The sequence below is a fragment of the Phaseolus vulgaris genome, chromosome 10, assembly GCF_051622355.1.
Source record: "Phaseolus vulgaris cultivar YP4 chromosome 10, ASM5162235v1, whole genome shotgun sequence".
Taxonomy (NCBI): domain Eukaryota; kingdom Viridiplantae; phylum Streptophyta; class Magnoliopsida; order Fabales; family Fabaceae; genus Phaseolus; species Phaseolus vulgaris.
The window spans coordinates 37950639-38022727 of NC_143507.1; the positions used below are offsets into that span (position 1 = coordinate 37950639).

At 32.4% G+C, this 72089-nt stretch overlaps 4 protein-coding genes across 9 annotated transcripts; 2 read left to right on the forward strand and 2 right to left on the reverse strand.

The window, feature by feature from the left end:
* The first annotated feature begins 21814 nt into the window (after window positions 1–21814).
* Window positions 21815–34958, forward strand: LOC137818944 (chromatin remodeling ATPase BRAHMA). 2 transcript variants are annotated; one of them, XM_068622607.2, is made up of 14 exons: window positions 21815–22611; window positions 23853–25160; window positions 25293–26624; window positions 26787–26899; window positions 27134–27221; window positions 27324–27410; window positions 27635–27727; window positions 27812–27895; window positions 27968–28171; window positions 29419–29661; window positions 29739–31289; window positions 31395–31922; window positions 32386–32619; window positions 34046–34958. In XM_068622607.2, the coding sequence occupies exons 1-14, from the start codon at window positions 22459–22461 to the stop codon at window positions 34670–34672; spliced, it is 6645 nt and encodes a 2214-aa protein (XP_068478708.2). In that variant the 5' UTR covers window positions 21815–22458; the 3' UTR covers window positions 34673–34958. The 2 variants fall into 2 exon arrangements, with proteins under 2 accessions (XP_068478708.2, XP_068478709.2); XM_068622608.2 differs by having other exon boundaries at window positions 21956–22708.
* Window positions 34959–48551: 13593 nt separating this feature from the next.
* LOC137817999 (uncharacterized) lies at window positions 48552–48950 on the forward strand. The gene has a single exon (XM_068621225.2). The coding sequence runs from the start codon at window positions 48552–48554 to the stop codon at window positions 48948–48950; it is 399 nt and encodes a 132-aa protein (XP_068477326.2).
* A 4117-nt stretch (window positions 48951–53067) lies between these two features.
* Window positions 53068–56146, reverse strand: LOC137818945 (ubiquitin-conjugating enzyme E2-23 kDa). 2 transcript variants are annotated; one of them, XM_068622610.2, is made up of 6 exons: window positions 55853–56146; window positions 55200–55279; window positions 54534–54648; window positions 54372–54424; window positions 54138–54266; window positions 53068–53408 (listed from the first exon to the last, which is right to left on the reverse strand). In XM_068622610.2, the coding sequence occupies exons 2-6, from the start codon at window positions 55276–55278 to the stop codon at window positions 53278–53280; spliced, it is 507 nt and encodes a 168-aa protein (XP_068478711.1). In that variant the 5' UTR covers window position 55279; window positions 55853–56146; the 3' UTR covers window positions 53068–53277. The 2 variants fall into 2 exon arrangements, with proteins under 2 accessions (XP_068478711.1, XP_068478710.1); XM_068622609.2 differs by having other exon boundaries at window positions 55415–55862.
* A 9408-nt stretch (window positions 56147–65554) lies between these two features.
* On the reverse strand, window positions 65555–70366 carry LOC137818906 (AT-rich interactive domain-containing protein 1). Of its 4 annotated transcripts, XM_068622560.2 has the most exons (4): window positions 70101–70326; window positions 69549–69639; window positions 68525–69463; window positions 65555–66940 (listed from the first exon to the last, which is right to left on the reverse strand). In XM_068622560.2, exons 3-4 carry the CDS (start codon window positions 69359–69361, stop codon window positions 66074–66076), a joined length of 1704 nt encoding a protein of 567 aa, XP_068478661.1. In that variant the 5' UTR covers window positions 69362–69463; window positions 69549–69639; window positions 70101–70326; the 3' UTR covers window positions 65555–66073. The 4 variants fall into 4 exon arrangements, with proteins under 4 accessions (XP_068478661.1, XP_068478660.1, XP_068478662.1 ...); XM_068622559.2 differs by having other exon boundaries at window positions 68525–69639; window positions 70101–70366; XM_068622561.2 differs by lacking the exon at window positions 70101–70326 and having other exon boundaries at window positions 69549–70079.
* Window positions 70367–72089: the final 1723 nt, after the last annotated feature.

A 72089-nucleotide genomic window follows, 5' to 3' on the forward strand; every position in this document is an offset into this window, starting at 1 on the left:
GAGACTTAACCGAGATGATGAGGTCGACTGCCTACTTGGTCGAGACCTTGAAAGACTTGGCTGAGACGACCGACACCACTAGAATTTGGCCGATGGCCGACCCATACCATAGGAACTTGGCCGCCGGCCAACTCCTACTACAGTTAACACGCTCAAACCAAGATCAGTGAAGTTAATCCATCATTAAGAATTAGGTAATGCAACCTTAACCGGTATCCACCTCGATAAACGGGTCCAATAAGGTAGGCCCATTAGAATAATATAAATAGCACGCATTTCAAGGAATAAGGTATTGTCATTTATTACTATTCACCTACCTGAGAGCTGACCACCCGCTTTATTGACTTGAGCGTCAGAGTGCCTTCGCAGGTACCCCACCATCCGGTGTTCAGCCGAGGCCGAGTGCCGAAGGAGAAGCAGGAGGACGAGAAGAACCCCAACTCACCACCCAGTCACCTGACCGACCGAAGGAAGGAGAAGAAGACTTCAATAATTCTCTAGGTCTCATCTCCCTAGCAGGAACAATTTTAACTCAATCAAGAGAAATCTTCTTCATATATTCATATATAAAGTTTAGACACATGAATGAAATATATTTTCCATAATTAGATACATATACCCTATGTTGGAAATTTTATCAAGATGGTGAATTTTTTTTTTACATAAATAGATAAATCTAAAAAAATTATAAAAATGGACATTTTTTTGTCAAAGTTGTCAATGGTGCAGACAACATTAATTAAATTCATTAATCCAATTGTAATTGTCTTTTTTAACTAAAGTTGTCAACCAGATTGACAACTTCAGTTTAAATAAAATTGGATACTAGATTGATAATTTCAGTATATTTTATCTTAATTAAAGTTGTCAATTCAGTTGATAAGTTAAGTTGATTTTTTTTTTAAAAATGATAATTAATATTTTTTCAAAATAAAAATATATAGTTAAAAAAATTATTTTATAAATAATACCAAAATTTAATTTTGTTTTATTCAAGAAAATGATATATAAAGTTGAAGAATTAAAATGATTTTTTTACAATAATTTTAAATAAATTGGGTTAAAAAGGATTTGTTTGAAAAATTAAAAATATTTAGTATTTTTTAAATATTGTTAAATTTAAAAATACACTTATAAAAAATGTGATATGATTTATGTATAAATTTTTAGATATATAATGTATGAAAGTATAAATTATATAATATGTAAAAAGTAATAATATACATATATTTATGTAAAATAAATGTATTAAAAAATAAATTAAATTATTGAATATAAGTCATTAAAAGAAGATGATATTAAATATTTGATGAGAACAACATTATAAAGGATTACTTTACTGTCTAAATGGACAATTTTCTTTGTTGTGACCTTCATTCTGACAGTAAGAACAATTTTTTGGCTCGTTCTAAATTGGTTGATCAATTTCATTATGCAAACGAGTTGTAATTGGTCGTCCCAAGTTTTTACGTCGCATGTCAGGTATGAAATTTGGCCCGGTATAAGTAGACCAATAATCCTCGTTTCGAACAAGATGGAATTCAACTTGATATGCATTTCTAATCATGTAGAGGTTGTAAATTGGATCAATGAACGTCATTATTTGTAAATGACAAAAGGAACAAACGATAATAATGTGGCCACAATCACATCACCAATCATTTGATCTAACTATACATGACTGAGGTCGTCGACCATGTTGGGGGTGACTAATTCTTGGACATCAAATTCAGAATTTTCGTCATTAAACCTTTCCACAAAACACATAGCCGAATCTTGTTGATTTTTTTTTTCTAAGTAAGGTTGTGATATCTTCTTAATAATAATGACCTACACGTAACATGGTGTCTATTTTGAAGGCTCTTCCAACCAACCATGTTTTTTTCTTCTTCGAAAGTTGCCTTAACTAAAGCGGAAACCGACAAGGAACGAGCTCTCTTAAGCACGAAGTTAATGCATTTCACTAGATATGTGGTCATATGACCATACCTCTGTCCCCCATTGTATGCTTGAGTCCATTTCTCAAACGGTATGCGATCTATCCAGGAAAATGTTTGCTTGAACACAGATAGCATAACTTATACCATTCCTTGTAGTGTGAGTTGTTTCATCTCATAAGATGTCATAAAGAACTAAATGAAATTAGTTAAATGATAAAATGTTGTAATTCACCTCTCCAAGCTTGAGTCTCTGCTATTGTACGTTATTGCACGTAATTAATTTAATAATAATAGAATCTCATGATTAGTGGATCCTTACATAATTACACACAAGAACAATGATGAAAGGCTGAAGGACATGAGAAGGAGTCACAACCTGTTCCCAGAGACAACCGACAAGAACAGTTACAATGGACGAAAACTTATAAGCTACAATGGAGGAAAATGTGTCAGTTACAATGGAGGAAAATGTGTCAGTTACAATGGAGGAAGACATGACAATTACAATTGAGAAAAATTTGACCGAAGAGAAGAAATGGTGGAAAGAAGCTATAGAAAAAATGATAATTTGGATGAAAGGCTCACTGCGATGAGAGGGAATCTGAGCATGGTTGCTACCATAATCGCAACCATCAGCTTTCAAAATGTTATCAATCCACCAGGTGGTATTAGACCAGCAGCAGAGAGTGGATATGTGAAATGTTCACAAATATTAAACGGTCATTTATGTCCTGTTTAATCTGTCTTAACTGTAATTTTTCCCGATGAGTATGTCATGTTCCTTAAATAAAACATTATATGTTTAGTTTCATCCTTAGCTGTGCTGCTCTTGCTTGTTAATGTACAGAAAAGTTAGATGATAGTCCATGCCCTGGTGAATCTGTCATATTGTACGCAATTATACATAATTAATTTAATAATGATAGAATTCATGATTAGTGGATTCTTACATAATTATCTTGTAATTTGGAGAGCAAAGTCTCTATATATTTCATATACATGGAGTGATGTAAATACACACAAGATAATAAAAAATCTTTATTTTTCTTACATCTTCTCATGTACCATCTTCTTATAATAGGAACTTATGAAATTAGCATAAGAGGTTTTCATATTATATATTTTATATAATTTGAAAAACTAAAGTAAAGGAGAAGGAATAATTCTATCTTAGAAGTAGAATTGATCCTGCGATCTTACTTTTATCAATATAAATCTTTTTAAGAAAAAAATATATTATTTATTGTTTATTTAGGTTTCAAGAGATACAAACTACAGTGGAGGAAAACATAGTAGAGAAAAACATGAGAGAGGAAAACGTGACAGTTACAGTGGAAGAAAAAAACTTGACACTTACATAGGAAAACTTGCCAGAACGGAATAAATGGTTGAAAAAAGTTATGGAAAAATTGCTAAATTGGATAACAATAAAAAACAATGATGAATGGCTAGCTGATATGAGAGGAAATTTGAGTTTGGTGGCTACTCTAATCGCAACCATCCGCTTTCAAAATGCTATCAATACACCAGGTGGTGTTAGATTAACACCAGAGAGTGGAAAGGTGCAATGTCCAAAAATATTAGATGGTAATCCATGTTCTGGTCAATCTATTCTAGCTTTAATTTAGCTACATGATTATGTCACATTTATTATATTAAACACTATATGTTTAGTTTCATCATTAAGGGTCTGCCTTGTAAGTGGCTTTCCTTTAAATAGTAGATTTTTCACATGATTTTTATCAATAGTCATGTGTATCATACGAGGATGAAACTAAGTCGAAGCCACATTAAGTGTCTGAAGGACACCGGCTGTGAACGCATCAAAAGAAAGGGACACACATTAATTACGTATAATTGCGTATCATAACGTATAATAATTGCATACAATAATTGCGCATAATTTGATAATTATTATTTCTTAAAACACAGTGATACATGAACATTTTAAAATACTCCAAAAACACAACACAATAAAGTGACTTTACACTACAAGAAAACCATGAAATAGAAACCAATTTGTAGAAACCAAAATAATTAGTTGCAATAGTAACTAAATTAGAGACCATTTTAGAAACTAAAAAGAAATTTGGTTTCTAAATTAGTTTCTATTATTTTTTATTATTGTTAATTAGTTTCTAAAATGGTCTCTATTTTAGTTCCTATTGTAACTCATTATTTTGGTCTTTAAAAATTGGTTTCTATTTCATGATTTTCTTGTAGTGTTATATATTGTTTGATAAAAATGAATGTGATTTTTTTGATCCTTTTGTGACTGACTGTTTTTGAGAAAGTCTCCATACACTTGATTACGTGCATCTTTTAGTAAAATCCGAAGTCAATGGGAGATAAAGAAAATCGATGCACAACATAGTTGTTTGTCAACAAATCTTTTGGCAGACCATGTTAATTTGGACTCAACCCATATTGCGTCCATGGTGCTGACTTCAGTAAAAGCAAATCCTTCCGTCCCAATTAAAAGCTTAATTCCAGAAATAAAAAATCGACATGGTTATACTATCACATATAGAAAAGCTTGGTTGAGAAAATAGAAAGTTCTTGTTTTTCCTTTTGGCGATTGGAAACAGTCCTACAATGACTTTCCTAGATGGTTGGAAGCAGTAAAAGAAAGCAATCCAGGGACAATTGTGCAGTATATTGCTTCTCCTTGTATGGTTGATGGTGTTCAAGACAATTCTTGTTACACGTTGGATCGCGTGTTTTGGTCTTTTTGTATCAATGGTTTCAATTTTTGCAAGCCCATTGTACAAGTTGATGAGACATTTCTAACCGGAAGATACCATGGAACATTGTTGACTGCGATCGCTCAAGATGGGAATCGAAACATATTTCCATTGGCGTTTGCGATTGTTGAAGGCGAGACTCATGAGGCTTTTATATGGTTCTTCCAATTATTGTGACAATATGTGACACCTCAACCGAATTTGTGCATGATTGCTAATAGAGGAACTAGTATAATTTCAACATTACAATCCGAAGAAGTTGGATGCAAAAGAGACGACCTCGTTTCTGTGTATTGCATAAGCCATATCGCATCAAATTTCAACAAAAAATTAAAAAATGTTGAGTTCAAACGACAATTGATTAACATGGATAATGACATTCCTTACCTTCTCTCATAGATAATTACGACATTTTACCATTTAACTAATTTCATTTAGTTCTTTATGACACCTTATGAGATGAAACAACCCACACTACAAGCAATGCTATCACTTATGCAATCTGAGTTCAAGCAAGCATTTTCCTAGATATATCGCATACAAATGGACTCAAGCATACGATGGGGGAAAGTGGTAAGGTCATATGACCATAAATCTAGTGGAATGATTAACTTCGTGCTTAAGGGAGCTTGTTTCTTGTCGATTTCCATTTTGGTTAAGGCAACTGTCGAAAAAAAACAAAAACATGGTTTGTTGAAAGAGCCTTCAAAATAGATACCATGTTACGCGCAGGTCATTATTATCCAGAAGATATCACAACCTTAATTAGAAAAAAATCAACAAGATTCGGCTATGTGTTTTGTGGAAAGGTTTAATGCAGAAAATTCTAAATTTGATGTCCAAGAATTAGCCACCCTCCAACATAGTCGACGACCTCAGTCATATACAGTTAGATTAAATTATTGGTGGTGTGATTGTGGTCACTTCCAAGCTCTTCGACTTCCCTGTCGTCACATTATTATCTTTTGTTCCTCTTGTCATTTACAAATGATGACATTCATTGATCTAGTTTACAACCTCCACACAATTAGAAAGACATATCAAGTTGAATTCCATCAAGTTCGAAACGAGGATTATTGGTCTACTTATACCAGACCAAATTTCATACCTGACCCCCACATGCAACGTAAAAACTCGAGACAACCAATTACAATTCATTTGCATAATGAAATAGATCAATCAATTCAGAACAAGCCAAAAAAATGTTATTATTGTCGCAATGAAGGTCACAATAGAGAAAATTGTCCCTTTAGACAGTAGAGTAATCTTTTGTAATGTTGTTCTCATCAAATATTGTAATGTCATCTTCTTTTAATGACTTATATTCAATAATTTAATTTATTTTTTAATACATTTATTTTACATAAATACATGTATATTATTACTTTTTACATATTATATAATTTATACTTTCATATATTATATAATCTAAAAATTTATACATAAATCACATCAATTTTTTATAAGTGTATTTTTAACTTTAACAATATTTAAAAAATACTAAATATTTTAAATTTATCAAACAAATCATTTTTAACCCAATTTATTTAAAATTATTGTAAAAAAATTCATTTTAATTCTTCAACTTTATACATATTTTTTTAAATAAAACAAAATTAAATTTTGGTATTATTTATAAAATCATTTTTTTAACTATATATTTTTAGTTTAAAAAATATTAATTATCATTTATTTAAAAAAATAAAATCAACTTAACCTATAGCAACTTTATTAAGATAAAATATACTGAAGTTATCAATCGGATTGACAATTTAATTAAAAACACAATTATAATTAATTAATGAATTTAATTGATGTTACTTAACATCGACAACTTAACCAAAAAAAAATTTATTTCTGTAATTTTTTTATTTTTTTAAGATTGGCCTATTTACGTAAATCTCAAAAAATTACACCATTTGGGAAAATTTTCCCTATGTGTATGTGTAGGTATGGTGCCCGATTTGGTACTAAGTATATACTTGAAAATTCAATCACTGATATGTGCTGATAATTAAAATGAACACATGCATGGCTATAAAAGGGTGCATGAGAGTGCATGTTGAATATCATCATCACTGTACCATTTTTAATTATCTGTCAAACAAAACCAACATGAATCTTGCACTGATAGAAAATTTCAGTGTATATAGCATCAATTTTCCAATTTCATACTCCAAGAATGACTTGAAGAAAACACTGTGTCTGTGACTGCATGACCTGATGACAAGGGCTAAAATCATTGCTTCTTTCTCTGCTGCTGCTCAGAGACTATCAGAAACTCCACCATAGGATATGATTTCCTGCAACCAACTTACCATTTGTCTTCATATTTCTGTGTTTTCTGTTTTCCATTAATATTGCTAAAGTGCTTTTATTGTGATCAGCTCAACCCTCTAGTTTTCATTTACTGATTAGTAGAACTCATTGAGAATATTTAGAGAATATCCCTGAAAAGGGTCATTTCAACAACATCATTAAGATATCTGAATTTTGTTCATTGGTAATTTGTCAATATTTCTTCGAATACTCTTTAGGTTTGGAAAACCCAATAATATTTTTCATTATGATTTAAAATACAGTTAAAAAAACGAGAAGATGCAGCTATATAATGTAATAACTAATTTTGTTGTTGTTTTTGGTTATGTAATTTAAACTTTTACACTTTAAAAAATATTAAAAGTTTTCAAATTTTATTATAGTCTCTTCACATTCAATTTCTGAAGTATTTGACTTATTGGAATTCATACATCTCAATACAAAAAGCCAACACTAGTTTGCAATGAACAAAAAAAAATATTTGGAAGGTTTATGCTAAGTAGTGTTTAGTTTAAATGAAACAAAAAAAAGGTACATGCACTTATCATCAATATTGGCATTGATGTCTACATGCAGCTACTATTATCTTTATTTCTAAAATTGACTATAATAGTTTTTTTTAGATAATAATACTTAAAATTAATCTTATATTAAAATTTTAATTACTTGTTGTATATTAAATTGCATTTTATATATTAAAAACATTTACTATTATGAAATTTATTTATAATATAATTTATACATTTTAAAATATTTATTTATTTAAAATTTTATTTGCATGAAGATACATTTTTTTCTTCTCATTACACTAAAAAAACACTACTTTTTATTTTTATGTTTTTAGTTTTATATTAATATAGATTATCTGTTAAGTTTGGTTATGATTAATATTTATTGCAAATTTGATTTATTAGGTTACTTCTCCGATATATATATCAAACTCAGCCTATATTATTGTTTTAAAGGGTTTGAACATTTGTAATTTGTCCTTATTTAATTTTATAGTTTTATTATTCTTTCATAAATGCACTTAACATATATAATATGCCTAGTTCTAATTATTTCTAGCTTATTATTAATGAAATGCTACCAAGTTATCTTCAATATATTTTTCTCTTTACCATAACAATGTGTATTTTATGAAAGGATAGGACCACCTAAATATTTGAGATCCTTTCAGTTTCAATTTGACCAATATTCCAATTTGTTATTAAAATATTTCTTCTCTTAAATTCTGGAAATCAGATTTCAAAGGTAATTTTTGTCTACAAAATTTACAATTTTGTATATTCATTATAGAAGGAGAGTATTGATGAACAATAAATAATAATGCAGACTTATATTATAAGATGTAAAAAAGTTGGGTTCCACATTCATTTTACTCTAAGTTTTGGACTTTTCCTTATCTAGACTCATCATAAATTAAAATCAATTCATGTGGACCCATTTTTTATTGTCAAAGTTATATTAATCTTACCAAACTTTCAGATAAAACTATTATTTATCTCTGATAATCAATTGTGTATGTTACACTTATCTTACTCTTACATCCAGGGCTATAAAATACACTGCACTTAGCTTAAATATATCAAAATTTTATAAAAAAAAAATTAAATGTGGTGATGAAATCACTAAAAAAAATTATTAAATAAAATTAATTTTAAATATCAAAATAATTAGTTATTATTTAACTGAATTAGAAATAATTTTATAAATTAAAAAATTATTAGTATTTAAAGTAATTTTTATTATTAATAAAAATTTATAAAATAGTTTTTAAATTGGTATATATCAAGATTTTAATTATTTACTAATTTAAAATCTAAACTATTATAAATTAAAATCTTAGTAACTAATTTAGATACTAATTTAAAAATTATTTTATAAATTTTTATTAATAATAAAATATTAATAATTTTTTAGTCTTTAAATAATATATAATTTAATTAATATAATAGTTAATTATTTTTTATCTTAAAATTCTGTTGCTATTTAACAATTTTTTTAGTGAATGTAGCATTCCCTTAATTCATTTCTTGATAGGTATATGCAATTTAACTTTTGTCTCATAAGTCTTAAAAGTTGTCTATGTTTGAACATGATTAACAAGAGAACAAAAGAGGCACGAAGTGATTATAATGATTAATTTGTCAATATCTTCATTCTTACATAGAATGATTAAGAAGATTTGTTTCAAGAAAATAAATATGTAATATATTGATTTTCTCAAGTTGATGTCCACTTACTCTCTGTATTCATTCATAACTTTTTCTATGGGTAATGAGTACAAAAGAATAACTACAAAAATAGCAATGAGTACAAAATATATACTGAATCATAACAATAACTGGTAAAATAAATAATTATAATTTAGTACGGATTATGAAGTTTATCATGAGATAGCAATGATGAAAATAATGAATAACTGCTCAGTTTATCATAAAATAGACATGAAATAAATCAATTAATTACCATTTCATAATGTCAAGATCAACATAAATTAACATGTATATAGTTTCTATATATATATATATAAATTAAGTTATCACCTATTTTCTAATGTAAAATATTGGTGAATTGGTTTGATAAAAATAATACATAAAAGATTTTTGTTATTAATTTGAATATTCTTTAAGAGGTAAAGATATATGATAACTTAGAATGGAAAGAAAAGATCACTAACACTGTAACACTGTAATATGAGAAAGATTTGTGTGTATTTGTGAAGATTTTGGGTAATTTATATAAATTGTTTAGGATTTAAAGAGAAAGTTGAAGTGAAGAAATTATGTGTAAGATGAAGAGAAAGTAGAGGACTTGTGAGTATATATAAATAATTTTATTTCATTTACTTATTTAGTTTTTTTAAAAATTATTAATAAATATTTTTTAAAATAATTCGTCTTTTATTTTCTCAACTGACCTTTCTTAAAAAAAATTAAAAATATATATCAAAGGTAATTTGACTTTTACACAAAAAAAACAACCTTTAATGGTTCTAAATAAACTAATTTAGTATTTTTCAAATTTTAGAGTAACCTTCACGTGAATAAGAAAATATATATGAAATAAATATAAAAACTTTTATATTTAATAGTTTCAATCTATTAAAATCATTTCGGTTGATTGAAAAAATAAACTTAAAATTAAGCTCATACGATTTTAATATGTTAAAATCATCTTTAAGTGATTTTAATAAACTAAATAAATATTTTAATAAATTAAATAAAAAGATCAACAATAACTTAAAAAATGTAAGTAATTTTAATTAATTAAAAACACATTTTAATCAAAATAGAGCTAAATGTACAATCTTAATTTTAAGTGACTTTAATTTACTAAATTATTATTTTCATCCATTAAAATGTTTTTTTTCAATAAATTTGATTATTATAACATATTAAAACATATTTTTATCTATTAAAATTAAACTAAAATTCACAAGATTTTAAAATATTTTAAATGTTTTTCAACTTAACAAATGATCAAATCAACCTAGCAAATGATCAAATCATAGTAAAAAAAAGTTTACAACATGATTAAAATCACAAACTTCAACCCTAATCTAAAATTGAATAGAAGATCAACATTTTCAATACTTATATCATCATCAACATAACACATTATATGGTTATATCAACATAATATATATCCTTATAATTACTTAAAAATATTTTCTAATATCTGAAGGATATTTTTTTTCTTAATATACTTTTTTAGAATAATTTTTTTGTTTTTTATATTAGTTTTACAATATTCATGGTAAGTTAATTACAATTTTTTTTAATATATTAATGAATTTTGCTGAATTCAACAATAGAATATTATTTTTAAAAAAATTATTTCGCATATTGACAATGACAATATTTCTAACAACAATTTTGGTAAAAACAAATGTGATTTCTCTAATGACCCATCATGATATGTCATACCTTTAAGTCCGATATAACAAAGATTTTGATGAAGATGATAGTGATAATGATAATGATAGTGACACTTTCAATGACGATGAAAGTGAGTTCTCTGAAGAACTTCTCATGAGTCACCACCATCGTCATAGAAAACCTCAAGGATGATTATAACAAATGCTTGAATTTTCTAGTGGTTCTTCTTATGTCTCTTGAAAAATAAGAAAAACATATAATTATTTCTAGATCATTTATAGAAGTTGAGTATAAATCTATGACCAATATGATATGTGACTTAAAATAGTTAAAATAACTTCTTTTTGGGCGCAACATGTGTGTCTCATGCAATTGTTTTATGATAATCAAGTTATTTTTTATATAAAGCCTAATCCAATTTTTTATGAATGAACGATTTTTACCTCACATATTCAAACTAGTGCACCCTTCACAAATATTTTGACCAAATTATTAGTAAATCATATTTTTCCTATAATTCTTCACAAGTTTGGGCATTTGAAATATCTATGCTTCAACTTGAGTGGTAATATTAGTGGAATATGTTTGTAATTACTCTCAAAATATTTTCTAAGCTATAATATTATTTCAAGATGATTTGTTTCTTTTATATAATAAACACATTTTTATTCATACTTAACACTTTTAGTCTTATGCCTATTAAATTGTATGCCTGCATAATTAAATTCACTATTTTAATTAAATTTCATTTAATTGAATTTTAATTGTAATTGTTGTTTAATTTCATATTGTAAGCCTATTAACCTATCAATGTTGTTTTGTTAATATTTGAAGTTGTAGGTCGATGATTTTAGTCGGTCTAATAACATTGAAAAACTAAGATCTAGTGGTAATAAATACAAAATTAATATAATTTAATAAATAAATGGTTTATATATAGTATGGATACTATGAAATTATAAAATGATATTTAATATATATATATATATATATATATATATATTTTGCACAAAGTGACTCAATGATATTCTTTTATGTTTGTTCTCTAATCTAAGAATGCTTGTGATATATGTTCAAATATATATTTAGAATGATATTTAGAATGGGATGTGAACTTTGATTGTATTTAGAATGGGAACAAACAATTTTACATATAATAACACAAAAATGAAACAAAGTTAAAACCACTCTTATTCTACTAGTATCTTTTTAATATATATTGTGTATTGGTTTTAGAATCTATGGTTCTAGGATATTTTTATATAAACATTTTGTATATACTTTTGTTTCTTCAGGTCATATAGTTAGAAGATTTTGGGATTAAAAAATTTGCTTATTCTAAATATAACAATTTTATTATCATTTCTTAATTAAAATGTTTTTTTTAAAAAAAAAATTAATCACTCATTTTTTTATTATTATTTTAGTTATAACTTCGATATTTTGTGTTTTGGAGGGTTATGTAATGCATTATGATTAGTACTCACTTGTTCAAATAAAATTTTCATTAGTAATTTTTTTTATAAAGTTTTCATGTTAGGTATCACTATGCAACTTGACATCTCAGTTAGGCTGACACTCCAAGTAACAACAATTATTTGTCATCACATACAAAAATATTATTAAAATAAAAATACAAAATACAAAAAATGGGAGGTTTATACCAAAATTCATATGTTAACAAAAATGATATGTAGGTAAACTATACCTATTCATAAAAAACTCTAAGAATAGACTAGATGGAAGTCTATTATACCAATGAAATGAATCTCTATGAATGAATCCTAAGTTAGTCAGCTTATCCGCACACGCGTTTCATTCACAAAAAATACGAGTAACCCTAAATCTTATTTTTCCACAGTAATTAAGACAAGTGTTCTATAGATTACGAAACATCCACGTAACCTTAGTCATATCACTAAATGCACCACTAACCAAGACACAATCACATTCAAGTCATACATTAGTAAGACTCATCTTTTGAGCTTCCACCATAACATATATAACTCCATAAAACTCAGAAACCAAAGCAGTCTGAATGTTAATAAATACAGAAAAACCATCAATAAACTTTTCCATACTCCCACGAAAAATACATCAACAGGTAGCAAGACCAAAGACCAGAATAATCCCTAGCCGCACTATCAGTGTTAATTTTAACTTAGCCTAGTGAATCACTTTTCATTGAAACTTTAGACGAATTTCCCGCTTTTCATTGGTAATTTATGATCTAATTTCACAATGATTTTCTTTTGAACACATGTTTTTTTTCCTCTAATAAAAAAATCATGACTATTTCAATAAAAACTTTACAAATTACATAAAATTCAATAAATTTTTTTCTAATATTTTACTTATTCATATTTTTTTAAATTATTTTTATTAGAAGTTAGGTCAAATATATACTTTTTACATGCTCTAGTAAATAATATGTAGTCCGCATATAAACAATATAGTCTAAATAATATTATTTTTTTGAATTTTTTTCTTTTTTAATATTTATGGGGAAAGTCTTTTATGGATAAATCAAATCAAAATGATAAATCAAAGACAATCCAAAGACTTATTCTAAATATAAAATCACGAAAAAGAAAACGTAAATTCACGAAACCCAAACCCTAAATTGAAGATTTGGGGGTTTTAGGGTTTCCTAGCGGCAGCGGAATTGGAGGTGCAGCGGTGCTACAGTGGGAGACACGGTGGTTCGCTGGTGGTGCGAGAGTTGTAGAAGACGACGTGGTGCGGTGCAAGAGCCCTGTGCGGCAGCGTGTGCTTTCGCGTTTGCGCGAGGCGCCTGTTCGACGGAGTGCGGTGGTTGTTGGGTTGGTGTGAGGCGTCTACAGGTCCGGTGCGGCCGACGGTGATGACTGCAGAGGTGGTGGCTCTCGCGACAACGGAGTTGTTGGCTCGTGTGGTGGTGTGGTGCGGTGCGGTTGCTATTCCGTGTGTCTTGCGGAAGTTCTTGGCGGCAACTTGTTAGCCTTTTAAAATGGCGGAGGGCTCTGCGGGTTTCCTCATTCCATGGACTTGTTTGATGGATTAAAAAGTATGTCATGATAATAAAGTATATTTTATGTTCGGTCAAAGGAAGACTTTTGCTCAGGCTTTGGGAAATACATGTGACATTCCTTTGTCCCAGCTACCTACCCCTTGTATTAAGGGTGACATGATTGCTGCCCGGATTGATGAGGCAGATTACTTGGCTGGTCTTGAGGATTGCAAAACCCATCTCCATGGTCGGATTATTCTATCTAAGGGGGATAAACCTCTCACACACCTGGATTTAACTAAAAAGTTGCAGCCGGTGTGGAAAGCTCTTGGACCATGGAAAGCAATTGCTCTTGGAAAGGGTTTCTATGAGTTTGAGTTCGCTTCTATAGAAGACATGCGATGAGCCCTCGGGATGGGTTCCCTGAAGTTATCTCCTGGTTTATTGAGACTGTTTGCTTGGACAAAAGACTTTGTCCCAGCTACCATGAGGAGTACCAAAGCTCAGACCTGGGTTAGAATTTACCATTTGTCTTTGGAGTATTGGAAACCAAGGACAATATTTTCCATCGTCAGAGGCCTTGGTACTCCTTTGTCTTTGGATGAGCATACTATCAGAAAGAATAGGAGTATGTTTGCTAGAGTGCTGGTGGATATTGATATGTTGTCCCCTCTTCCTGATCACCTCTTGGTTGAACGTCCAGACTTTGCTTTTGTAGCTGGTGTGGAATATGAATGGCTCCCTCCATTTTGCTCTCATTGTAAGATGATTGGGCACGAGCTTGCTCAGTGTCGGGTGATCCATGACTAGGGCCGTGTTCTTGGGCCTCAACATAAACCTTCTCAGAAGACACCTTCTGATGAACAGGAACAAGGGAGGACCACGATTCCAAACCAACGTAAAGAATATCGGAAAAAAGATCTGCAGACGAAGCTCTTACAAGGTCCCATTGATAATTTGAAAGTTGATGCTACTGGTGGGGTTAATGTAGGGTCACCCTTGGGTCACCTTGCTGATAAAACAGATGGACGGGAGGATGATTTTGCAGATATGTCTCCTCTTGAGGATGCTTCAGATCATGATAGGTCCTCACCCAAGCAGGGGTTGTTCACTCCCACTTTGGACTCACTTGTTGTTATGCAAGCTAAGGACTGAGAGTCACATTTAACGACTCTTATTGATGATCATCATGTGGAGGCCTCTGCTCCTGTGATTGTACCATCTCCGTTGTGTACTACCTCTCCTCGGAAGGCTAAATCACATGCAGATACTAATCCTAATGTGGAGGTCTCTGCTATTGTGATTGTACCATCTCAGTCGCCTCATACCTCCCCTCGGAAGGCTAAATATATTGGGGATGTTAAAGCAATATCGTTGGTCCTTCAAAATCACTTTTCCTCTCTTGATGGTTTGGAAACTACAAATGTGGGAGGTGATTCTCATATTGGAGCGTCAACTATTCCGCCTACCATTGTTGGAATTAATTCTGATGATATTGAAAATCAGGTTGTTTCAAAATTTTGGGCTGACTCTAATGACATGGAGGGAGACCACCTAAGGGGACTGGTAAATCTAGGAAAATTGCTAAGGCAGTTCTCTCTACAATGTCGCAATGAAGGTCTCTTCATTTTGTTGGAATGTTAGAGGATTGGGAAACCACAAAACTGTGGAGATGTTGCTTAGTTTACTTAATCTACATAAACCTCTCATGGTTTTTCTTGCTGAACCTATGATGTCGTACACTAATGCTTTCGATGTCCTTTTCAAATATGTTAATATGCATTTGGTGGCTACGTCTCTTATTGTTAATAAAGTTGCTAAGCTTTGGTGTTTGTCGGTTCCTAATCTTGTCCAAAATTTCTTGGTTAATGATCAATTTATCTCTGTAACTTGTCTTCCACAGGATAAAAGTTTTAGCTTTGCAGGTGTTTATGGTGCTAACGCATACTTGTCTAGACGATTTTTGTGGAGGGATCTTAGTTTCTTCACAGGACCTTGGTGTATTCTGAGAGATTTTAATGTTGTGCTCTCGGCGGATGACTGTAAAGGGGGGTTGTTCCTATTCAGGTTTCTTGTAATGAATTCCTGGACTGGATTAATACTAATGATCTTTCTTGTATGCCTTTTACTGGATCTTGTTATACTTGGTGTAACGGAAGGAGAGGGTTGCATAGAATTCACAGAAGACTGGATAGGGCTTTATGTAATGGAGTGTGTCTGGATGAATGAGATTCTTGTACTTATCAGGTTCTTGTTAAAAATTGTTCTGATCATTCCCCTATTCTTGCTAGTCTTGCTAGTAATTCTTTGCGGAAGGTTAGCAATTTTCGTTTCTTCTCTATGTGGCTTCAAGACACTTCGTGTATGAATCTTATTCATGATTCTTGGGCTAATAAGGTTGTTGGTTGTCCTATGTTTATCTTGCAACATAAGTTAAAAAGGTTGAAACTTGAGCTCCGAGACTGGAATAAAAATTCTTTTGGTAATGTTCACAATGCAGTTCTTCTTAAGCAGGGTATCCTCCTTAGTATTCAGAAAAACTTAGAGACTGCTAGTTTGTCTGATAGTGATGGGCTTCTTTGTCAAGACAAGATTGCTAAGGAGGAGCTTGATCATGCTCTTCACTGTCAATATTTGTTTTGGAAAGAAAGGGCTAAGATGTTATGGTTCAAGGATGGAGATCAAAATACCGCTTTTTTCCATGCTGTGGTCTAAAGGAGAAATAATTCTAGTGGGATTCATCGTTTACGGATTGATAATGAGGTTACAGAGGATCCTAAAATCATTGAGGATCATATTTTGGACTTTTATAAAAATCTTTATGCTGAGTCTATTTCTAATGTTCTGGATACTGATAATATGGAATATTTTATTGGTACTTATATTCCTGGGATGGTTTCCTCTGAGGAGAATATGATGTTGATTAAATGTCCTGATTTTTCTGAAATCAAGAATGTTGTTTTTAATCTTAACCGTAATAATGCTCCTGGTCCTGATGGTTTTGGTGGTGTTTTCTATCATTCTTGCTAGGAAATTATTGGGATAGACGTTTGTAATGTTGTTCAACAGTTCTTTAAACAAAATTGGGTTCTCCCTGGAATGAACAGTAATGTGGTATCTCTTATTCCTAAGGGTGCTGATTCCATTAAAGATTACAGGCCAATTGCTGTTGCTAATTTCAAATTTAAAATTATTTCCAAGATACTGGCTGATAGGCTTGCTCTTGTGGCTACTAGAATCATTTCTCCTAATCAATATGGGTTTGTGTAGGGTAGACAGATTCAAGATTGCATTGGTATTGCTTCTGAAGCTATTAACATGCTTTCTAAAAAGGTTAGAGGAGGTAATGTGGCTTACAAAGTTGATATTCATAAAGCTTTTGACACTCTGAGTTGGAAGTTCTTATTATTAGTTTTGAAACGCTTTGGTTTTCACCCCTCGTTTGTCAGTTGGATTAGTACAATTCTTCGTTCAGTTATGCTTTATATCAGAATAAGTGGTAGTTTGGTGGGTTTTTTTCCCTGTAGTCGAGGTGTAAGACAAGGTGATCCATTGTCTCCTTTACTTTTCTGTCTTGCAGAGGAAGTTCTTAGTAGAGGTATCTCTAAACTTGTGAATGATAAGAAGATTTTAAATATGGCTAGTCCGAAAGGTTATCTCACTCCCTCTCATATTTTTTATGCTGATGACATTTTTATTTTTTGTAGGGGGATATTAAGTCTCTTTGAAATTTGAGTACTTTTCTTAAAACATATGGTGATTTTTCTGGTCAATATACTAATAACTCTAAAAATAGTTTCTTCACCATGGATAATTCTCCAAGATTTGTCACCAAAATTCAAAATATTATTTCTTGTAGTCATGGTTGTTTGTCTTTCAATTATTTAGGAGTGCCTATCTTTGTTGGTGCTCCAAAGTGTCGATTTCTTCAACCTTTGGCTGATAAAGTCAAATTGAAGCTAGCATCTTGGAAAGGTCAATCTCTTAGCATGATGGGTCAGATCCAGCTGGTCAATACAGTGATTACTGGATTTCTAGCTTATAGTTTTAATATGTATAAATGGCCTGTTTCACTTATTAAGCAAGTTGAGCAGTGGTCTCGGAATTTTATTTGGACTGGTGATATTATGAAAAAAGGTATCGCTACCGTTAATTGGGTGAAAATTTGTTCACCTCTTGAGGATGGAGGCTTGAATATTATTAATCTTCATCATGAAAATAATGCATATCTTCTTAAGCTTGCTTGAAACTTTTCTTATAGCAACAAACCTTAGTCTTTACTCTTAAAAGTCAGAGTTCTTAAATCAAAATACGAGTTTAGAATGGTTTATAGATCCTCCTCTCTTTGGCTTGGAATTAAGCAATTTTATTCTATCATACTTGATTATACTTCTTGGATTGTTGGTACAGGTTCTTTTATTAATTTTTGGAATGATAAATGGTGCTCTACTACTTCTTTAGCAAATATTGCAGGGTTATCTGATGGGGCTAGCATTCCGGATACAGTCTCTCAATTTTGGTCAGGTTATGATTGGAATATTTCCTTATCTTTACAGCAGATGCCGCATATCATATCATGGTTAGAGAGAAACAAGATATTCCTAATTGGACTCTAGATGAGTCTGGTCGTTTCATTCTTAAATCGGCTAGGACTTTTTTCTTGGAACTAGGAGTTCCATGTGATTGGGGTAAGTTCATTTGGTCTTCATCTATTCCGCCTTCCAAAACTCTAGTACTCTAAAAAAATTTTCATGGGCGACTTCCTACAGATCAACATATTCAGAATAAGGGTTTGCATATATGTTCTATGTGTACGCTTTGTGAAAAGCATGAAGAATCTATTCAACATCTATTTTTTGAATGTTCTAATGCATTACATATTTGGAGTTGGGTTCGACAGATTTTTCTTACTTCTCATTTCTCTAATAAGGATGATATTCTTTCTTTTATTAAGAGTGATGGTAGTCCTTTGGTTAAATTGATTAAGCTTGTTGTGACAACCTTTTCTATATGGATGATATGGCGTATGAGGAATTATGCTAGATTTCAGGATAAGATTGAGGTTTTTAAGGCAATTTCGGTAATTAAAGATTTAACTTGTCTAGTGGGAAATTCGTCCAAAGCTTCAATGAAGAATGATATGTTGGATTTCAACGTGATTAAGTTTTTTAGTATTAAGACTCGTAGTGGGAAAATTCTTCGTCTTCTTCCTGTTAGATGAGAATTTTCTTCACCTGGTTGGGTTAAAATTAACATGGATGGGGCTGCTAGGGGGTATCCTGGTCTTGCTACTTATGGAGGTATTTTTCGTGGGAGTATGGAAGAATTTATTGGTGCTTTTTCAGGGTTTCTTGAAGTTCAGACTGCTTTAGTTGCTGAGTTTTATGGAGTTATACATGCTATGGAGAAAACTCAAAAGATGAGACTTACTAATGTTTGGCTTGAATGTGATTCGGTTTGTGCTGTGTTTACCTCTAGGACTAATGTTCCGTGGATGCTTCGTAATCGATGGAATACTTGTCTTAATTACTGTGGGACAATCAAGTTTAGGGTTACTCATATTTTTCGTGAGGGGAATGCATGTGCTGATAAGTTGGCTAATTTAGGGTCCATTCATAGATAATCATTTCATTGGTATAATAGACTTCCATATAGTCTGTTCTTAGAATTCTTTATGAATAGGTATAGTCTACCTATTTATCGTTTTTGTTAACATGTGGGTTTTGGTCTAGTCTTTCCATATTTTTGTATTTTCTTTCTTTTTCTTTTTTTAATAATATTTTTTTCATGTGATGACAGATGATTGTTGTTACTTGAGGTGTCAGTCTCGCTGAGATGTCAAGTTGCATAGTGATGCCTAACATGAAAACTTTTATAAAAGAAAATAAAATAAAAAAATAAAATAAAATCACGAAGAAAACCATACTTCACGTCAATTCACTTACAAAGTTAGAAATATCTTACTAATTAAAGATGGATAAAGAAATTAAATTATCTTAACATGGAAACAAATTAATAAAATGTATTTAATGTGTTTTAATATATATTCGTAACATTCTATGTTCTTGAAAATGACACTCTTTAATGATCTATCATAACATCTTTTAACTACTATTTTTTTAATATTTATATATAAACACTTATAATCATGAAAAACATATAATAGAAAATTATCTAAATCTTTGTGTGATATTTAAGCATTTTAAAATTGTCTTTTGTTTAGTGTTTTGACTACCTAAACTTCTATTTTATACTTGTTTATTTTAAATATTTTGGATCATAATTTTTTTAGTATTTCTTAAGAGTTTTATAAAGTTTAAAAAGACTATTGTCGTAAGAATAGTTAGAGTTAGATTGCTTGGATAAGATTTTTTTTATAGATTTGTTGGCAAAAATAAATATAATAAATATTCGGTGTAAAAATTGTTTGCACCAAAACATCAATTTTTTCAAAAACTCAATGATTAAGATCATTTAGTACAAAAGCATCTTAATTTTTCTATTGGAAATAAAAGTTTGTCTATTAAAACATATTTCAAGTAAAAGAAAAGCTTTAAGTGTGATTTTTTTTAAAAACATAAATTATTCCGCTAGCACTTTTTCAATTACTCTTGCAAAACATACATTTTAATAACACTCATATATATATATATATATATATATATATATATATATATATATATATATATATATATATATATATATATACCCCTTTGAAAATACACATCATTAATTTGGTTAAAAAATTACTTAACTGTACTTACTTAATAATCTCCTTAAAAAAAGATACTTAATAATCTCCTTAAAAAAAGAGAATAATAAAAAAAATTAATTGGAATGCAAAAGTAAATTTTAGGTAGATATGAAAACATAAAAAAAATTAATTAAATAAAAATTAGTTTTAAAGATAAAAAATAATTAATTATTATATTGACTAAATTAGATATTATTTTAGAAACTAAAAAATTATAAATATTTAAATTAATTTATATTATTGATAAATAATTTCTAAGTGATATTTAATTACTTATAAAAATTTTCAATAATAATTTTACAATTTAAATATTAAATAGTTAAAATATTAATAATTAATTAAATATCAATTTAAAAACTATTTATCAATTAGTAAAAATTAATTTAGATACCAATAATTATTTTATCTAAAATAATATCTAATTTAGTCCATATAAACACTAATTATTATTATTTTTAAATGATTTTTTTAATAATATTGTATTACTAAAAATTAAGTTTTATAAATTTCAGAAGCCAATTATTCTCAAGAACATGTTCTAAATTGGTTTTAAAGTCATCTTAAAATTTGAACTGCTTCTGAATCAGATTTTAAATGGTTCATCATGCTCTTTTTTAACAAAGATAAATCTGCAACAGTTCTCGTTACGGTATTAAAAAATAATAGATGATACTATGTTTAATATTTTTATGTGAAATTTAACGTAATGATATATCACTAACCCAGTTAAACACACTTTACAATTTAGTAGGTTATTATTTTTTTAATCTTGTATCCAAACTAAGCATAGTGGCTGTGTTGTAGTTTTGAGAAAAAGTGAGGGGCAATCCCAATGGATACCTTCCGTAAAAGAGTGACCGCAGGGACACGACCCTACACAACACACCCTTGCCTTTTACTTCCTGCACCCCACCTTCGGATGAAATGATCGAATTGTCATGCTTCTTTTTGCATGATTATTGCTGGAAAAATATTAAAGCTTCATAGAGTTCTTTTTATTTCATATATTTTGGAAAAATTGTTATAGAAAAATAATTTGGAAAAGCATATTTTAAAAGATATATATATATATATATTTTAAAACAATGTATTTCGTGTTTTGAAAATTTTATTTTAGAAATTTGTCCGAAAATCTTATTCGGAATGTACTTTATTTATTCTGTAAAATGTGTTTTTGGAAAAATGTCTCGAAGAGATAATTTGAAAGTCACTCTAGAGAAAATTATGCGGGGTGCAGATTCAAAAAATGGGGGATGTAGTAAGTAAAACGCTACACCCTTCTCTCACTGTCAACTACAAAACCTAAGCCACAAAAAATAAAAAATAAAACACACACCCAATACACTTTTTTTTTTTATGAAAAAAAGGGGAAAAATGGTTAGGGTTTGACCCAAAATCGCACAATCGCGTGCGACCCACACTGTGGAATCCCACACACCGATTCGGACAACAATAGCAGTATCATCATCATCGACTTCTTCGTTTCTCTCCTCTTCCTCTCCGGGTTTTTCCGATCCACGCTTGCAATTTTCTAGAGAGAGAAAATTGACGCTACTTAGAGAGAGAAAACAATGGTGGAGGGACGCTGAGGCGTTTTCACGCTGAGAGAAAACAGAAAGATTCTCTTATTCTCTCTGTTGCTTGAAATTTGGAGGGATTTGGGGTTTTCTTTTTTCCTTTTGTGGGGTCTCCTTTTTTTTCTCTTTCTTTTTTTTTTCCCAAAAATTGAATTGGGTTTATTTTATTCTGGGAGTTTATAGTGAGAGTGATCTGATTTGGGGGGTTTTTTCGCTGGCACGTGTGTCATTGAAGTTGTGAGATAGTTCGCATGCAATCCGGCGGTGGGTCCGGCCGGAACCCCGGAGTGGGGCGGGCGGTGACGTCGTCGGCCGCGGCGTCGCCGACTTCTTCGTCTTCGGCGTCGCAGTTGGGGTTGGACTCTATGCAGCAGCAGCAGCAGCAGCAGATGGGTTCTAGGCAGGTGTGGATTTTGGGTTTTAGCGAATTTCGTTGAATATTGTGGAGAACATGTTACTGTGACGAGTGATGTTGGTGCCTAGTGTTGTGTGTGTGAAAAGGTGATGTTAGTTTTGTGGGTTCTATTTGAACTTTGTTGACTTGAAATAGCCGGTGTGGGGTTTTGGGAATTGGGAGTGCCGTGCATGTTGGAAATTGTGTTGTAGTGAGATTTTGTTGTTATGACAACCTCGTACTTGTCTGACCTGGTTTGTCGGGTTTGTGGTTGTTTATTTTTTTGAGGTGTACAGGAGGAGTCAAACTAGGCATGTTTTAATTTAGGAGAATGTGCTGAAAAGAACAGTGAACTTGGGTGCCAATGAGTGTTACTGACTTTGTCACTTTTTTCAGTCTAGTTTCCTTTCTATCGCAGCAATGTCTGAACCTTGCCGTGTTGTTTGGATTTTTTAACTAATTGTTTTTATTTTGCATTTATTTTATGTCCTCGTGTGACGCTTAATTATTGGCAAACTTAACTATATTCTGTGGATTCCAAGATTTTCCTTTTAAAACGAGGGTTATGAAACAACTGGGTAGAACCCCCCCTCTCAGGTGCGACATTGTTGTAGTTGTTGCTTAAAGGTCGTTGATGTAGATTACAACCAGGCAGGCTCAAGTTGCAATTGTTAAAAGTGTTGTGTTGTCAGCTTCTGCACTGTTAATCTTAGCCTTAATTGTTTCTGCTCCTATCACTAACGGTTGTGTGTAGTGAAACCTTAGTAATGTCATAAATTTCAAATTGTCTGTTTCTTGTGGCTCTTAGTTTTGTATCTATTGAGAAATTTGTCATTATAATGATTTATTTCTCAAAATGTCGTGAATCATGATCATTAATATATGTCTGATTTTCTGCATGTTTTGTGATAATGGTGGTTAGGGATTTGTCAGAAGTCATAGTCATGGTCTTGTTTCTGCTTCATGTTTGTGGTTATGTTTGGTTTTTTCTTAATGTATTGTAAATAGCTTATTTAAAATTCCATTATTTTTTCTTTCCGACCTTTGTTTTTAGAAATTATAGTCTGTGAATATTGTGAATCCTGGAACCAAATGACCTTGTTATACTTAAGAATTTCTTTATATTCTTGTCTGTTTTGATATCAATGAACCTTGCATTATGATTTTGTGTTTGTTATTTTTAGTGCAACCTTTCACCTAATGATTGGTGTTACACAATCATGACTTTTACATAACTGTGTACATTTTCAGTCATTTCAACAGCAACTGCTTAGAAAACCTGAAGGAAATGAAGCGTTTTTAGCTTATCAAGCAGGGCTTCAAGGGGTATTTGGGAGTAACAGTTTCTCATCTCCTAGTGCCATGCAACTGCCTCAGCAGTCTCGAAAATTGCATCTTGGTTCCAACCAAGAAACCCAGCTAAGGGGTCAAGGTATTGAGCAGCAGATGCTAAATCCTGTCCATCAAGCATACCTTCAATATGCAATCCAGGCTGCACAACAAAAGTCTACTTTGGGAATTCAGTCACAGCAGCAAACTAAAATGGGAATGTTGAACTCTGCATCTCTCAAGGAACAGGAGATGCGTATGGGAAATTTGAAAATGCAGGAAATTATGTCTATGCAGGCAGCGAATCAATCTCAAGGATCATCCTCTAGGAATTCATCTGAGCTTGTTGCTCGTGGGGACAAGCAAATGGAGCAAGGACAACAAATAGCACCTGATCAGAAGAGTGAAGGAAAGCCTTCAACCCAGGGACCAACTATTGGGCATTTAATTCCTGGGAATATGATAAGACCCCCAATGCAAGCACCAGAAACACAGCAGGGCATCCAAAATGTTGTAAACACCCAGATTGCGGTATCTGCACAATTGCAGGCGATGCAGGCATGGGCACGTGAGCGTAATATTGATTTATCACATCCTGCAAATGCGCACTTAATGGCACAGCTCATTCCACTGATGCAGTCAAGGATGGTCTCACAATCAAAGGTCAATGAGAGCAACATTGGTACTCAGTCATCACCTGTCCCTGTTTCAAAGCAGCAGGTTACTTCTCCAGCAGTTGCAAGTGAGAGTTCAGCACATGCCAATTCTTCGAGTGACATGTCTGGACAGTCAGGTTCTTCAAAAGCCAGGCAGACAGTTCCACCCAGCCATCTTGGCTCAACAACAACTGCTGGTATAGCTGGTAACTCCAGTGAAATGGCAACACAACAATTCAGTGTTCACGGTAGAGAATCTCAAACCCCTCTAAGGGCACTTGGAAATCGAATGCCCTCTATGCATCAGCAGTCTTCTGCCAACACGAGCCTAGGTGCAGACCATCCATTAAATGGAAAAAATTCATCATCTGGTCCAGAACCTCCTCAAATGCAGTACATGAGGCAGTTAAACCAATCTGCTTCTCAGGCTGGAGGTCCATCGAATGAAGGGGGTTCAGGAAATCTATCCAAATCTCAAGGACCCCCAGCTCAGATGCCTCAGCAACGAACCGGTTTTACAAAACAACAGCTACATGTGCTAAAAGCACAGATACTGGCATTTAGGCGGCTGAAGGTTGAATCTTTTTTCTTTTCTTATTCTGCCTTGTCTGTGCATCTTTCTGCCTTATGTCTGTGTATACTATTTATGTGGTCCTTGAAAAGATGTGCTGTGCATAATCAATTTCCTTTTTCTGTTGGTTTGTAGAAAGGGGAAGGTACTCTGCCTCAAGAACTTCTTAGGGCTATTGTTCCACCATCTCTTGAGACACAGGCACAACAGCCTAATCATTCTGTAGGTGGACAGAACCAAGACAAATCTACTGGAAATATTGTGGCAGAACAAGCAAGCCACATTGAATCCAATGCCAAGGAGTCACAATCTGTCCCTGCTATTAATGGTCAAAGTTCTTTAAAGCAGGAATCATTTGTCAGAGATGAGAAATCCATTATACCCCCAGTCCATGCTCAAGCTGTTTCACCACCTGTGTCAAAGGAATCTGCTCCAACATTATCTGCTGGAAAGGAAGAGCAGAAATCAGTTGGATCCTCGGTTAAGTTGAACCAGGACAGTGAACGTGGAAACAACACTACTCCTGTTAGAAACGAGTTAGCATTAGATAGGGGAAAGGCTATTGTGTCACAGGCTCCTGTATCTGACGCAATGCAAATTAAGAAACCTGCACAAGCTAGCACTGTTTCCCAGCCAAAGGATGTGGGATCGACTAGAAAATATCATGGACCTTTATTTGATTTTCCATTCTTTACTAGGAAACATGATTCTTTTGGTTCATCAATGATGCTAAATAACAACAATTTGTCACTGGCATATGATGTCAAGGATCTTCTTTTTGAGGAAGGAATGGAAGTACTTAACAAAAAAAGGACAGAAAATTTAAAGAAGATCGAAGGTTTATTGACAGTAAACTTAGAGAGGAAAAGAATTAGGCCAGATCTTGTTTTGAGGCTGCAAATTGAAGAGAAAAAGCTTCGCCTTGTAGATCTTCAGGCACGGTTAAGGAATGAGATTGATCAACAGCAACAAGAGATAATGGCAATGCCAGATAGGCCATATCGAAAGTTTGTTAGGCTGTGTGAACGTCAGCGCATGGAGCTTGCTAGACAAGTGCAGGCATCTCAGAGAGCAGTTAGGGAGAAGCAACTCAAATCAATATTTCAGTGGCGCAAGAAGCTGCTTGAGGCTCACTGGACCATCCGTGATGCCCGTACTGCCCGCAACAGGGGGGTTGCAAAATATCATGAGAAGATGTTGCGGGAGTTCTCAAAACGGAAAGATGATGACAGAAACAAAAGGCTGGAAGCCTTAAAAAACAATGATGTTGACAGATATAGGGAGATGTTGCTGGAGCAGCAAACTAGCATCCCTGGTGATGCTGCAGAGAGATACGCTGTTCTTTCAACTTTCTTAAGCCAGACTGAAGAGTATCTACACAAGTTAGGAAGTAAGATAACGGCTGCTAAAAATCAACAGGAAGTGGAGGAAGCAGCAAAAGCTGCTGCAGCTGCTGCACGATTGCAGGCATGCTTCTTTAAGTTACTTTCTCCTCTACTTCTGATGTTGTATGAAAAGTCTTCATTTTTGTTTACCTGCTTTTTCTATAAAATTAGTTTGAAGGGTGTTTGAACACATTCTTTTAGAGTTTTTACATGCCTCTGATCCACATTTTGTTTTTGACTAAAGGGTCTTTCTGAAGAAGAAGTCAGAGCAGCTGCAGCTTGTGCTGGAGAGGAAGTGATGATTAGAAATCGCTTTCTGGAGATGAATGCCCCTAGAGACAGTTCGTCTGTCAACAAGTGCGTTTTTGTTAGTCTATTTTTAGTGTCCGTCTTGATTTCTTTTTTGCAAATTATTGAGGGCAGGTGTACTTTGGTGAGACTTGTTTGCTTGAAAGGTTTTTGCGATCTTTTATGTATCTTAAATGTCTTGAAAAGGTTTTCTGTAACTATTATTTTTTAAAACTTTTTTTTATTGGTTTGTATAATCATGCATATGTTGTTTGAATGGTAACCACTTTGGCTACTTTTCAGATATTACAACCTTGCTCATGCTGTGAGTGAAACAGTCATAAGGCAACCATCAATGTTACGAGCTGGAACATTGAGAGACTATCAGCTTGTAGGTTGCTACATTATATGAAGCAATTACTCTTATAATTGATTTCTCTATAATGTCTTCCTGAGAAAGTTTCCAAGACTTTGATACATTATTCTTTTCAAGGTTGGTTTGCAATGGATGCTTTCGTTGTATAACAACAAGTTAAATGGAATTTTGGCAGATGAGATGGGTCTTGGCAAAACTGTGCAGGTTAGTATTATATATTTTTTTTCTTCTCTTGCTTAGATTGGGAAGAACGTTTTATCATTATTTTTATGTTTTTTGCAAAGTGATTTCATAGTTTATTGTTTGGTTTGTTATGTCAATACAATGGATAGATTAGATGTTTATTTGTATTTGTAAGGGTAATATTGATTATTTACTGTAGTACTTGTGCCCTCCTTCAATAACTCGTATTTTTTTTTTCTCACCAGGTTATGGCATTGATTGCTTACTTGATGGAATTTAAAGGAAACTATGGCCCACATCTTATAATAGTACCGAATGCTGTTCTGGTTAACTGGAAGGTGAACTTTCAATTTATTCATTTAATGGAATTTTTTTTTCTGTGATTGTATATTTTAACATAGAAAATTATGTTCATTATGCAGAGTGAGCTTTATACTTGGTTACCATCTGTTTCTTGCATTTTTTATGTTGGAAGCAAGGATCACCGGTCAAAATTATTTTCCCAAGTTAGTGTGCCTTAACTTAATTACTTAAAATGTTCAGAGTATTCTGTTATTCATTGATGAATTTTCTTTTAGGAGGTTTGTGCTATGAAATTTAATGTCCTCGTGACTACTTACGAGTTCATCATGTATGACCGGTCAAAACTATCAAAAATCGACTGGAAGTATATCATAATTGATGAAGCACAGAGAATGAAGGATAGAGATTCTGTTTTAGCTCGTGACCTTGATAGATATCGTTGCCAAAGACGTCTGCTTTTGACAGGAACACCATTACAGGTCAGCTTTGCTTTAACACCATATGCCTTATAGTAAAGGGTAATGTCTGTGAATGTATGTATTCATTCATTTCTAATTTTTATTGTTTCCCAGTTAGACCAAACACTACCAGCTCAATCATCAAGTCTGCAGTTTATTTTTCTTGTTCAGCTTGTGCTTCCTTTTATAAGAAAAGTTCCTTTAAATTTTCCAAATACACTCACATGAGTAATTGCTGTTTTACTTGCTGAACTAGTAGTTAGAATTAACCTGCATTGGAACCTGTACAATTTAGACTCTTATTTAGATATCCTCAAGATATGTGTTTACATCATTCCATATATGAGGAGATTATGTTCTGCAGCTTCCTTTCTGGGTGATGAGGACAGGTAAGGCATTAGGGGAAAAATTATACAGAACCATGTAAAAAACCAATGTTAAGAATATTTTGATCCCATTAACATGGCAGCAATGTTTGATTTTATTGTTATCCAAGAAAAAACAATAATTCAGTTCCAGTGTGTACAACTGTTTTCCATTTCGTTTTCAGTCTGCTGAATTTATTACATTTAGGGAGGGTTTATGTTTAACAATTAAAAAGAGTGTCCCATATTACATATGGACCAACAATATTTTTTCTTTTATCCCTATTAATGACCGTTATATTCAATTCAGTGTGCATCTGCATCTTTTGCTGTAGCTTCATACCAATCTCACTGTTGTTAAGACATGAAATTGAAATTTGAAATTGAGGGTTAGAAATAGGGACCAAACATATATTTAAGCCAAAAATTCAAATATGCTCCAGTAAGTGTTTGTTGCTAATTAGGAATAGAGCACTTGATGACAAGGCTAGATTTAGTTTTAACAAAGCTAGTAGTCTGAGTGTTGTCTTGGGTTGTGCATACCTGATAAATGAGGCTAAGCATGGTACTAGGCCCATTAATTGTTGTATTTTGTTCATGTAGTTCTTTTTTGTCCCAAGCTAGTTAACATTTCAGATACTATTATGGTATATGTTTGTATTTTAATTTTAATTACATTCAAAAGTGTGAATAAGTTCTCCTGTCAATTTTATTTCTGATTATGTTAGTTGTGCTTCTTTAGCCAGTAACTGGTATTGCAGTCAAAGTTCAGAGCATTTAGGTGTATGTTCTACATGACTATATACTGTCAAGATAATGCCAATGCACAAATCATATAGATACATGATACACTGTAAATTTTGTTTGATCGAATCGTAAATAGTGTGTTTTATGTCTCTGCAGAATGATTTGAAAGAACTCTGGTCTCTCTTAAATTTACTTCTTCCTGAAGTTTTCGATAATAGGAAAGCCTTTCATGATTGGTTCTCTAAACCATTTCAAAAGGAAGGTCCCACTCAAAATGTAGAGGATGATTGGCTTGAGACAGAGAAAAAAGTTATTATTATCCATCGACTTCATCAGATTTTGGAGCCTTTCATGCTCAGGCGTCGTGTTGAAGATGTTGAAGGCTCCCTTCCACCAAAGGTGTGATTATAGCCCCCAAACTTATGTACTTGCTCATAATCTGTTTTCTCAATGCTAATAATGATGCTTCATTGCAGGTTTCCATAGTTTTAAAATGTAAAATGTCAGCTGTCCAAAGTGCCGTTTATGACTGGGTCAAATCGACTGGTACCCTTCGTCTTGATCCTGAGGATGAGAAACGCAAGCTTCATAGGAATCCATCATATCAGGTGAAGCAATATAAAACTTTAAACAACAGATGCATGGAGCTGCGTAAGACTTGCAATCATCCATTGCTTAATTACCCATTCTTCAGTGACCTATCCAAGGAATTCATTGTAAGATCTTGTGGAAAATTGTGGATCCTGGATAGGATTCTCATAAAACTTCAGAGAACTGGGCATCGAGTTCTACTTTTCAGTACCATGACAAAACTTCTAGATATCTTGGAAGAATATCTACAGTGGCGAAGACTTGTTTACAGAAGAATTGATGGGACAACAAGTTTGGAAGACCGTGAATCAGCTATAGTGGACTTCAATAGCCCTGATTCAGACTGTTTCATCTTTCTGCTTAGTATTCGAGCTGCTGGACGAGGGCTTAACCTTCAGTCTGCTGACACGGTTGTCATCTATGATCCTGATCCTAACCCTAAAAATGAGGAGCAGGCTGTGGCCAGAGCACATCGTATTGGACAGACAAGAGAAGTCAAAGTTATATATATGGAAGCTGTCGTTGACAAAATCTCTAGTCATCTAAAGGAGGATGAGCTGAGAAGTGGAGGCACTGTTGATATGGAGGATGAACTTGCAGGTAAGGACCGCTACATTGGGTCCATTGAGAGCCTCATTAGGAACAATATTCAACAATATAAGATAGATATGGCTGATGAGGTTATTAATGCTGGACGGTTTGATCAAAGAACAACACATGAAGAGAGGCGATTGACATTGGAGACATTATTACATGATGAAGAAAGGTATCAAGAAACTGTCCACGATGTTCCCTCACTACAGGAGGTAAATCGCATGATTGCCAGAAGTAAAGAGGAAATTGAACTGTTTGATCAAATGGATGATGAATTTGATTGGATTGAAGAGATGACACGATATGATAATGTGCCTAAGTGGCTTCGAGCCAATACAAGAGAAGTAAATACTGCTATTGCTGCTCTATCAAAAAGACCATCAAAGAACACTTTATTGGGTGGTAATATTGCCATGGAATCAAGTGAATTTGGTTCTGAAAGAAAAAGAGGACGACCAAAGGGAAAAAAACATCCTAATTATAAAGAGTTGGATGATGAAATTTTGGAATACTCTGAAGTAAGCTCTGATGAAAGAAATGGATATGCACATGAAGAAGGGGAAATAGGAGAATTTGATGATGACGGATATAGTGTAGCTGATGGAGCTCAGACTATTGATAAAGATCATTTGGAAGATGGTTTGCTTGGTGATGCTAGATTTGAATTTCCTCAATCCTTAGATAGTGCTAGAAATACTCAGATGGTTGAAGAAGCTGGTTCCTCGGGGTCATCCTCGGACAGTCAAAGATTGACACAGGTGGTATCACCATCAGTCTCCTCTCAGAAATTTGGTTCCCTCTCTGCATTAGATGCCCGGCCAGGTTCCATTTCAAAAAGGATGGTATGTGGCTAATGGCTATACATGGGATGCTGATACTATTTTATTTTCACTGATTCTTTTGTTCTATCTCATTATTATTAAATTTTATGACGATTTTTGCCACAGACAGATGAGTTAGAGGAAGGGGAAATTGCTGTATCTGGTGATTCTCACATGGACCATCAACAGTCTGGAAGTTGGATTCATGATCGTGAGGAAGGTGAGGATGAGCAAGTTCTGCAGAAACCAAAGATTAAACGCAAACGCAGTCTTCGTGTTCGACCCCGACATCCCACTGAAAGACCTGAAGAAAAATCTGGTAGTGAAATGACATCTCATTTGGCAGTCCAAGCAGACCACAAATATCAAGCGCAACTTAGGACTGACCCAGAATCCAAAGCTCTTGGTGACTCAAATGCCAGCAGGCATGAACAAAACACACCATCATTAAAAAATAAACGAACTTTTCCTTCAAGGAGAATAGCCAATACATCCAAATTGCAGGGATCACCGAAGTCTAGTCGGTTGAATTGCATGTCTTTACCTTCACAAGATGGTGGTGAACACTCCAGAGAAAGCTTGGAAGGGAAACCTATTAGTGTTAGTGGATCTTCAGCTCATGGCACTAAGATGACTGAAATTATCCAGAGAAGGGTATGCATCTTGAGTTGATTAATCTCGTGTCTTTTTCGATAGTGGTCATGTTTGCTTATGAAGTGAATCTTACTGCTTCCATACAATGAGAACAAGCAGAAATCTATTAGTTTTTCTTTATCTACAGTAGTAATATAATAATAATAAACATAATGTATGGTTGCCAATAAGGGTTTGTCCACTCTGCTGAATTAACAAGGTTGTCTGGGGTTCAGTTCTTACTCGTATTCCTACATTTCTAAGTACTAGTCTGAGTCCTTGTTGAGGCGTATGGCATGCCCTAACTTAGTAATGGGGAAGCTTCCCCTTCCCCCATAAAACTAAATTGCTGAGGTATCTTTACTGGTTACAATATGAAAAACATTTGACTTTCATTACCATTTTTTGACTAGACTTATCTCAATTTTCATGTTGTCTCATCTACTAAAAAGTATTTAAACTCATTTCATTTCTGTTATGGCAGTGCAAAAATGTAATTAGCAAGCTCCAAAGGAGAATAGACAAGGAAGGCCATGAGATTGTACCATTGTTAACAGATTTGTGGAAGAGGATTGAAAATTCTGGAAACAGCCTGTTAGATCTACGAAAAATTGATCAACGAATTGATAAATTTGAGTATAATGGAGCAACAGAGCTTGTATTTGATGTGCAGTTCATGTTGAAGAGTGCAATGCATTTTTATGGTTTTTCACATGAGGTTAGGTTTCTCACCCGTATCTGTACTTTTTTGGCTTTTGATGGAAGCTGTTGCACTAACTTGCCCTCTCGGGATGGGAATCAATCAGTTCTCAAAAACTAAGCATATTTGGTTCAATGTTTTAAATCCCGGATAGTGAAGCCTAGCAGCTGGGTTAAAAAGCACGATTGCGAGATAGCCACTATTTTTCAAATTTTTTATAGTTTATATAATGTATATTATATGCATATAAATTTTAAAAAATGATATAAGTTATTCAAAATTGATATCATTCATAATTAATAATAAAAAGTCATAGGTGTCTTAAACAAAATATACAAGTAAACCAACAAAAGTGAAATACAAGTTTCCTAGATTGGAATTATCAGTCATCATCTTTTAATTTCAAGTCTTTATCATTTTCAATATTTTTACATCCCAAAAAATAACCCTCCAGAAAAGACCTAATGTCTCTGTTCTAAGGTATTATTTTTGGATTCAACACATAATGCTGCTACAGCGCCCTTTATGGCCGGCATTTGGTCTACTTCAACTGCTACACTAAACTTTTTGCTGCAGCAGACCCTGTAGCGGGCCAGGGCCGTTCCACACTGCCATAGTGCTCTATTTAAAACCGTGATTTCGTTTTTGTTTGAGGAAATCTAAATGTATGATCTTGAGTTACTTTGGTACAAGCCAGAGCATAAACTTAGTGGACATAAAACATTTTTTGAAGCCTCATCTTCAAGTATGCATTGTATTCTATTATAGTGTTGGAAAGCCTTAATTGTGATGGCCCGCCTTAGTTGTGGCCTTTATGGACATCCTTAATTATAATGTTGAAGGCGATGTGTTTAGTTTTGACATCAACTAAAGATATGCCATAAATAGAGCTAAAAAATCTTGGACAATTTTCACTTTACAAATTAGTGTTGTATGTTTAAGTTATGCCCTAGCTCAAATTCTAAGAATCACTAATTGCATCTTAACTGGTTTTTTCCCTTTTGTTTCCATGAACTTGGTGAAACACGGAACCACCTCTCAAAAACTGGTTGGAAAATTTCCTAAAGATTTATTGTAGCTACCCTATTCTGCTAGTTGAGCCAAAGTTCGGAACAAAAGTCTAAAACATTAATACGAAGTCCAAAGATTAATTGGTCACTCTTATCTTCCGCTTACAACTTTTGTCCTATCTTGGCTTTAAGATCAAGCTTTTGTGTCTGTGCTGTTCAATGGTAGTTGTCCAAACAATTTCACCACCCTGATTATGTTTGTTATGGATATACATGTCTTTAGCTTTAACCAATTCAATCGTGTATGTTCTGATGCTCAATATGTTCAAGATTACTGTTGTAGATAACATGATTAAGATTATATGATCTCTGCTGATTCCCTGTAGAATTTATACAAAATATTTGGTGAATGTTAACAGTATTGCTTTTTGCAGGTAAGAACTGAAGCAAGGAAGGTTCATGATCTCTTTTTTGATATCTTGAAAATTGCCTTCCCTGATACGGACTTTCGAGATGCAAGAAGTGCACTTTCTTTCTCCGGTCAAGCTGCTACTGGTACAGTAGCATCCCCAAGGCAGGCGTCTGTTAGCCAAAGCAAGAGGCACAGGCTAATAAATGAAATGGAAACTGAGTCATACCCTTCACAGAAGTCACTGCAACGTGGATCAGCTTCTAGTGGTGAAAACAACAGGATTAAAGTCCATTTGCCACCGAGGGAATCAAGAACTGGAAGCGGTGGGGGCAGCAGCACCAGGGAGCAACCTCAGCAGGAGGATTCTTCTCTGCTCGCTCATCCAGGTGAACTGGTTGTATGCAAGAAGAGAAGAAATGACAGGGAGAAATCTCTGGCGAAATCCAAGACTGGTCCTGTTTCACCATCTAGCATGAGAAGTCCAGGGTCATTGAAGGATGCTAGATTAACTCAACAGGCTTCCCATGCACAAGGGTGGGCTGGGCAGCCATCTCAACAGCCGAATGGATCTGGTGGCTCAGTTGGCTGGGCAAACCCTGTAAAGAGGCTAAGAACAGATTCTGGGAAGAGAAGACCAAGCCATACATAGGGTTTCTCAGGGATATAAGGATGGTAAATAATGGACATATTGCTACTAGTTTCGGGAAGATCTTAGTGGCCCTTCATAGATTTTACCTACCTCCATACTGTTAATATAGATTAGGCCTTAAAAAAGTGTATTTTACGGCTACGTAAATGGTTAAAATGTAAGTTCTCCAATTTTTTTTTTTTTGGATATCTGCATCTTGCAGCTATGAAAGCTTTCCTTAGATGGTAGCTGAAACTATTGTATAGTAAGTCCATAAAATGCATCTGTGGTAGGTCCTGTTTCCCGATGTGGCTATTCCTTCCAGAATCATGTTTACATAAAAGAAGCTACGATCCTTTAATTTGTGTCAAAAGAACAAAAAAAAATTACGAATGAAAATAACTCAAAATAATATTTAAGAAAGCTACAACATTACTCTGAATGTATCAAATGCCCCGAGTTCTGCAATGTTATTTTGAAAGTATGTCACAATCAGGCAATGAAATGATACTCCATATTATTCTCATTTTGATATGTATTAGGTTAGGTTGACTTTTCTTAATTTTTATAAGGAGAAAACTTGGAATATCTTACCTATGATACTGCACAATATATTGTGTTGTTTTTTTAATTATATTTAAAATTGTACTTTGATAATGTGTAATTAAGATGAAACATAATTGTGATTGGATAATAATAACCTCTACAGTGTTTTTGTCTTTTATTTAAGCGTATAAGAAGTCAACTATACTGATGAGAAATGTTTAAGATGATATTTCGTTGTTTTATTTATTTATTTATACATCTTATATATATATATATATATTATAGAGATATCAGTTTTTATTTATTTATCTTATTGATTTTAGTTTTTTAATATAAAGAAATCACTCTTGTTGTATGAGAAACACGTAATTTTATCTCAACGTTATTATGGTATCATAATTATTTATGTTGTGTTTGGATTTGGCCAGTCTGTGATTGTTTGGATCCTTGACTCTGTAGATGAGTATGAGGACCAAATATTGAGAGAGGTAAGTTTTCGATTCTTCTTTCATGAGCAGAGCAAAGTTATGTACATCCTATATGTTTTACTAAAATACCCTTTGCTACATTCACCGTTTTAGTTAAAAATCGTTTTTCAAGCATTACAGAATATTAAATTAATTTTAAATATATTAACTTCTTTATAATAATAATATTATTATTATATAAAATATAATCCACTATGTAATATAATAACAATAAATAATATTAAAGGAATAATAATAAAAATATTAAATAATACTTGAATTTATTTTTTAAAAATATTTAATATTATTATTAATAAAAATAAATAGTAATAAGTAATAATAATAAAAAAATTATAATATGAAAAAACAAATATAGATAGTTTTTTATAATACACAAATTATATAATAATAATTATTATAAATAATATCATTATTTAAATCAACTATAAAAATTACTTTCTAATTATATTTAAAATAAAAATTTATTTTTAATTGAAAAATAATTATTTGCTGATAATTTGTGACCAGATTACGTATATTTTCAAAGTCAGTTCGTACACCGAAAATAATGTTTTAATTACAGATAACTAAAATACATAAACAAAATAATATTTTCTAAAATTAATTTAAATATAAATATAAATTTGTATATGTCTAAATAACATTATTTTTTAAATTTGATGACTGCTAGACAACATATTTTCGTCCTCAAAACTTATGAGCAGATTTAGTGAACAGTCGTATGCTTTTATGAGAGGAAAAGATGTAATAAAAAAAAATGAAGATGTTATTATCTATATGTGAATCTATCTCTGTTGGAGAAAAAAATCATGTAGCTTGTAATATTACTTTTCTTCATTTCAGACACCTTTTCTAAAATACATTTGATAAAACTAACAAAAGAGAAAAGAGGTGGATATGCACAACACTCATCTTGCCATAGAAATGAAAGACAGTGCACCCTTTGCAAATTGCAATCCGAGTACAATGTAAAGTGCATTTGCATTGTTCTTGTTGACATGAAAAACACTCTACTTTGAATGAAGAAATTAGTTCATAAGAAATATTAGGAATAAATTTTTTAACACATCTTTTTGAATAAATATATTTTTTGTTTGAAATTGATTGGAACACATAAAAATGTGAAACTAATATTATTTAATGACTCTCCTATAATTATATGGTTTATTCTTTAATAAATGTGGAGAGATGGGTGCATATTCCACATTAACCATATAGAATACCAATATATAACTGAGAATCAATTAGATATAAATTTACTTCTTAATATGGTATCAAAATTGATTCTAATGAGATATTTTTGAACTTATTGTACCACTTACTATTTGAACATGTGAAATCATCCATAAATATTTAGTTTCACACTCGATATGTACATGTCTCATTATGAAGGGAGATGTTGGAGATCCCACATTAATTAAGATCAAGTCAATTTTATAAGGATGGTTATGTAATGTCTGCACATTCATATTTGAGTGCCCTTATGTTACTCTATATATACATATGTTACTCATTTTAGCGTTTAGTATGGAAAACATAGTTTGTATCTTTCCTTCCTCTACAAATACATGCACAGTTTCTCTCCACTCTTATATATCCTTACATGGTATCTAGAGCCAAATGTTTTCTCCGTCTTTCTCTTATCTCGCTATGTCTTTGTCATCTTTTGCAGCTTTGCTTCAAGATTCACTTTTTCTTTCTTTTACTCAATTGCATACCTTCTCTACTCCACTCCCTTTAAAGCTTGATGACGATAACTATCTTATATGGCAACAACAAAATCTTGAACAAGTTCGTAGTTACAAACTTCTTCCGTTTCTAGACGAATCAACCACTCTTATGTGGTTCCTTACACTTGATGATGTTGTTTATGTGGGTTATGACTCACATTTTCCATTTTCTTGGCATAATTGAGAGGTTACTTACCACAATTAATTGTAATCAAAGGGAGCACAATTAATTATTATCAAAGGGAGGTTACTTACCATTAATTGTTTTTATTGTTGTTGTCTCCTGGAACCAATATATATATAGTGGCTTCCTTCAAGCACTGTAACACAACAAATAGCAACATACACTTGCTTCCTCTCTCTTCTCATATACTCTCTATTTCTTCTCTTGGTTGTAAGTGTTTAACCCAGAGAGAATTTGTTTTTGGAGCTATTTATCTATTAGCCTGAGAGGAATTCATTGTACTCCCGGTACCATTATAGTGGAAGTTTTGGCTCTCTCGCCGGTGGTTTTTTACCTCTATTTAAAGGGGTTTTCCACCTAAAAATTTTTGGTATCATTCTCATTTTCCTTGTTACTTTAATTTCTCATAATCTTTGGTTGAAATTATCATGCTTCCACACACGATATCCCTACAGTTTCCAACACTATAAGTATTGTGTTTATTTTCCATAAGCAATAGGATCAAATTCTTGTTTCTTGACTTTTAGCCTCCATGACCACATATATTTTAACAAAAATGGTTGGTCTTCAATCTGTTTTTTAAATATGGAAAAATATACACATTTATTATGCTTTCCAAGCTTATGCAAAAGGGAAGAAACTTAAACATCAATTGAATACTCCCAAGCATGATCTTCCATTTCGACATATCTTCTTGATATCAAGAAGATTATAGATACTCTTTCTACCATAGGTTCACTGATCTCTGCATAGGATCATCTTTAAGCAATTCTTGATGGTTTATCAGATGAATATGACTCTTTTTATAACTTTTGTTACTTCACACATCAACCCTTACACTGTTGAAGACATTGAGACCTTGTTGTTAGCTCAAGGAAAGCGTTTTGAGAAGCATATATCTAATGAACAACACCTGCTTCAAGCGAATATCACTTTTTCTCCGTAGAACTCTAATAATCAACCAAAGCTTCACCCACTGGTTATCAAACTCGAGGAGGACGTGTTAATATAAAAAACAATTTTTCCAATAAACGACAATTTGGTTTTCGTAACAACATCAAGAATCTCTAGAAATTTTCTTCTTCTATGATTTCTTCACATAATAATAGAGTTCAATACCAATTTTGCAACAAAATTGGTCACATTTCCATAGACTGTTGACACAGGTATGACAATGCTACTTCTACAAACATTACTGTTATAGCGATATTGAGGTGTCATTATTGGGAACTTCTTTCACCATTAACAACCTTTTATGGTACCCAAATAGCGGTGCAACCCATCACATAACTCATGAGAACAATGTTTTCTCTAAAAAGGCTTTATACAATGGCAGTGATATTGTTCAACTTGGTTATGGGTAAGGTATGAATGTCAAACACGTTGGCTCAACTGTGTATACTAACTCTTACACGCATAAATATTTTCACTTACACAATCTTCTACATGTCTCTTTCATAAATAAGAATCTTACGAGTGTTTCATAGTTTGCCAAGGATAATAATATATATTTTGAGTTTTATCCTAACCATTGTCTTGTTAAAACTCAGGATACTAAGGAGATAATCCTCTGAGGAAAAATTAATGATAACTTATATGTTTTTCCATCATTACAGCCTATTATGAAACCATCTATTTTTCATATGACTTGCAATCCTGTGGTGACTCCTTTTCAATTATGGCATTCTCGGTTTAACCATGCATCTTCTAAGAATGTTCATCTTGTTATTCAACTATATAATGTTACTCATAGAAAACATACTTCTTTTTATCAAACTTGTGATTGCGCTAAGTCTCATCAGTTTCTATTTTTGGATTCTAAAATTGTGTACACCAAACCTTTTGAATTGGTTTTTGTTGATATATGGGGACCATCACCAGTTGCTACACCAAATGGTTCCAAGTATTATATTGTTTTTCTTTATTCCTTTTACCATTACACATGGTTGTATCTTCTTCATTCTAGATCTTAAGTTATGTTTGTCTGTTTATAATTCAAACTATATGCTGAAAAACAAACAAAAAATGTTTCAAAATCTCTTTAATCTGATAATGCTAAGGATTTTTTTTTCTCTAACACCTTATCTCAGTGCTAATGGAATAAATTACCACTTGATTTGTCCTCATAGACATGAACAAAACAATTCTATTAAGCGCAAACACATACACATTATTGATACTGATTTATCTCTTTTGGTTGGATCTTCTTTATCTGTCAACTTCTAGGGTGAGGCTTTCTCCGTTGTCGTTCATATTATCAATAACTTACTCGTGTTTTAAACAATCTTAATCCCTATTAAACTTTGTGTTCTATGAAGTCAAATTACAAGTTTTTAAAGATTTTTGGGTAACAAGCACACCCATTATATCTATGTATATATAGTGTCCACTTTTTGTTTCAAAAATCCCTAAAAATCTTTAAAAACTCACGCATAAGTTTAAAGGGAAATGTTACATAATATACTTAATGGAGGCACATACATGTATGAGTACATCTTTGTATGTATAGGTTACTCATTCTAACATTTAGATATGAAAAACACAATTTGTATCTTTCCTTTCTTTTTAAATGCATGCATAGTTTCACTCCACTGTTAGACATCCTTATACAAGATGAATTAGAATTAAACTTGATCCATATTAAAAATTATAATAAATAAAAAATGTCCAAAAGTATAAGTTGACAGATGTAACTAACAGTCCTAGGCTTAATTTTGGATGATTCTTCACATTTCATTATTAGATTTACATTTACCCACATAGCTCAAGATCCCATTTGTGAAATCATAGTTTAGTGAAAAAGAAAAGCTTTTCTCATCTAGGCCCACAAAGCATAACCTCTTTTCATTTGTCCTTTTCCTCAATAATATTTGGCACAAAAGCACTACTAAGCAGCATTAGTTTTTGGTTTAGAAATCACATCAATAAATTATCTTGTTTATATCATCGTGACTCCATTATCCTCAACTAATAGAGTTTCTTTGTCATGGCTATGCTTTTTCAGGGAAGAATCGTTTTCTTTGCCGAATTTAAAGGATTTAGATTCTGTCAAATCTATTTTCATTGCAAGGACAGACCAAGATGAACTGCATTTTTTAATTTGTAATATGTAAGTAATTATTCTTAAACTCTACACCAACAACACAAGTTAATTATTGTATCCATTGATTAATATTCATACTTATTTGTTTTATTTATCTTCAATAGTAACACAATATGGTATTATTCAATAATAATAGGATCATGTTTCAACCAAGATCTAGCACCACATATTGATCCCTCATTATCAATTCAATAAGGCTAGGGACATGATCAAATTTTGTAACCTTTATCAAATTTTGTGTTCCTATGTCAATATATAGGAAACCATAAACATCTCATAAATAATATGATTTAGAGTGACAATATTAGAAAAAAAAACCTAAACTTCTATTTCATTTACAAAATGAAAATCTTAATTTTTTTAAAAGGATGAATATATAATGGCTGACCCACTAACAAATTTTGATCAAGCGTCTATGGATTTGATTTTTTTTTTTTAAATAAGATTTGATACATGAAAAAGATATAATTGAGAATTGTTGCAATATAAGTTTGATCCACTCAAAACCTGCTCTCAATATAAAAACTATGTTTATACTGTTAAAAATCACCCCTTCTAATACATCTTTCTTCTTATTTCTTTATCTACTACCCTACAAAAGAAAAAAAAGTCATTAAATAGAAATTAATTTTAGAGACAAAATCATTACTTGTTATATTAACTAAATTAGATACTATTTTATAGACTAAAAAAATGATTGATATCTAAATTAGTTTCTATTAGTGATAAATAACTTTTAAATTGGTATATAATTAGCTACCAAAGTTTTAGCTACCAACTTTAGAATCTAAATAATTGGTAGCTAAAACCTTGGTAGTTGTTCTTACAGGGCCTAGAAACAATTAACTCATTCTCCTTTTGTCTTCTCAACTTCTCGGTCTCTTGATATTGACTTGGGCTTTCGGCTACAAGGTCCATAGACTTGAACTTGGACTAATTCTTGGGTGTGGGATATGGGCTATCACTTGTCGGGCTTGGTCAGATTCAACTTTCGGCTTCTGGGCTTATGGTCAACTCTCTTATGGTCAACTCTCAGGCAAGTGTGTACCTGCAAGGGGCTCCGATGATAAAGTCAGAATTGATTTTGCTTAATTATCAATAAATGGGGGAGGAGGTTCGGGTTCGTGAGTTTCTTCGGTATGAGTAATGCTGGGCGCCTTGAGAGGGAGTTGGATTAGGTGTATATAGGGAGCAAGAAGTTGTATGTGAATGTCCCTAAATACAAGCTCGTTGCGCCTAAACATAGGAGGACGGAAAGTAAGGAACAGAGGTTGTTAAGCATGGAGAAGCAACCGGTACATAAAACGCGTAACCAGAAGGACTATAAGCCCATAAGGAAGCAGAGCTGTAAGGACATGTGGGTAGAGAAGAAAGGGAAGAGGTCCTATGCTGAAGTGGTTACAGGGGAAGTTCAGGAACAGTGGAAGGGTCTCAGTATTGAAGCACAATACTCTATCATGCCATGGATGGAATGTAGTGCGATTGGGAAACTTAGAGAGGATGTAGATGAGGCTCGCCTAGAGGAAGAAATCGTGAAAGGAGGTATGGACATGTTCAGGGTCAGACCTTTGGGGGATAATACGGTAATGCTAACCCCAAGGGAAGGGGAAAGTATAGAGGTGGTTATCAAGCAAAACGGTGCATGGTTCGACAGTGTTTTCGCGAGTTTGAAGCCTTGGTCGGCCACTACCGTATCCAGTCATAGACTTGTCTGGGTTAGATGTTATGGCCTTCCCATATCGTTATGGAATAAAGAGTGCTTCTCTAAAATCGTTGGCCTGGTGGCACCGTCGGCTGCGTTGGTGTCCATTGATAGCCTGACGGAAACGTGGGCGACTCTGGAATACGCAAGACTCCAAGTTCGTATGTTGAAACTAGACACTGCCAGATTAGCTAAGTGTGTGCAAGTTAATGAGCAGTTATGCAATATACTCGTGGAGGAGGAGGTGCCTGTGTCCATTGATGAAAGCTACAAGATCAACTACGCTTCCTCTGAATCTTTTGGCAGTGTATTCTCTACGGAAACTTATGTAGAAGAAACAAAGTTCTCAGATAATATTGGAGTGGCGGAGGACCGGATGTGGGAAGGGGAGGAGCGGTGGTTGACTGGGGAGAAAGCTGATCAAGCGGCTGAGGGAGGAGTTCAACAGTCCCTGAAAACGACAAAATGGTCCAAAGAAGGTTGCGTCTCGTACAACCTAATCGGGCCAGGGAAACGTACAGAAGCAAACACGAATGAAGAAATGAAAGTGCAGAAGGCGTCAGAAGGGGTTGACTTGCTCCCCTCTGACATTGCGAGCGGCACAGCTTTACACATTGTACCTCCTCTAGATGAGATGGCAAAACTGGTGATGGATATTGAAAATGTCAACAACTTGCACGGTTCGGATGTGGGCTTCGGTGTAATGGAGGCCCAATCAACTCCAGCCCAATTAAATCTGGAGCAAAATGGGAGGTGTGTTGAAGAGATGATTGGGCTTAGGGGCACTACGGGTTCCTCTAGCAAGACGAATGTAAACCAATCTGAAGGCTCAATAATGAGTCAATCTATCTCTTCTCATAAGCTGCATTACGAAGACTCGAATTATGGAGGTTGTGGGGCAGAAAGAGGGTCGTCTCTAAAGAGCTTGAAGGAGGGGAAAGAGGGGAAGATTGGGCACGGTGCCAGGAAGGGAGTTCAATCTTTCCATTGGCTAGAAGATAGAGGCATTAAAGGGAGAAGCGTGTCTAGTTCTCCACCACGAAGAAGGAAGAAGAAAATGCTTGCTGATTTAGGGGAGTCCTCGTCCCACCCGAGACGGTCTGCAAGGATAAGTGCGAGACTATCCAAGATGGATGCATATGTACCTTTAGCTTGTAGACAAGGTACGCCCCCTGTCTCACTATCTAATAAGGATATTAGTAATTGCAACACCCGGTTGTGTACCTCTCCTGCCATGGCCGAATCACCTTCGTTGTGGGAAATTGGGAAAAAAGCTGGTTTGAGGTGCCGGAAGGATGAAGCTGTGGTTATCCTTGAATATGATTCTATGGAAGTAAGGGATGCAGAGGTTTTAAATAATCCTAAGGAGGGGAGCAAGCACGGTGGGTTATGATAATTGTAGACTTCAATATAAGAGGTATGGGAGGAAATACCAAAGCAGGGTATTTAAGTCATCTTATAGGGAGGGAAGGAGTGGATTTTGTGTGTATTCAAGAAACAAAGGCTAAACGATTCTCTGATGCTAAATGCTTCTCGTTGTGGGGGAATAATAACAGTGGATGGTTACACTACGAAGGTGATAATGGTAGTGGTAGCTTACTTTCGATGTGGAATAAGGAGACTTTTGTTTATCAGAGTCACTTGATGAGTAAGGGTTTCATCGCCGTTTTTGGGTCTCACTCCAAAGCTAATATTAGATGTGTAATGGTGAATGTCTATGCATCATGCAATTTGAAAGAGAAGAAGATTCTATGCAGCATGTATATTATGGACACCAACACCTATTAGACGCCTTAGAGCAAACTCTTTTTTGTGTTTAAATTGAAAAGCAAACCAAGTAAACTCCCAGGAAAGAGAGGTGAGTCACAAGTGGACAAACTTAGAAACCAAGTATTTCCTAGCCAGAGTCTTTCCTGAATTGCTTTCAATATTAAAAAATCAAAGAGTAGCAATTGAAGTGTCTACCCTAAATGCAAGATCCTATAAAAAAAAACTAATGCAAATGCTACACTTAATGCTTAAAAAAAAGTTAGAGAAAAAAAATTATGTTAAAATAAATAAAATATAGAAAATAAAAATAGTAAACAAAAAAAAATAAAAATAAATAAAGATGACAAAACAAAAAATAAAGATAAAAGATATAAAGAAAGAAAATAAAACAAATCAAAACAAAATAAAGCTAAAAGATATATAGAAAGAAAATAAAAACAAATCAAAATAAAATAAAGGTAAGAGATATCCTAAATATTAGATTTTTTTTTATTTTTTTATTTTTTTATTATTTTATTTTATTTTTCGTTTTTTTTTATTGCTATAATAAATAAATAAAAACTAAAAGGAAGAAAACAAAGGTTAAATATGCAAAAAAAAAAAAATTAGAAAAAAAAAATTATGCAGATAAGAAAGAAAAACCTGATAACCAAAATCAAATTGGATTCCCCGGCAACGGCGCCAAATTTGATAGCTGTCGTTTTGCTGTCAAATTAATATGATTCTAGCGTAGACTTGTCTAACACTAGAGAGATGATAGTATAATTGTGGACAAATGTCCTCAAGTCGTCTCCCAACGAATCCAATAGTAAAATCAGTTGATCAGGGTTTAAAATCTATCTGCAAACAATAAAAGTTAGCAATAACAATAAAGATAAAAATGGGGTTTGAGATAGTTGTGCAGAAAATATAAAAGAGATTAAAATAGCAAATAAAAAGCGGTTGATCCCAAGTTCTTCTACCATTGAATTCTTCACAGGTTCTCTAAAGATTAATCTTTTCTCAATCCTCCAACAGAGTTAAACCAAATTGAACATGCACCAATCTAATTCAACTGAAACTCACCAGTAAAACATGCGTCTACTTGTTTAATCAATACCCACTTTGTTCCATGCGTATACTCCATGGGAATGCTTACCTCCTCTCCCTTGAATCATGCGCCCAAGAAGTTAATTAGAACAATGCAAACTAACTAAGAAACCAAAGTTTAAGATAAGGAAGACTCTCAATCATGCGTTCAAGTACAACCTCTCACAAAAACTAGTTTTCCAGAAGATTAGACAATAAAAACAACTGCTATAGAGAATTAAAAATCGAAATTTTTATTGAACAAAACCTCAGAACTCAATGGGGAATTACAAAAGAATCAACCAAAAAGGTTTAGCCTTCCATGCGGAGCCAAAACAAAAGAATTACTAAGAAGAAAATAAACTAAGAAAACCCTATGAAGCTCTCCCTTTTCTCCTTGATGCTTGTGTCCTTTTATAGGCTTTTCTGCTCCAAGGATCTTGAGAGAATATTGTAGTTTATATTTTGTTAACCGTTTCCAAGTTTCTATCTTTTCATAATTCTTGTATTTTGCAGAAGATTTGCTTCCAATTCTGTGTCTGAGATATTGTAGATTTTATTTTCTCTTTCTTCTCCTCAGAATTTGTTTCCTGTTTTGGTTCAAGAAGTAACTTGGACTTTTGCATATTTGGCCCATTCACAAAGGTAGATGCTTCCTCTGGATAATTTACTCTAAAAACACAAAATTAACAATAATAATAGTTAAGGCCCAAATAAACCCAATTATAAGAATATTAATTAAAACAATGAATTTATTTATTATTATAGTCCAATAATCTATGAATAAGGCTAGTGAGTGTGAATAAATATATGCTCATCAAAGGTAGTGGTCTCTTCAGGCTTAAGGAGAAGCTTAAGAGGCTAAAGAGTGATTTAAAAGTCTGGAATAGGGATGTGTTTGGTAACATTCACACTAGGAAGAAGAATTTTTTGGAGGCTATCAAGGATCTAGACGACCAAGACTGTGCTGGTAGCCTTTCGGATTGCGATAGGGTGAAGAGATATGAGTTGATCTGTGATCTGCGGGAAATTGACAAGAAACTCGACTCTCTTATGTGTCAGAAAGCTAGAATTAAATGGCTTAAGTATGGGGATTCATGTACTAAGTTTTATCATTCGACCCTGAGATGGAGAAGGCTGAGGAACGAAGTAAAAGGGGTGGAGGTTGGGGGTCGATGGTGTGAGGAGCCTGGTACAGTTCGGTTAGAAGCAAAGAACCTTTTTGAAAAAAGGTTCAAAGCGACAAGGGATTATGGAGTCAGACTTGATGGGGTGGAATTCAAATCTCTCTCTGATGAAGAAAATTTGAGTCTAATTGTTGTCTTCTCTGAGGAAGAAATAAGGAATGCGGTGTGGCAGTGTGAAGGCACGAAGAGCCCAGGTCCTGATGGCTTTAATTTTAACTTCCTAAAGAGTTGTTGGGAAACCTTTAAGGTTGACATAGTGGAAGCAGTGTTTCTCTTCCAGGAAACGGGGTATATTCCAGAAGGGTGTAATGCCTCCTTCATAGCCTTGGTACCAAAAGTAAGGGATCCGACATATCTAGAGCAATATAGACCTATCTCCCTCGTGTGTGCCATGTACAAAATCATAGCAAAGGTGTTGGCGGAAAGGATCAAAAAAGTGTTATCGTCTTGTTATAGATGAAAGTCAGTCGGCTTTCCTTAGAGGTAGAGGTATTTTAGATAGTGTGCTCACGGCTAATGAGATGGTGGAGGACCTAAGGAGGGAAGGGAGAAGAGGTTTGTGCCTAAAAGTAGACTTTGAAAAGGCATACGATTCTGTAAGATGGGATTTCCTCTATTATATGTTGCAAAGGCTGGGGTTTCATAGTAGGTGGATTAAGTGGGTCAAAGGATGCCTTGAAAGTGTTACAGTCTCAGTGTTAGTTAATGGGAGTCCTACGGATGAGTTTATTCCGTCTAGGGGACTGAGGCAGGGTGACCCTCTGGCACCGTTTCTCTTTTTAGTAGTAGCTGAAGGTCTGGCGGGGCTAGTAAGGCAATCAGTGAAAGCCCATCTGTTAAGTGGACTAAAAATAGGAAGGAAGGAGGTCGAGGTGAGCCTTCTCCAGTTTGCCGATGATACCCTGTTCCTGTGCGAGGATTCCTATGCCAATGTGGTTACTCTGAAGGCTATCCTCAAGGGCTTTGAGCTGGCATCGGGTTTGAAGATTAACTTCAATAAGTCAAAGTTAGCTGGTATTAATGTCCTTAGCAGAAATATCGAGTGCTACACAAAGACTTTGAATTGTGCACAGATGGATATTCCGTTCCTGTACTTGGGTATAGAAGTGGGGGCAATCCAAGGAAGAAAAAGTTTTGGGAACCTGTCATAAACAAGCTGAAATCCAGGCTTAGTATGTGGAAAGGAAGATTCCTGTCTATGGCAGGCAGAATATGTCTAATAAAATCTGTTATATCAACGCTGCCTCTCTACTACCTATCCCTGTTTAAAGTGCCAAATTCGGTCTGTAAAATTATCATCAGTGTCCAAAGGAGATTTTTGTGGGGCTGGGGCAAGGAGACAAGACCAATATCTTGGGTTAGGTACTTATGTAAACCAAAGGAAGAGGGAGGTCTAGGCATAAGAGACATCCGCAAGTTCAATGTAGCTCTCCTGGCTAAGTGGAAATGGCGGTGCATATCAAGTGAGAAAGGGAAATGGAAGGAGTGCCTGGATTCAAAGTACGGAACGGAGCAAGACGCTGTACAAATACCCCTGAAGTATCAATCATGGTGGTGGAGAGATTTAAGGAAAGTATGTGGGGAGGAAGGTGGAGTTGGGTGGTTTCAGGACGCAGTTGTTTGGAAAGTAGGGGCTGGGGACAAAGCTAGGTTCTGGGAGGATACATGGGTTGGTCGAGCCAACCTCAAATCTCTGTTTCCTAGACTGTATTCCTTATCTCTAAACCAAGGCCAGAAGGTACAAGAGCTTGGAGTATGGGATGATCTGGAGTGGAGGTGGTCCCTAAGGTGGAGGCGAGGTAGATTTGAGTGGGAAATCCCTTTAGAACTTGAGCTCGGAGGGCTTTTGGCTAGTGCTCATGTTGTCAAGGAAGTCAATGATGCCCAGGTATGGACGGGTGATGTATCAGGAAGTTACTCTGTGAGATCAGCTTATGATCTCATAGACAAACCTGATAGGGGCCCTCAGTGTCAAGCTTTTAAGAATCTCTGGAAGGCTAAGGCTTTTCCCAATGTGATGATTACAGCCTGAAGGGTACTTTTAGGTAGAATTTCTACTAGAGTGAGCTTAAATAGGAGAGGGGTGGTGATGCAGAACACTCTATGTGCCTTGTGTCAAACAATGGAAGAATCATGCCAGCATCTATTCATGGAGTGTGATCATGCCATACGAGTGTGGAATCTGTGCCACAGATGGATTGGGATTCTATCTGTTCAACATAATGAGATTATGACTCACTTTGAAAGCTTCTACTTGGCTCAAGGCGGCAACAAACATAATCTGATTTGGAGAGGAGTGTGGGCAGCTGTAGTTCGGTGCATTTGGGAACAAAGGAACTTGATCGTGTTTGATAACGGAGTGGCAGACGCGGAAGAAATCTTCCACAAGGCACAGCTCAAATCTTGGCTATGGCTTAAACATAAAGAACAGGTTGGTGCTCGCTGTTTTGCGGACTGGATGATGAATCCAAGGTTGTGTATGAGTAGCTGTAATGAGAGAAGGAAGGAGGGCCAAAACTGATGGCAACTGGATGAAAATCCCAGCAGAGGGTGTTGTAGTATGAAGAGCGTAGGCATGGTAGATAGCAGAAAGATAGTGGATATGGCCTTGGCCGCCTTGCTGAAACGGCGATCTCCACGCGGGCGTAGTCGGTGGTCGTCGAAGGGTTGCAAAGGTCAACATGACCGCCGGTCGATGAAACGGCCATCTCCATGAGTGCGTAATCGGTGGTCGTCGATTTGAAATGGCGATCTCCATGTGTGCGTAGTCGGTGGTCGCCGAAGGTACGCAAAGGTCATCATGATCGCCGGTTATTGAAGCGGCGTTCTGCCAACATGAACGCCGGCCGACGAAGCGGCGTTTCCCATATGTATGGAGTCGGAGGTTGCTAAAGTTATACAAGGTCAACATGATCGTCGGTTGATGATACGACGATCTCCTTGTGCGTAATCGGTGGTCGCTGTAGGTCATTATGATCGCCGGTTTAAGAAACGGCGATCTCCATGTGCGTAGTCGGTGGTCGCTGTAAGTATGCAAAGATCAACATGATTGCCGGTATGAGTCGACGTTCTCCATAGGTCAATATGATCGCCGGTTTAAGAAACGACGATCACCATGTGCGTAGTCGGTGGTCGCCGTAGGTATGCAAAGATCAATATGATCGCGGATCGATGAAGCGGCGTTCACCATTGTGTAATCGGTGGTCGCCGATGTTGGGTTTTTTGGTTTTTTTCTCTCGGGTAGGGTTTTCTCACTTTAAGGTTGTTCTGCTCCAACCATAAAGAAGAGTTTCGCTTGTGGTTTTTTTAGGAAGTCCACTTCTGGGCACTGTATATGGGTTGGGATACCCCTGAAGTATCCCCTTTAATTTTATTTATTCATTGTTGATAAAAAAAAAAATCAGATAAAATTCACTCTACTTACCTCTAAAGCATATCACCTATTTATAACACTCACTTATTGGGTTTTTGAGTTAATTGGGGTTTTACTCTTTTCACCCTTGCAATTACTAGATATATTGTAGTTGTTTTGGACCCATCTATTGGGCTTTGGTAAAGTGTTTCCTGATCTTTATATTTGTTTATTTTAATTTAGCCTTTCATTATGCTAATGACTTCTCGTCCTTTCGGTCTGTCCAATACAGTAGCTAGATATTGTAATGAGTTACCCGTCGAACTATCCTTTAAATCATGTTTTTTGTCATTAGTTTCATTTTGATCCATTTGCTAAGCTAATCAATGACCACATAAGTATAATAAACTAAGACCGACATCAAATCACTTAAAATAAAGTTTATTCTTCTCTTTCTTACTCCTTGAAAATCATTCCTTGTAATACATGTTCTCATTTTATTTATATATGTTAATGGTTATGATGTATCCCTAAAATCTCGAATTAGGGATGCATTAAACATGTTTTATGTGATTATCTCAAATTTAAAAATTATTCCTTTAATCGATCGACATTCGTTATTTTTGGGAGGGTACAAAAATGAACACTTCATAAAAAGTGACTATTTAGGTTTTCGAATGTTTAATCACTAGTAGAGTTGATAAATACTCCATGTAATGAAAACTTGGTTGAAAATTTCTTAAAAAGAGAGAATTTTTTACTTAAGCTTCAAAACAAAGACAAGTTAAGCTTCTAAAACTTAGTTTCATGATTTGGATCTTGATGTTTTTGGTTAGGATTTGGTGTGATTGATTTAAGGAAGGCTAAGGGCAGATTTTTAAGCAATCTTAGGAAGTTCTTGAAGGTTTAGAAGAAAATCTTAAGTTTCTTATGGTAGGGATAATGAAAGCTTAATTAGGTAAGCAAAAATAAGTTTCTTAGTTGGTATTTCTTGGAGTTTTGATGTTATAACAACGGAGTTAGGTTTCATATAAGACTAGGTTTAAGAAGACTTGTTTTGAACGATAAAACCTTCCTTAAAGGTTTCTTGGGTGATGGACGAATGATATGTGAGGCTCGGTGAAGGATTTTCAGTAGTTAGGTGTAGTGAAGGGAGTTTGGCTGAATATGGTTCTTGAATTTTAGGTTGTTCTTGACAACTTTTGATTGATGAAAAAACAAGAGATGCACATAAAAGATGCAAAAATGAAATTGAAATAGACAATAGAAGATAGTAAAAAATTACAAAGTAAATGAAATAAGGGTAAGATACTATGGTGGATATCATACTAGATGTACATAACCAAGAAGGTGGGCTATAACCACTAAAGGTCCTTAATATACTCTCTAGTATGTTCTGAAAAAGATAAGAGAGTTATTGGTTATTGAGAAAAACTCAATTAATTATACAAAAGACTATTCTAAAAGTTTCTAAAGACTATTCCAAAAATTTCTATTGAGTATTCATCATATCTAATCTATTCTACATGAATATATGGAATTCTAGTTTTCATATAAGCATCAATCTAACCTAAGTTATCTTTTATCCAAAAACTATGCTATCATATATCTCTCTCCAAGCCACTTTAATTTGATAGAGGAGGTTTTTTCCTTTTTCTCTTTTTGTATGTAAGATCCCTATCTATTATTTGTAAAATTGGAATGATTTCTAATTGACTTTTGAAACTTTAGCCTTTTACTTAAAAAAAAACTCTTACCCTTATTCATTTAAGAAAAGTTTACCTTTTTAACATTTAAATTACATGCTTTTTGGGTGTGGTTTATATGTTATGCTGTCTAAACTTACCTTTGTATAAAATTAACATATTATAGGTTGAAGTATGCCCTATAGATTCATTAATTTTCATGTAGGCTCCACAATGATACCGTATTTAAAGATTAATTTGCCATACAAAAAATTTAAGTAACATAAAAATTCTTCATATTTAGTTAACTCTTTTGAAAATATTCCTAATTATATAAAATAGCATTATTAACCAAGGAAATAAGAGAAAGTGTGTGCATGAAAAGATAGGAAGAGAGGTAGTGTTTTAAGAGAAACATAGTAATGTTATATTGAATAAGATTTGACCAACTAAAATTTATCCCACAAATAGTTTTAATAAATGAAATTAAATTGTAAAAAAAAACATATTCGTTAAAATAAATAAAAAAGTGTCCACCATCATGAAAAATTGACCATTCATTTCAAAGTAGAAGGAATTGATTTCATTTTAGATTGTAATCTTAATTACTATTATGAGATTTAAGTAGCATCTTCTTCACTTTCCATTCTCTCTCATATCTGAAAAGGACTTTTCATCCTTGCCTTAATTCTAGGAACATAGTGAACAATGGAATATCCATCACATTAGTGATTGCACCAAATGTCAGAAGATTAATAGCTCCATCCTCTTCCATTCTTTTTTCTTCCAAAACTCAATCCAACCAAACAATTACACATAATTTTTTTTGGGAAAGTTCCCAATTGCTGTTAATGATCTTCACAATAGTTTTCATATGCATGAATTACTTGTTTATCCTAATTATAATGAAGCCAAGTTGATCAAGAATAAAAGACAAATTTAATAAAATTATATTAACATTTGTAAACTTTCTTTTTACCATGTCATTGAGTAAATAATTTTTCATACTTGTAGGTGTCTTTAATTCTTTTTTGAAAAATTAAGAAATATAATAAATTCTCCAAAACTTTTAAAAATATTTATTAAAATTATATTTTACACTTTTTATTCCTTTATAAACTAATTAAAAGTAATAAAGGTATAAATAAATAGTTAATATTGTCTAAAAAATTTAAAAATCACACATATATAGAAACAAAAATATTTCAAAAATAAAACTTTGAAAACTTTTAATGATAATCTCTTTTTAAGTTATTCCTACAGTGACTTTTCATTGATTCTCAATATAAAAATTTACACTAACAATACATAAAAAATAAAAGTTAAAAAAGGAAAAATATCATTTACCCGAGTCTCTTTCCAATTTATTAAAATATTATGTTAAGATTCCCCAGTTTCAAAATTAAGTATATCCAATTTTAATAGAATTAAATTTGAATCATTAAAAAATAACTGGAGGGTATTCCCAAACTAGTCTTAACCATATATATATATATATATATATATATATATATATATATATATATATATATATAACATTGGAAGGTATCCATGGTAGAGGAAACTGATTTTGATGTGTAGCCAAAGAAGCACTTAATCCATTCAAGTAAAGGAGTAAGAATAAATAAGATTGCATGAGGAAATCAATGGTACATTATTTACAGTGAAAGTGTTGAAGAGTAAGAACTAATAGAAAGGAGAATTTTCCACTATCACAACCAAGTGCATTACATTTGATGAAGTGAATTAACATGACTAGAACATCATGTACAAGTAAGATAGAATGAGAAGAGCAGATCATACATGCAAGACTAGGGATCTGCCTTACCAGCAACCTGTTCATCACTAGAATCATATTCATCTTCACTTAGCTCCTCATCACTGGATTGTTCTTCTGTTGCAGCTCCTATGTCCTCAGGTTTAGCATACTTCTCACAGTATTCTGAAATTTGAAGTAAAACACACACAAATGTTACATTCAGAAACCAATGCTCCTGAAAATCATATAGAAATTGTTTTTGGCAACAATTCAAGCCCAGATAACAAATCAAACTCAAGAGGGATACTTTCTACAAGTCAGTGCTCATAAAAGTCAGCAAAAAGACAAAGTGATTCTAAATTTCCTTATGAATGATATACATATCATTGCCCGTGTGGAAACTTCACATGGTTCAACTGATTGACAATGAAGAAAGGTATGAACTTTAGTGGTGGTAAATGTGGATAATGGCCATTGAGTTTTCAACCAGACCCACATATTGACACAAGTAACATTGGCACAACGAAATGATGCAGGGGTAACGTGATGGCATCTCATAATTAAAAAGCTAATTATCAAATTATCTCCATCTACTAACTCAATGAAAGGTTTATTTCTTTACTTTTCTGTTTAGGATTAGGAGGAAGTGTCAAAGCAGTGGTAAATGGAGGTAAATCAACTCTTTTGGCAGATGATTATTATAGATAGTAAAGTTTATGATGCAGTCAATGGAAGAAAGAGAAGCAAAAGATTGTGTTAGCAATTGGATAACAAAAGGGGACTGTGAATTATCAGTAAATTGTTAAAACTGTTTGTGAGATTGTGTAGGTCAATGCACAATCTTGTCAATGTGAGTGAACATTAAAAAATACAGACATGTATATTAAATGAAATTTCAACATCAATGAGCACCTTTAACCCTTTGTTCATAACTGGTTCGATCACGCATCAGTAAAGCTGCAGCTTCTCCATTCAAGGGGTCTGACGGATTGGGATACAGAAGAAGTTGTGGTAAAAACACCTCAAACACATTGACAAGATCTGAAGGAATGCATATACTTTAGACATATAACAATAAACCAAGAAATTTCTTAATAGGAAACCAAATATTTTCTCCAAGAGTTGGGTTTAAAGAAAGAACATTACCAAACATGGGACTCCAGGTTTGATTGATAACATCAAGACAAACTGATCCTGACCTGAAGTTATCATTATCCAATGTGATCAATCACTTAACTGTTCCTAAAATTAACACAAGGTAAATTACTCAAGGTATATAGTTTCATAGCAATAGTACAAGGTTCTTACATCTCATCAACATTTGGGTGATAGATCTTATTGATAAAGCCTATGGAAGGAGATTTATAAGGATAAGCATCTGGCAGCTCAACTCTTACTTTCCACACACCTCCATGATAAGGACCTGCAAGGAACCATCACAAGTATGAAAAGGATTAAAAAAGATCAGAGGTCCATAACTCAGTAACAACAACTTTCGAAAACAAACATTCGATCTCAGCTCAATATCTAGAACCAAGGACAGAACAATAAACAAAAGTAAAAAACAGCAACCATCATGCCCATAAATTCCTAGTAACCAAAAACCAATCCGTAAAAAAAACCATCCCCATCTTTTCCGGTAAAAAATTATTTTCCTATTAAGACTTAGAGAGCCACAATATGAAGAAGGAGAAATCAATAAGAAGACAAATAGAAATTGCTTTGTGCAATAACTCTGCAGAATGCACACGGAGCAATCAACACATGAAATAAAAACAAGAATTAAAAGGAGACAAGATTATGAGTTCCATACAAGAATCTTGATGTTGCCAACCAAATCTAAATCTAGAACCACAAAAGTCAATATAGGGTTAATCACCACATACCACAAATAGCAACCCATCCTTTTTCATCCAAAAAAGTTCACAAAAATCACCAAAACTAGTGACAAAGATAAAACAAAGGAGAATTTACTCTCATTGGGTCCATGGAAATGCACATAGAACTCTTGCATTCCATCGTTAATCATCTCCACCTTGTAGTCACTCATCATCCTAACAATTGAAGAGAAAAAAAGCCCAAAATCAAGAGAAGAATCCAGAGTCAAACTCAGACACCCAATTAGAAAAAGATTGTAACTTGAATGAAAACAAAAAAACAAAAATGAAAAAAAAGAGGTGGGTATTAACAGTTTCATCAAGTCCATCTCTCGCCGCTTGCTTGGAGAAGACATGGTATTTGATTTTCCTTTGAGTGTCTGTGATGTTTTCTTTTCCTTAGTTACTTGCTTTTCAGGAATTAAGAGAGAGAATGAGAGAGATGTTTGGGAAGAAGAGAAAGAAGAGGTTTGTGGGAGACCTTTGCTTGTGCAACTGGTAGAAGAAAATTGGTTCAGACAGCAATCACCAAAACTGGGGACTTACATAGTAACAATAATCAAAAAAATAAAAATATTTTTTATCAATGAAAATACATTGTTTACATAAGCAGAGTGTAACAAAAACTAAATTTGCTAAAAAAGGATCCATAGCTTTGGCTTTTGTTTGATAATCAAGAACAAAATTAAAAAGCTAAAAAAATTAGAAAAGAAAATAACCCTGAAAATAGACATTGAAGTAATAGCCTACCCTTTTACATGCCTTGCAAGATTCCTTCAAACCTAATTCCCATTTCCCATGTTGCACCTTTTCACCGTCTAAGTTAAAATATTCCACCTTTAATATTTTGGTAAATTAAATAATAGAAGATTTGGTCATTTACGTTTCATTTTGTTCCCCACGTCATAAACCCTTACCTAGAGTCACATGTCAAATGTAACATTAAAATCCATTTCAATGCCTGAACTAATTGTATATAACTATTCCACTTCAGTATCTGATATGTTAAAAAAAAAATTGTTCATATATTTTAAATCAGATAATTTAGAGCTTAGTTTACACTGTTCTTATCCTTTTAAAGACAAAACGTGTGGGAACATCATCCATATCTAGATGATTCTCCAGTGGGACAAGTAAATACATTAAAATCACAAAGCAAAACAAAAAACTCTGTCGCATGTTTTTTTTACTGCAAGATTCTTTATTGCATGAATCCCACTTAAACATATTTGGTTGGTTTTTTTATTAGCTGATAATTCTAAAATGATGAAGTTATGACACATAGTTTCTACAGCAGTTAATTCCATAGCTTATCCTAATTACAGTGTGTGAGTGTTGTGATGCATACACAACAGCATGAGTCCATTATGTTGATGATGATTCATTGTTTTAACTTTGTTGGACGGTGGTGAAGCTTTTTGTTTAGGTATGGTAGGACAAAGGCGTGTAAAAGTGAAATTCAGATGCATTTCACTTCGGTCTTGGAGAGTGGATAGATACAAAATTTGAATCAGAAACAGAAAAGAAAACAAGTGGGTGTGATTATTTGAGGTACAGAGCAGCATTATTTATTATTATTATTATTTGTTATTTGCTTTCCGACATTGGAAAACCAGAATAAAGTAATGGTGATGAGTCATGGAATGGATGACTCATCTACAGGAGAGAGAGAGAGAGAGAGATAGGGAATTTGGTTCTCTAATGTTACCCATTTCACACATCTTCTTTTACCACAAAGTCAAATGGAACCATTTTGCAGGCTTAATTAGGTGTTATTATCATTAGAGAATTTTTATTTTGGACCCAAAAGATCTATAACGCTTCAAATATGTTCTATATTTACTTGTTATATTGGATGGTTGAATGGTGATAGTAATTTTAATTTCTTTTTCTTTCTAATTTTGAGAAAACAGATTGATAACTAGAATCAAGAAATCAAATAGTTGAAGAGATTGTGTTGTTGAAGAAATTTTATATCTTGAGTGATTATGGGAATGTGGTTCATCTTTATGGGTATATGGGTGGACATGATTGAGAGGTCAAAGGTCTTAGTCAAGCTTTTGTCTTCCTATCCAACACTTAATTTCTTTTGATTTGGTAATAAGTCGATATTGATAGAAGTAGTCGAAACATCGAATGTAGTTTTTGGTCTTTGTAATGTTCTCGTTTGATATCCTCATATTTGGTTATAACATGAATACAGTATTCTGTGTTAATGTCGAAAACATTGCCACTTATCCTTTTATACAGGGAAGGAAAGAAAAATCAGAGGACGAACACGAGAGAAAATATAAGTGAAGTTGAAGACTGGAGTGGTAACTTAGTAAAAAATAATGAATCTCAACTAGGACTTTAGTTTAATCTAGAAACACATGTATTTTTAGCTGACCTTATCTTCTATTTTTTAAAAATTTATGAATTTTTTGTTATGCTCTACGAGTTTCTTTTTCCCTTGGTATCCAATTTTACTTTTAGTCTTTCTTAAATTATCTATTGAAGGTAAATTTTTGTTATTTAAACTATTTTAATATGAGGAGAAAATATTGAGATTGTTATATTTAATACTTATTTTTTGTTAAGATTTTTTCTAGATCGGTTTTTATCCTATTTAGATAAGTTTTTAACTAATTGGATATGATCTATGACACCACATAGTCTTTCAGTCTCATATATGAATCTTAGAGGTTTATTAATCGAAACTGACCCTATGACACTACACAATCCTTCCAAGTATGAGTAAATACTTATTTTAATTAAGTCGGTATTCTACCTTTTAATATTTTGAACTTAGCTTTATGTTTCCTAAACTGAACTTTTATACTAAATACATCTTATTTTATCTTTCAATCTCCTTTACTTTATAATACTCCAACCAAAATAATCTTAAAAACATGCCTCGAGAAAAAGACAATCATCAAAATGTATGACTTGGTGATGATTTTGATTGGATTGAGCATTGGGCTCTATATCATCCAAATTCTTGACTTGAAATTATTTTTATTTGATTGGATCGAGTATTGGACTCGACACCATCCAAATTCTTGACTTGAAATTATTTTTATTTGATTGAACAAAGCATTGGGTTCGGCACCATCCCAAGTTCCTAACTTGAAATGATTTTTATTTGATTAGACCGAACAATGGGCTTGACACCATCCCAAATTATTGACTTGAAATGATTTTCATTTTATTGGACCGAACATTTGGCTCGACATTATCCAAGTTCTTGACTTGAAATAAATTTTATTTAATTGGACCGAACATTAGGCTCGACACCATCCAAGTTCTTGACTTGAAATAAATTTTATCTGATTAGACCGAGTATTGGACATGACATCATCCAAGTTCTAAACTTGGGAATGGTTTTTATTCTCTTCATTGAAAACATCAATTGAACATATAATAATTATTCTTGTTAAAAACCTTATAGGAAAAATCAATAATATAAAGACCCATAAGTAAAAGAGAGTACATGATCAACTAAAATAGAAACGAAGATTAATCACATTTCATGTTCTTAGTATAAGGTCCCTGTCCAATGATTTCAAATGATATGTTCCCCTTACAATTACTTCACGAACGCGATATAATTCCAATAATCAATTAAAATAAAAACTAAGACTAATCACATTCCATATTTTTTTGTATAAGGCCACTGTCCAGTGATTCCAAACGATATGTTCTCCTTCCTATTCTTTCACGAACGCGATATGGTTTTACTAAAAATATCAATCAAACATATGATAAACACAAGACAATTATCTTCATTACGCCTCATTAAAAATCTTATAGAAAAAACAAAATGTAAAAGACCTATAAGAAAAAAAGTACATAACTTAAACACAAAAATTCGCGACATCTCATGTTTAAGATCATCTCTCCTTCCTATTGTGTCATTTTCCTTCTTTTCACTTGAATTTATGAAAATGAAGCAAGATTGATTTATCTGCTCCCACAGTGGATGCCAAAATATTCTAGTAAAAACTGATAAATCTTAACTAGATCATTGAATTTAAATAAGAAACATAGGAATCTTTGTATTGTAACTAAACTTATGTTCTACCTTCTTTCAATCTTACGCATCACTCCTTTTATTTAACGAAGGGATGAAGGTTTTCATTTAATACATATAAAAGCATGAAACCGGTTTTCATTTAATACATATAAAAGCATGAAACCTAATTACTTATTTAATGAGGAAATGAATGTTTAGATTTGATTTAATGTAGAAATTAAGAATATCAAAATGAGTAATATTAATTTTAAGCTTAATGTTAGAATGTTAGAATTATTTTTTCTAACATATTACTATCAATGATTTTTTACAGTGTCATTCTGAAGTAATTATAGACATGTCAAAATTAGATTCAACCTTTAACTACTCTTGCAGATGATGACTAAAGAAAATAATAGTTTTAGCCTTATCTAAGTAAGATGCTTTATTTATTTATTTTCTTTCAAGACTCAAATGTAGTTCAACATTTAATATCCAAAGATAATTAAATCTTTCTTTCCCATAATATCACGTCTTACACATTCAAATTTTATAAGATTTAAAATATTTATAACTAGAAGAAATTAGAATATTGATAATAATCACAATGTAAAATAATTATTAAACTAATAAAATAAAAAGTGTTGGAATAGCAAAAAAAGAGGAAGAGAGGATAGAAAATAAATTGTCTGTATTAATTTACTAAAGAATATTTTATCTATAGGTACAACATATACAATTAAAAAATACAACTCAAGAGTTAATGTTTAAGTCATAGATTACAAATATAAGTTCATATAAATATTAATAACTATGTGCAATGTAGAAAATCAATGGAGAAATATTTCATAACAATATTCGAAAGTTATAATATAATTAAATATAAAATCTATTCATCATGATCTAGCAAAATTTTCTTTATTATGTAATGGAAGATTAATCATAATTATAATTTCTTGTATGATTTTGTAAGATATAGACATCCAACATAATTCACAAATTTAATTTAAACATGGAAAATATCTATATATATTTTTGTTTTTTTAAGAAAATAAACGATCAACGTTAAGGTGGTTAGAGACTTAAAAATTGGCTCATAGTTCCTGTCCTATTCTTAGCAATAGGTTAATTAATACTGTATTTATTTTTTCTATATATTTTCTTTAAAACTGTTTTAAATTTAATTGTATTAATGTGCAAATTAATTCAACAGTTAAAACTGTACTTAAAAAAAAGTTAATATTGTATTATTTGTATATAATTTATTTTAAATTATATGTATGTATATGAAAATAATTTATTTTCATTTTATTTTACTCAAATCTTAAATATTTTTATCATTATATATATAGTAAAATTATTTTAAAATTTGACTAAATTATATTGTAACAGGCGTGAAAAACAGAAAACTCACACACCCCTCCCCACATAGGCACAGATTTTTTTTTCTCTCTCAATCTCTCCCTCTTCTATTCCTTCTCTCCTAATTTTCATTATTTTAAAATTTGATCGCATCACGTTGTATATGAGGAATTAAGAAACATTTCTACTTGATCATATTTTCAAATAGAATAAGTTCTTTTTATTCTAAAAATCCATTATTCTCTATTTTTCTCTTATGTCATCAATCTTAGTGGGATCAGTTAAAAAGAGTAATCCTCTCAACTTATTCTATTATATATATACTGAATTTTTATTCTGTTTGGATAACTTGCATTAGACCCTTAAATCTTGAAGTTTATACAGACTGAGAGAATAAAATTCTAGAGGTTGCTTGTAAAACAAGCAATTAAGGTACGGGAAGCTAACTTTACCTTTTTAAATAGCACCCTAGGCTAGAATATCTAAATGTGGAAGGGACGTGGTCTCATATTCAATTTCTCTTGCAGGGATGTTGTGTGTTTATATATTGTGTTATTTGTTTATATATTATTTAAACTTGTAGAAATATTAGATTTTGATGATTTAGTATTTAAGTGTTGTTTTTTTTATGTTAAATAGACTTTTGAATATTGTGGATTGCATTTTGAATGATATTGTATGATGAGAATGGTATGGAATTGAATTCATATATTTGGAATAATGTATGGACCGATGTTTGTTTGTGTATTAAGTATTGATGTCTATGTGGTAACAGAGATCTCTGAGTTTTACTGATGATCTAAGTCGCATAGACTAAGATAACAGGTGGTGAGAAGTTGATGGAGGAGTTCATGCACACCGTGACAATATGAGATGCACGGCTTGAGTTGTATTGAACTTACCTTGATCATTTTTCTTGGATTCACTGGTAATCTTTGGATCAGTTGTTAGACTCTGGTAGGACTTACTTAGTATGGATCTTTTGGAAGGCGTTTATTGTTATTATGTTTGTTGAATATCTTAGATGTGTAGATCCATGTGAGATCTGATTATTTTATGTTGGAATTTGAAGAAGATTGAATAATTGAGAAATTGATTCATGTAATTTGGTTTTTTCTTTTGATTTGATTGTGTATATTATAAAATTTTATTTTCACTAGCTGACCCTACTTTTCTTGTTGTGTTGTGAACTGCGATGACTGTACTATGTATACGAGCAAATAATTATATAGGTTTTTAAGGTTCTGAAGGGCATTAGAATGTTCTTTTGAACCTTATACTTCATGTATTGTAATAGTTATATATATTTTTGAGATGTTACATAACTTATCTTTTGTAAATGAATTTAGTTGTTATAGCATGAGTTTTTGAATTTTATCTACTAGTTTTTTAAAACATTGTTGAACATACAACTTTTAAGTTTTTTTAGTTGAAATCAGTCAATTATCATAAAAGTATATTATAAATATAATTATTTCAAAAGATGTATAGGTTCAGTTTCAATTGAAATTTGATTTTAAATTTTAGATTATTATTATTATTATTATTATTATTATTATGACAATTACGACTTTTTTTATATTTAAAATAATTGATTATCGTAAAATAAATTATAAATATACATAAATATGATTTTTAAAATTTAAAATGATAATATTTATGATCCTAATACATTATCCATTTTTTATAAAAAAAATTATCTGCAAAAACATTGTTAGATTACTACATTATGTTTTTAATGAGTAACTTCTTACATTAAAAAATAAAGAAGGATAATTAACATATTACGAATACAAAGTTCTTTTATCTATAATATGTTCAAAATACATTTAGATGTTTAAATTGAAATTTTTAAAATGTTAGCAATTATTTTTTATTATCTTACCAAAGTAACTTTTTAAAATATTTTAAATGTTGAAAGTGGGCATAATTAAAATATAGGATTCAAAAAGTAGATGTAATTTAGATTATTAGATTGTACACTTTAAAATTAGATGGTTTTCTTTAGCGGTCCAGGGATAAAATATATTAGTGGTTTGAATTTAAATATTAAAATCAAATTATATTCTATTAAAATATATTTATGGCATTAATATAAAGATTAAAGATTAGCATAGGAAAAAGAAAATGTGATATCTTTTGTCACTTATTTTTAGGAGAGTGGAATTTAATTATATTTTAATCTCACAAAATTTATATATAGTAAGATGAACTTTGTATCATCTATATCTATATATATATATATATATTATTTAATTATATCTTTAGTTATGTAGGATATTTAATATGTATTTTTATCTTGAGGATTCAACATCATAAATGGGAATTAAGATTTAGTAAGACTCATTTTAATATAATTTTAACTTTAATTTAATTTCACATAACTATTTTAGTAAAATGTTGTTTGGACTCATCATATTTTGATCATATGATTTTAGTAAAGTGTAAGGTGAAATGTGTAATTAGCTATGTACTATTTTCGATATATACTTAGTCGATGTGAAATTTTTAACCATTATAAATAAATAAATAAATAAAATTTTAAAAAATAATTATTAAAATGTAAAATAATAAAATATTGTCAATGTGTATTGTATAAGAAAAAAAATTAATAAAAATAAGAATGAGATGACAAAACTATTCGAAAGGTACAACCGATAAAAAAATATAAAATATCAAAATCTGTTTATGAAGCTCAGACACTTCTTTTAAATGACGTGTCGGTCTCGAATATTCATATCGGACACCGACACTCGTATAACACTTGTAGGACACGTATCTGAAAAGTGTCCAATTCAAAAAGTATTTTTTGGATTTATGATAATTCTAGTACGGTTCTAACACAAATTTTAAAAAAATACATTAATTTTCTAAAAACTCAAACTTATTGTATAAATTTTTATTATGATTTAAAAATAAGAAACAAATCCTTTTGAACCAGTCATGAAAAACATTTGTCTGCTCCAAAAAATAATCTAAAACATACTTTTACACATAAATTTTTTATTGTCAATTTATATAATTTATAATTATATAATATATAAATCTGTATCTGTGTTTTACATTTTAAATATTATACGTATTTATGTGTTAATGTTTGTATTGTATCAGTATCCGTGCTAAAAAAAATTGTTATTCACTTTAGTATGCTTAACTTTTGTCTCCTGCAAACATTTTACAGCTGTAAAGGAATTGAAAGGAATCTGAAGGCTTGTAAAATATTATTCTCAACACATGTACTCAATCTTGTATATATAAACTTCATTATATGTGTGCCTGTAGTTTTTAAATATGTTTGAAAATTTGTTGTGTTTTTTTTATAAATACTGTATTATAAATAATAATCATTATAATTTTATTAAATTAATACATGAGATAAATTTTTAAATATTATTACAAATTTTATTATATATATTTATTCATATCTTAAAAACGAAAACACTAATTTAAAGTTTGATAATCTTATAATCTTAAAATAATAAATTACGTGATAAAAAATAAATATAAAATGTCGTTTGATAATCTTATAATATTAAAATAATAAATTACATGATAAAAAAGAAAATATAAAGTATGATAATTTTATAATTTTGTAATAATAAATTTTTTCTTAAGGGGACCAAAAATTAATTTTCACAGATCTATTTGAATTTACCTAAGATTTATAAAAAGTAATTTTTTTGTTAAATAATTTATTTATTAAATTATAACAACAGTCTACTCTTTCTTTAAAGAAAAAATTATATATATTAAAGAATAAATTATTATATATATAAGTAATCATTATTTCTAAAAAATATTTAATTATTTTGAAATAGAAGTAAATTATTTGATTATTTATTTCATTAAATAAATAAATAAATTATTTTCTAAATATAGTAAATTTTTTTGACAAAATTTTCTATTATTATAATAACTATTAAAATAATATACTATTAAATTATAAAAATAAATATTTTTTTGTAATTTTTTTATTATGTATTTGTTTTTTTATTAAGACGAATTATTTGAATTTTAAAAAATTTATTTAAAGGATAAAATTTTAATGAATTGAATTATTTTTGTTTTTTTTTTCAAATTCAATTTTTTATAAATTAATTTAATATTTAAAATAAATAACTGTCAAATTTATAATATTTTAATATTATAAATAAATAAATTGGACAACTACATGTGAACACAAAAAAAAAATCATTTGTATTATTATAGATGCTATAGATGACAATTAATAAATTATACTTAATTTACTTGATATCATTCATTTAATGTCTGAATTTAACTTTCAACTCTGATAGTTAATTAAGCATTTCTTTTCAGTTTTAGTCCAATAATAAAATGTGAATTAATAGTTATAATTATCTTTCTTAGAATATTTTAGTGAAATCAATTAATTACTTTTTTAAGTTAAATTAATTATTCTGCCCTTTTTCTCCCTACAATAAAGGTATTGAAATCCAGAAAACCATGTATCTTACATTTTATTAACATTAAAAAGTTATCATCATATTCATTAGAGAAACAAAAAGGTTAAAATAATTGTTTTGCACTCTTAATTTTTTAAGAGTTCAGTTTCAAAACCAGTTACAAATCTAAAAAAAATCTATTGGCAAACAAAACATTGACTGCAATCACTCAAGCGCAAATATGCATAGCTATAATTGAACTTTAAAAGATGGGTCTTCAAGACAATATTATTCAAAAACTAACAAAAAAACAGAGCTTGTGAACATAAATTTTATCCATAATAGTGTGGGATACAAAATTAAAATAAAAACAGTAACATTTAAACATGGAAAAATAAATTTACATGATTAAGAATACTATGCAGTGGTACAAGTAAGAGTTCAACCTGATACATCTACACAGCCAACCAAAATTAAGTAACATTCAAAAAGAATTCATGAGTAACTGTTGAATACGACAGATATACCAAAAAACAATTGAATACGACAAAGTAAATAAATCCATACAATACAATCATTTAAAAAAATGCAGTAACAAAGTACAAACTCTGGAATGTGGAGATGATGTTTGGTATAGTATGAATAGATCAGACAAGTGCTTAGCATAATAAGAACATTGATAGGCACCAAACCTTAGCCAAAACAAATTCTATACCACTTTGAAGGAAAGAAGCATGAAATCAAAATATGAAGTCGCATCAAATGGAAGCTACAATTTGAATTGCACTTTGGCGTATTTGTTCATGACCCTCTACAATAAAATGTGAACCTATATTCCCTAAGACCTCTGTTTCAAGTAACCCCTTGCAGTCAAAACCAACTTTTTTTAAGAAAAAAAATGTGCAATAGCTATATATCATCTCTGTGGACAGACATAAGAAGATGCATCTCAAAATGGGAAGCATGTGATTAGTAATCAACTTCTAAGCTTGTCCAAAATTTTCCCACTTCCACCACCAAACACACCATCTCTTTTAAACTGACCCCCCCACAACCTATATTTAAGGTCCAAAATTCTACTCCTCAACCAATGATTTACCTTCCAACAAGGAGAGAAAGATCCCTAGACGCTGAATGCCGGTGTAGATGCACAAATTTGTAAGAATTCACATCCTTGACAAGGCTCCTATTATTTTGACAAACATCCACCAGCTATTTTCCCTTCTTATGTGACTTTTTGGGGGTTAATAAGATGGAGCCTCGAGAACTCTGCATCTGATGTCCAGAATTCTTTATCTGATGTCCAAAAACATTCCTCAGTGGTCCAGCTTCTTCGTCATTGTCATCACTATCAATGTCATCGGGAGTATGCCTATTCTGATATCCTCTTCGTTGCAACATAAAGACATTGAAGTAGTAGCTAACTAAATCTTCCCTGCTTTTATCAGGAAAAGCCCTAAAGATATAGTCCCAGAAATATTTCTCAGGTGATGGAGGGTTTGATCGTACCACATCCTCAAATTTTCTCTCTTCTTCTTTCGTCCACATTAGTCTAACTTCTTCACCAACCCGATCAAAATTCCAATCATAAAATGCTTTACCCAATTCCAGCTGAACTTTAGCCCTTTTCTCTGAAATGTGGAATCTTACACACTCAACAGAACCTTCTTCTGAGCAGCCACATGAACCTTGTCTCCCCTTTCCTATGGGGTCCCTTTCAATAAGTCTGGTATTTACTGCTTCCTGTGGCCATATTCGAGTCCCTAACCACTTAGAGTCACTTTCAAAAGTCACACCAGTCCATTTTGGTATTTCAGCTTGATGATTTGCCCCCAAAGGAATACGCACTGTTCCCCATTTGTCAAGACCTGAATGTGCATCGGAGGAATCAAACAACTCAGATTGACCTTCAGTACGAGGACTCGGTGTCCTGTTCTCAGTTTCCAGAGATGAATCAGAAGAGCTTCGCACAGATGTATATTTCCCAAATAAAAGCTTCTTGTCACATTTCAACCTGTCTCTGAGATTGTAGTTTGTCCCAACTTGATCTTCATACAAGCAAGGGTGCATCTTCTGATTCTATAAAATGATATTAGGCTTGAGTATAATATCAAAAGAATATTTGAAATTTGTTTACTCGAATATATAAAATGGCAGCATTAGGACAAAAATTCAAGAATCTACAGAACCAGCTAATAAAAAGAAAAAATACATTTATTATCCAAAAAGCATTCAACTAACCAAGAACTTGTCTATAGATGGTAATTATATACTTCACAATTATTAGATAAACTAATGACAACTGAGCTCTGCTTTTATGGTTTAATTTTTAATATGCAATTTGGGGTATATCCACCTAAACTGGAGGCACAAATACACAAGTTACCCATTCTTAAGTGATCAAAGTAGCCCCCAAGAACTTTACTAATCCACAAACACATTTAGTTTCAAGATTAATAGTACACAAACAAAGTTTTTCTTCCTTGTTTCACATTTAGTTTCAAGATTAATAGTACACAAACAAAGTTTTTCTTCCTTGTTTATTGAGCTCTGTTTTCATCTATATAGAAGAAAGAGCATTCAATGTCAATAGATTTGCTTTCCATGCGAAAATGAAACAATGATCAGAGAATTTAAAATATGGAGGATATGAAGACAGAATTTAAGCACACCATAATTTGCAGATGCTTTTGTAAAAGTCGATAAGTACTACACTCAACTTCTAAAGTTGACTCGGAAACTCCTAATAGTTTAGGGTAATAGAAAAAATAATATAAAAAAATCTATTACTGACATCTAAGCTTAACAAAATACTAATAACACAATAATTATTTAACATTTAAACTTCATAATAAAGCAAAATAGAAAATCACAAAAAGAAGTGTATTAGCATATTAGTAATAAATAATATTAAATTATATAAACAACCAAATTATTTATAAATTCATAAAAACATAAGCTATTAAAGTGAACTTTTAAAAAAGGAGCTTCAAATCATTATACTCACCATAAAACATTGTCATTTGGGGTAAACGGGATAAACTTACTTTTGATTTCAAACAAGTTGTATCCCGTCTGATTCAAGAGTTAATGTAATTTTATACTAATTTGACAAGTTTACCCAAAAATCAGTTTGAAAGAATGCTGACATTCTGTCTATCTTATCTAGAATTGTAAAATCATCAGAGAAGAGTTAACATGAGTTTGACATCCACGGATGCATACAGTAGCTCAAAATAAATAGATCAATAATATGAATACACAGTTTCAGCACAAACCAATGTCATGCAGTCCAACATTATAGTTCATACTTCATTGGTGTTCTGCATGGCAACCAAAAATATATATTTCCCTCAAATAAACAGGACAAGGAGCTGACATTAAAAGTAGGGATCAAAGGGTTAAGGAAGTTCAAAGTAACAAGTGCACACAAAGATCATTACACATTCATGAACAAATACACTTGAGGAAAGGAAAAAGTCATAGGCGGTTAATTAGTGCACAAATAAGTTTGACAGCACACAAGAATGTAAAATAAACAGAGTGAAAAATATGTACAATTATAGAATTTTTTTTATCAGACATACTCATTTTGAGTTTATTAATGTTTAAGCATGTAATAGAAGCAATTTAAGGTAAGCTAACTTTATAATTTCAAGTTACCTGCCAATTACGTTGTTCAGTGCTTGGCTCAGCACCTCTTCTGTAAAACACGGCCTCCCGGAAAAACAGCACCTGCTTCCACACTTCCTGACTACTATAAGACTTCCACTTTGACTTTTCAGGTATGGAACCAACTTCAGGATCACTAGGATTCTTTGCAACACCAGTAACCCAGCTCAGCATTTCCATTGCAGGCTCTCGCATCCTCTTACGACTAGGACTATCACTATCATCACTAGATGAATCCAACACAGACCCCTCTCTCTTCCTCTTGTGACCAGAACTATCACCATCACTATTACCACCAGATGCATCCAACACTAAGCCCTTATCATCACTGTCGCCACCCTTCGTACCTCCACTCACCAATCCAGCCCCACTGTTGTTAGCCCCATCCATTACATCCACAGCCTGCTCTTCAGACATTTTCCCTCCGTGAAACCCTCCCTGCCATCCCATTGCATCATTTCCCTTACCCGAGTTTCCAAGAACCGCCTCATTCATGTCATGGTCCGGCAGCTCCGAATCAGAACATTCTCTATGTTCACCTCCTTCATCACCGTTACCTTTCACCCCATTAGCACCGCAGAACTCCCTCCCATCAAATTTGTGATCATCTTCTCCAGCCACAACCACCCCATCCTCGGCACAACCGGACAACAACCCTTCCACCTCAGCCTGCAACTCCATCAACCGCCTCCCAAACTTATCCCTATTATCCACCACACCAAACTCGGGAGACACCTTACTCTCAGCAATTTTCTTCATCCATGAATCTAAAGCACTCAAGTACCTACTGTAAAGCAACTCAACAGAGGACCCAACACTCACTCCCATCCCAGACTCCTCCCCAACCGAATCCCACAACTTCCCATTGCAAACGGCATCGTATCCACCCTTCCCTCTCACCACCAAAAACAACCTATACAAATCCACGTCCTGCCCATCAGCCAGCATCAGCATTGGAGGATAATGCAAAACGCAATTAAACACACAGATCTCACTAAAGAACTCTGCAAACAACCTCTCGAAACGGCACAAAGAATTGTCGTTCGAGCCTCCAACAATGCCACCACTATCTTCTTCGCGAACACCGCCGTCGAACAGCAACCACCCTGCCATGGACATCGAATTCAAACCCTAGAAACAGATATCCACACTCCCAGTGACCCATTTTTTTCAAATTTTTAAAACAGGTATATTTTTTTTAGATTTTCTTTTTCTCCGATAAATCGACTGAAAATTTTCAAGGGTTCTGAAATTGGCACCGATTGAGAATCCGGGTCGGGGTCAATAGTGGATTTTGGCGGGAAAATGGAAAAGGGTAAGGATCCGGTAGGGTCTAGGGCTTGTTTGCTCTACCACCTTTGTGTTCGAGGAAGAAATATTTTCATTATCCCGCGCTTTCTTTCTCTCACTACAGTGATGTTAATTGCAGAGAGAGAAAGTGTGTGAGTGGGAGAAAGAGAGAGAAATGTGCTAGGGGCTAAAATTCAAGTTTTCAACAGACGCAGACCCTCTTCTTCAATATCTGAATTTTCATTGGAAGTAAAAAAGAAAAAAGAGAGAGACGTACCAGTTATTAGAGCAAAGGGTTTCAATGGACCCTATGATGAGTCTTTGTGTTCTGACTTCCTTGACCTTTGCCTAAACTATCTCTATGTACCTATTAATTTTCCATTTTCCCCCTTTTCTATTTTTCTCCCCTCAATTTCTTTTGGGAGAATTTACAAGTTCCATTTTCATAAATCTGAAAAAAAAAAGGGATTTATTAGGGTTTTCTGATGAGGGGGAACTTTGCTTGCATCCACACCATCAACCTCTTGCTATATAGGAGCCTTTGAGGGAACCACTAACCTTGGTTAGTATTTAACTACATCATGGTTGGGTTTGGATTATTATAATAATAATAATTATTATTATTATTGGTGGACTTGAATTATTTCTTTAACTAGGTGAGGAAAAATAATTAATTAAAAAAAAGGGGCTTTTATGGGAAGGGGTATATGAAGAGGCATGAGATAAGTTGTTGTCATCAACACATGGTGCCCTTGTCAATGGTTCTCTAAGATTTCAACATTTATCATCTTCTTACCCCTTTTTGCCCAAAACATACCAAATTCATTTCACACATTCAATGTTATTTTTTTTATTTTTTTATAATTGTAAAAGTTGGGGATTTTGTTTCCTAATATTAATTTTTATCTATTTTTATTCATATATAAGTTTAAATCTATCACTATAATTAAAATCAAACAAATGCTTTCCTTCTCAGGGTTGTTGGATTTTTTTAATAACATGATTGTGATTCACCAAAAACTTATCATACACACCAATCCAGCTATTATTATATGTTTATTAATATATTGTATTTTTATTTATGTATGAATGTTATTATATGTTTCAAATTTTATTTTAATAAAAAATTTCTCTCTCTCTTTAACTATTGTATGCATTATTATACTATAACAATTATTATTTATCGGTTTTCTTTTCATGGTATTAATTAAATATTAGATGTTATTATTATAGTATTTATTTATTTAAAATAAAATAAAAGTGAACTGGTTAGAACCGGACAAGATCTAGAAGTTTCGTATTCAGTTGTGATCGGTTGATATATTTAAAATTTAAAATGCATTAAAATTAGAAGGAGATCATTAATGAGTCTAAACAATAAACATTAGGTAATATATTTTTAATCATAATTCAAATGTTAATCCGGTCCAATAATAATAGTTCATAATAATTATATAAATAGTCACAAGTTTAAAAAAAAATCATTATCACACATTAATTGCAACGACGAACACTGAATACTTATTTAATCATCAAAATATCCTTTGTAAAAAATATTAAGTGAGCTACGAGGACAGATGAAAGTGGTGTAGAAGTTCACTTAATCTTATCTCATTCAAGAACAAAAAGTTAAATATCATAAAATAATAAATATCAAATATTTATTTCAAAGACTAATTATTTGTGAATAATAGCACATTATTATTAGTATTATTATTAAAATTATAGTTACTATTGTAACATATAATAGCATTTAATAAGAGTTGAATCAAAATAATTATAAAATAAAGTATATTGATATTTATACTAATAAATTATCATTTATTATTATTTTATAATATAATAATATAAAATTACAAATAATTAATATTAATTATCAACAATTATTTTTCCGTTAAATATAATAAAGAAAATTAAATTAAATTCAAATCTATTTAACAGTTTCGATAACCATTTTTATAAAATTGAAATTTTGATTAACCATGCTAATATATTCAATTTAGCTCTTTTGTATTTTTGTGGAGTTGTTGCAACGTTTAAAATGGCATACTATAACTAGTGGTTAATATAAATTCTAAATTAAAACTTTCCCCCTCTATATTCTTTACATAGATTATCAAATATATTATCCTGTCACACGTTTGAATAACATTATTATCATTTGCACAATGATACTTGTTTTCATGCTCTAACATTTTCTAAAAAACACCATCTACTATGATTCCATCTCAATACTTTAATGACCATGATTTTGCTTTAGCATTAA

Coding starts and splice junctions, on each gene's coding strand:
- LOC137818944 (XM_068622607.2), top strand. CDS start 22,459: ATGCAATCCGGCGGTGGGTCCGGCCGGAACCCCGGAGTGGGGCGGGCG. Junction 25,161..25,292: donor TGGCATTTAGGCGGCTGAAG/GTTGAATCTTTT, acceptor GTTGGTTTGTAG/AAAGGGGAAGGTACTCTGCC. Junction 27,222..27,323: donor CATTGAGAGACTATCAGCTT/GTAGGTTGCTAC, acceptor ATTCTTTTCAAG/GTTGGTTTGCAATGGATGCT.
- LOC137817999 (XM_068621225.2), top strand. CDS start 48,552: ATGGAAGAATCATGCCAGCATCTATTCATGGAGTGTGATCATGCCATA.
- LOC137818945 (XM_068622609.2), bottom strand. CDS start 55,458: ATGTCTTCTCCAAGCAAGCGGCGAGAGATGGACTTGATGAAACT. Junction 54,425..54,533: donor CACCCAAATGTTGATGAGAT/GTAAGAACCTTG, acceptor TGATAACTTCAG/GTCAGGATCAGTTTGTCTTG. Junction 53,409..54,137: donor TTATGAACAAAGGGTTAAAG/GTGCTCATTGAT, acceptor TTCAAATTTCAG/AATACTGTGAGAAGTATGCT.
- LOC137818906 (XM_068622558.2), bottom strand. CDS start 69,652: ATGTCCATGGCAGGGTGGTTGCTGTTCGACGGCGGTGTTCGCGAAGAA. Junction 66,941..68,524: donor CTGAACAACGTAATTGGCAG/GTAACTTGAAAT, acceptor ATCATTTTATAG/AATCAGAAGATGCACCCTTG.